This window comes from Pinus tabuliformis, chromosome 4_2, assembly GCF_031772625.1.
Source record: "Pinus tabuliformis cultivar Carrire ecotype Pingquan chromosome 4_2, CPIR1, whole genome shotgun sequence".
Lineage (NCBI taxonomy): Eukaryota > Viridiplantae > Streptophyta > Pinopsida > Pinales > Pinaceae > Pinus > Pinus tabuliformis.
Genome location: NC_142304.1, coordinates 329,665,123 through 329,737,211, shown reverse-complemented (window position 1 = coordinate 329,737,211; position 72,089 = coordinate 329,665,123).

Sequence of the window (72,089 nt, the reverse complement as noted above, 5' to 3'; positions counted from 1 at the left end):
TTCTGCAACCCGTTAAATGATAGATTGTACACATCCATGACCAGATCATCATCAAGGAAAACATCATCTCCTTACTTGCTCAGGGTTGGTTCTGACACTAGAGGTGGTGGAGACTGAGTGATGACCTGTGCTTCTCTCGACATCAGGTCAATTTCTTCAATTTATGGCTCCTATTCCAACTCCATGTATGTCACTTCAATAAATTTCTCAATATTATGAGCAAGCTCCCGATCCTGCATCTTTTCACGCTCTTCTTCAGCCACTAGCTATTTTGGATCATCAACCTATATCGAAGATGCTTGATTTATCATCACACCTTGCCTTTGTTCTTTTTTCTGCTTCTACTTCTCTTCTCTTTCTCTCCTCCTCAATTACTGTTCTTCCTTCAACTTCTTATCCATCTCCTGCAACTTCAGTTCTACTTCCTATAGCCTCTTATTTTCTCTCTTCCTTCACTATGTTGTCTTCATCCATTGCTCCCTCTTTACTTCCAATGCCAAAGCTTCCTTCTCTGGGATATGATTTGCCTTCATCTTGCAGCTTTGCTCTCCCTCTAGGTTCTCAACAAATTTCCTCTTTCCCTTGTCTTACACTAGATTATTTCCTTCTGCTGCTGTTATTGTTGTTGCTAGACCTGCTGCTATCTACAAAGCATCATTCCAAGATTTTTATATACTAATTGGCTCATTGAGTCTAGAGGAATTGTAGGAGTACCTCCAAGGGTCCTCCTCTAGTCAATGACATGTCTCATGGATTCACGGAAAGTAAACTTATGTACAGTGGTCCTTGCAAATACTGTGGGGATCATACAAATTAAAGTCCTTAGTGCCAAACTCAAATTTCACCATGTCCTTAGCCTTGAAAATTGCATACTTCAAGCTCTTAATCTCATATAATATGATCCACAAAGGAAGAGTGGGCCATGGGACTTTCTTCTTTCTATGCAGTCTTTCTGACAACCCTATAGCGAGGTGGTATGAAACTTCTTGCATGATCAGTTTGATAGTGACATACCTTGGTAGGTCATGTGGAGGCTTATCTCCATCAAACACTCTGATGAAAGTGCCACCTAGTGAGGCATACCAATTTGCAATGTTTACTATCGCCTCCATTGATTCTTGAGACATGCAAGGTGGATCATGCTCAAAGATAAGCTTGTACAACAGGATGATAAAATGGTAAGTTAGCCTTTCCATCACTCCTCAATAGCTACAGTTAGAAAGAAACTTGCAATAGATGTTTATGAAAATCTCTTTTGGTGTCCATGTCTAGCTCATGCCAGGGAACTCCTATTGGGCATAGATTGCATCTAGTAAGTATGCATACATGTAAAACCTTACTTGCTCATTCTTGGGAAGATATCGAGCTTTAGCCACATGGGACTACAATTGATGAGCTAATAGATATGAACAGTTGAATGACCTCCCATCATTCACCAATTGGTCTAGTAACACAACCCACCCTTCAGAAAGGTTTTTGTGTTCTCCTGGCCATATATTCTGCAGGAAAAGATTATCAAGAACTAGTAAGCCTTCCTTAGGGACTTCGTCGTGTAAACATACGTGGGTGTATGTATAAACTTCTACGACTCTTTTACCCAATGCTTGAAAATGTATCTCGTGTTCACATAGCTATGGGTGGCACAAAAGAGTGAGTGCATGCACTTCACTAGCTTGGGCAAGTGATACATCTACTAAAAGTTCTCTGCCTTGGAGGTGGAAAGCTCTCGCCCACTAGCATTGCTCAATGTCATAGTCTGTTCATCCGTATGTGAGATAATCCAACTGATGATGTCTACACATGGGAAGACGAGATACCTGCATGAAACCTTGTATAACCCTGACCACTGGAGACTAAGATCAACCTGCCAGTCCTCTAATTCCGCCTTAAAGTCCTCTGCAAAAGTGTCTTTGATCTGTTTCCATGTCAATGTTGTTCCCTTCTCAATGAACAACTAAGTATCTACATATACTGGTAAATCCACTGATATCTTCTCAACTTCTTCCCCAATACTTCTCTTAGCGAGTTCCTTTGATGCATCTCTCTTAGATTCCATGTTAGCTGTAACTTCTAGAGAGACGCTCAACAAATTTTGTACCTGTGGGACAGAGGACACTCATGGAAATAAAATGTTAGCTAAAAGAAAAATAAATTAAAGACAAGATCAAGTAGCAAGTCAGGCTCTTAATGGGAAGGATTTCACAATTTTGACCGACAGGGGTGACTTGCTGAATATGGGAACTGTGCATTACATAGTCCTAATAGTCATTGTGGGAGCTTGATGACTGGAACTACGCAATGTGTAGCTCAGTCTGGGCCAAGGCCTCAGAGAGAATGTGCATTGTGTAGTCTCAGTGGCCAAGCTGGGAGACTAGATCCTAGAACTGTTTAGTGCACAGTTGGAACCAACCCAGGCTAGGATCTGTGCAATTCCAGAAGCCAAGACAGAGGCTTGAGTCTCCAAATTGTGCAGAGCTAGCTATGAACAATGAGATCCGGACAAGGGGACCCTTATCTACCCAAGGGGAGTGTGAAAAAAAATAAAATATGAAGGATGGTGTGATGTTGAGTGTAGATATGACTAAGTGTTTATGCATGCATGTGAAACAAGTGAAACAATTTATTAAACTAAAGGAAAATGAAGCATGTGAAGACAGTTGGTGCAAAAATAGGAAGACACATGCAACAGTTGGGAAAGGTACTATAGGGATTAATGCATGGGTGGTTGTGGCTAGAATACCCTCAAGGATCTTCCTGGGATCTTTGACAGACAGATAAAATTAACTACATCAAGCACAAAGAAGCATGTACATATCCATATTAATGAATGATGTTCAAAGAAGGAGGGAAGAGATTACCTCGGATCTTGATGTAGTTTTGTTGGAGAACCCAATGTAGCAAAGCAGAAGATCTATCTGCTAACTCCTAGATCAACACTTGCATATAAACAAGACAAGAAGTAATACTACAACATATAAACTTTGATAATCAAAACAACAATATATAAGGATATCAAATAACATGCATCTAAGCTACTCATAAACTATGGCATTGCATAAACATGTAATTGAATCACAACATAAACACCATAGAGTAGAAAATACAACTGGGGGTCTATATTATTAAATGAAAAGAATGATTACAACCATCTAGTGAATCAAGCTTCCCTTAAACCTCTAGTTCCTTTCTCTCTCTCTCTTCTTAACCTCTTGGTAAACCACTATGTCTCATACAAATTTTCGACAATAATTTGGAAATCCTTCAAACTTTCGACCTCTTTCACAATGCCCAAAGCCTCCAATATATAGAATGAGAGGCTAATCCTTGACAACTCTTTCATGAGATCCCTTTGGAAAAAGCTAGGATGTTTCCTTGCTTTATTTCTCTTTCCCTTTCTATTAAACTCTATTAGAAATAACAATATCCTCAAACAGGTCGAAGATGGATGTTTCCTACTTTTTGGGCTAAGATATGAGTAAAAAGTGGGATATTATTAAGTAAAATCGCTCCTTTTACCTTTGAAACCTCACAAAAGTTGACTAATGTTGCCCCTAAGGCAACACAAAGAGTTACCCTAGGGACTAATTCCCCTGGCTCATGCATGGGGAGAATTATAACTCATCCTGCTAGTTCATGGGGAGAGTTACCCTAGCAAATAGGACTGTGAACTTGGTCAAACCTTAAGTCAAACTATATACCTCCTCTAAGTTGATGAGGAGGTCGTTTTCCTGTATAACAGATGCCCCGTAAAGTGTGAGATCAAAGATGGAAACGATGGCTGAAATACTTTAAAATTGTTGTGTTCAAAAAAAGAGAGAGAGGATCGAAGACTTTGGACTACGAGAAACCTGATACAACCAAATATTTTAAAATCTAAAATCATATCTTGAGTTGGGCATTCCCACACTCATTAGCTATGTCAGAGTGATTTATCAACAAAGAGGTATGATGATCATGTCCACCGATAAGCATAATGTGGAATTGTGTCATAATATGATCATCCTGACGAGTTGTCTCCGAATAAAAATATATTTTATACGCCGCTTGGGAGAGGAAACAAGGTTGAGTGATGTAAGCCTCTACCCAACGTCTTGATCGTTGCTTCATCTCAACAACATATTTCAACACATGTGAATAAAGGCGTTGAGGTCAAACATGTGCGAAATCGTCTGATTACCAGTCAATAATGAAAAATATTAACAGATGCAAGGATGGCCACTGATAATGATGATGGTCTCCAAGATGCGAAGTACAACATAGTGAGTGTGAATAATGATGTTGTCGTTGAGCAATCGTAGAATCATTCAACCAAGAGCCTATAATGAAAACCCCCAATCAAACACAAGGTGACTTTCCACTAATGTCTGCAAGTTCCAAGGAACTGATATGTCTATAGATCTGCTTCGTAGATAGAGTGTTGAAGTCTATAGGAAGAGACTTGTTGAAAGGTAGGAAATAATGTGTCTTACATCAGTCGACACGAAATAGGACAAGAATGATTGTTTTTGAAGATAAATTTTGAGCTATGGATCAAACTAACGGAGGGCATGATGAAAGTATATGAGCGATGATTGATGCAGGAAGAAGACGATAAAGGAATCCCTTGAACAATAGAAGGGGCGACACAAAGGTTAGCCAGGCAGCTTTAGACTCTTGAAGACAAAAGAGTGTTAGGATACAGGGATGCAAGAACATCGGAGTATATAGGCTAAACTCATACGATGGTAAGGTTCATCTGAGAGGCTGATAAAAAGGAGGTTTTGCTAAGGGAGTGCCATGTTCAAGGGAACAATTGCCACCAAAAAATCTTTCCAAATACATACATAGAGAAATTGTGTTGTCCAATTTTTCCCCATTTGATTAAGTTTAACGAGTCTAGATGGGTAAATTCGGTGGTATTTTAATGTTTAGAGAGTTTGAAAAGATCGTAAAGAGAAACTCTAGGGGACCCCTTTGTCATAGTTGATAACCAAGTATGACAAAGGTTTAATAGTATACCCAACACGATTCCTTTTCGATAAGTTAGTCTATGGAGTTTGGATAAAGTAATAAACCTATGCTCAATAGACGTTTGCCTCATTTTGTTACAAGCACGAGGGGACAGAGTAAACTTGTTATTCTTTGTGAAACTTTAATGAGTCACACGAAGAAAAACTCAATAGATCTTCATCAAATTTTAACAAGTCAAATGAAGAAAACTCGATATATCTTTTTCAGTTTAATGAGTGAGGAAAAATAGATAAAATAATTTCTCATTCCTTCTTCGTAGATTTAACTAGCCTGAAGAAGGGAAAAAATCAGGCATTTTTCAATTTAAGAGCAAGAAAAGGTCCCAAAAAAGCAAATTCTCATACCATTGTCATAGGAGTTTTATGAGCCCAACGATGATAACTGGGGGACTTTTTAGTTCAAGGGCGGGAAAATATCCCATAAAATAAAGCACTCATATTGAGTAAAACATGGTTGTTTATGCAATTCAACACTAAAAATTCTTCATTAGAGCATAAGTAATATCGACAGCATATCAAAATGGCGTATGATAAATGACATAGTAATGAAAAAAATCAATTTCAATGACTAAATAAGGTGATTCATACCTCTAGAGTGAATATAAGAAGGTTTGGAAGCCTTCATTTTCACCATTTGAGTTTTGTGAGAGTGTTCTGCAGTGAAAAAGGAGAAGATCTTCCCCGAGTGATTGCGAGCAATCCAGGCGACCATTCCATGTGTTGTTTGTTCCAAGTAGATGGACTAACCCTCATCTTGGATTCTATTCCATTTTTCAGTTGAATTTGGGGTGAAATTTTGGATTTTGGAGAATCCCATGAGACAAATTTTGTCTCATCAAGTCATTAGAGGAAAATATTCCAAATGGATTGTTATCCTCCAACAATTTGATTTGGTTTTTGCCACTTCCAAGGCGAAAAAATCCTCAGTCTTCATAGAACTATTGTCGTATCTTCCCATAGTCGATCCAAATGAGATATCCCATTATCCTCTTCTGGATGAATCTATCTATCTAATCGACTCAACTAACCCTTGGTATGGTGACACTCTTGTCTACCTCCAAGCACAAGGATTCTGCCCTGAATTATCGTCAAGTGTAGTCATCGCATCTTGCAACAAGATCGACACTATTTAGTGCAGAATGATACTTTATATTATCATGGTGCTGATACATTTCTTCAATGTTGCCACACTCATGAATAGGAAGAACATGTTTTTATTGACTTCCATGTTGGGGCATGTGGCAGTCATCTTTCTGGCATGGCTACTGCCTAGAAAATTCCGCGCGCAGGATTTTACTAGTCGACCTTGTTTAAAGATTGTATTAAGGTAGTCCTGCAGTGTCACCCTTGTCAAATATTTACATAGAAAATGTGTGCACCCCCGGGCCCTATTGTAGCGGCTACAACCACCCTCCAAAATTTTGCCTTAGCCTCATTTTGGAGCCTCCCTACCAAATTTTCATAGCAGCTTGCCTTTCTTCGTCAAGTTCACAAACTTCAGTGTTTTACTTGCACAAAGGCAGCTTGTCGATCACAGCTCGATGCATTCCCCTAATAGGCTGATCACCCGGACTTGGTCTAGCTGTAGGCTGAGCATCTCCCCAAGAAATTGAGAATTTCTGGAGGGCAACTAGCCTTCCCTTCGGAAATTGCGCAATCCTGACTGGCAGCCTCCTAGGCTCCAGAATTACGCACTTCTGACAGTTAACACTCATAGTGAAAATTGCGCATTTTTCCCCAGGAGCGCTGCTCAGCCCAGAATTTGTGTAACTCTGGGTAGCAGTCAGCTGCTCTACCCAGAAATTGTGTAAATCTCTTGCGTAGCCAACCCAACTCCAAATCAGAAATGCACATTGTCTCCCGACAATTGAACAACCCCTTGCATGTGTAGCTAAGTTGACTGGTTCCCTCCGGGACTGAGAAAAATAGACTTGCATGCATGGGCTGCTTCTCCCAAGGCATCATGAAAAGGAATCCCTTGATTCAGGGATCTACTTTTAGCAGTTGGAGGTTACATGCAAGGATTACTTCAGAAAACCTCCCACCAAGTGTCGCTTTCCCTAGATTTGTGGCATGCGCATCAGAACTTCGATGTTATCAAAATTCATCAGCCAGATGCTGTAGAGCTCATCCATCACATCATCTTTGTAGCTCTGACATCCCACATCACATCTAGGAGATGTCTGCACATTCAGCTCAATTGTTTTGGGGTAAGCCCGCTTTCCATGACTTGTGTTGCATTTCTATCGCTTTTTTTGTTTTTGCTTATATGAGTACTGTTTGCTTGTTTTATTTGAACACTTGTTATCATTTACATGTATATTAGATTGTCCTAGCACTACCTCAGTTTTCATTTGTATCTCACTTCTGTCGCATGCATGAAACTGTTTTTCACGAACAGTCACCGATTCGGCGACTCGCTTCACCCACATGCATGTTGATCTATTTACTGAATCTTTCATTCATATTTTCATTCACTATCAATCACTTCTACTTTCACTAAGTGTCGTCATGCATCCACTATCATATTTTATTTCAGTTTCCCATCGGCAAGTCGGACCAACCTTGGTCCGAACTTTGGCTTCACTGAAACAACATTGCACAATCTCGGGAAGGAAGGCTCTGTCTTCCTCTCCAAAAATGCACATTTCTACCCAGGAAATGTCCTCTAGGACTGTTTTGCGCATTTCTGAGGGTTAGTGACTGGTGGCCCAGAAAATTGCGCAATGCAATCACTGAGCTTGCAACCATTGCTAGCTGATATTACCCCTTGCATAATTCCAACAGTCAACAACCAGAATGGATTGTGCATTGCATAGTTCCAGTAGTAAGCCAGTCTCCCAGTAGCCCAGACTATGCCTTTCATAGTCTTGGTAGTCAGTCTCCCAACCTCCTAGCTGAAATTGCGCAACCTTCATTATCAGTCACACAGGAATGTTGAAAATCAGTTCTCAAGTTCATTTTGGTGTTCGACTAACAAATTTCTTGCCATGAGTGTTGCCATGTCTCCAAGTATTGAAGGTGTTCATCTGCCTCTCAGCAGTGCAGGTACAATGGTTTCAAAGAGGGCAGAGTCGAAGACACTGTTTAGAGTACACCTGGAGATGAAGATGATCAAATGTCTATGAGCTTGCCTACTCACAAAAATATCAAGTTGCTCATAGATAAGAACATCAAGATATCACAATGAGTAGCATCATGAACAACAACTGAAGGCAACATTCTGAACACAAAAAATGCAACAAACACAACAAACGCAGCGAATGCATCAAACACAACGAATGCAGCGAACACAATCACTGCAGCAAATGCAGCGAGTGGAACAAACACAACGAATGTAATGAATACAACAAACGTAGTGAATGTAGAAAATGCAAGAGGAATGTTTTTAACAACAAAGAGGCAGAACAAAATTGCAAGATCAAGCAGATCCACTAATGATGAAAACAACTTTGGAGACTCAGGCTATGAGGTGATGGCATGACATGAATATCGCGCGAAGACAGAGAATGGAACAAATAAGGAGTTGCATGTGCTAAATAAGCAAGTCATGGAAGAAAATGAAGCTGCACAGACAGATGAATGAGCTACAACAGGAACAGGAATAGTAGTGGGCGCAACATGCACTCACAGATGAAACTGCGCCTGTAGAAGTTAAAGATCCATCCCAACAGCTGGCACGGAGTAGACATGGTGACAATTTTTGTTGATCGTATGCAAGGGATTCAATATCATGCATGTCATTGTGCACATGCATGCAATCCAACCCATTAAACACACTCACCAAGGTGAAGACAAGAAGGAAGTCCAACTGGAGATGAACATGTACTTCATCAAGATGATGCACATGACCATCAGGACACACTTGAAGATCAACACAAACACTATGCATCAGTGTGTTTCCAGTTTAGCTATGCCCAAGAAGACCATGCACATGTTAGCAGACGAGTTGGATGAAGGAGCCGAACCAATGCACCAGTTGCAACGAAGGCAAGAGTTCGGTTCAACAAGATGTCACCATGAGGTGCATGCACACCATCACAAATGACCAAGCTTGGCACCAGATCACCATCTTCGCCATCACAAGCATGCCAAATAGTTGGTCTCATCACAATGGACCAAGTGTCATTGATTTCTTGCATGGCTTGCTCAAGCCATGTTGCCTCACATGAGTACATGTGCATTACAATGTAACATCATGTCAAGTGTAAGTCAAGTGTCAATAGTTGGATGTAACGGTCATAGAGTAGATGAAGAGTCATGAGGGTAGATGAATTGTCACAAAGGGGAATGTCAAAGATCACCCTACCCTTTTCTATAAATAGTCCCTCATAACTCATTGTAAGTGTTAGAGTCGGTCTGGTTATCCCTCCATCAGAGATCAAAACTCTTTTTTGCATTTCATGTTTAGGTGTCTCATCAGTTTCGATCAGTTGCATTTCGTTATAAGCATGCCATAAATCTGATGGAGAGGGTTGTGTCACTTATTCCCCTCGTGCTTGGCACTACTGGCTCAGGTTTATTCTTAAAATTCAAGCCTTGAACAGTCATTTGCAGTCCTGTTTCAGTCTCTAGGTCATAATAGTTTTTTCAGTCATTAGGTCTAGGGCTGAGTCCATGGGACTTTGACAAAGTGTAATAAAGCCAGCAGGCCAGAGGGAGGTCCTTGTTAGATTGTTATCTCAGAGATTTTTATCATTATATGGATAGATTATGACTTCTCTTCAAAACTCTGTTTTGAAGATAAGTCAATATTTCATTTTTGTAATAAATTTTCAAAAATTTCAGTTCTTGAAATGTCCCGGCGCAACCCTGGTCTCCTTTGCCAGATCATATCATAGCTATCCCTGCAAAAAATTGTCAAAGAAAATCATTATTTCAACCAAATTTAAGGAGGAAACAAAAAGGTCAAAATTATATTAATCCTGAAAAAGTGTCAATTGAAAAACATAACAAAGTGGGTTATGAAAGAGGCAAAAATAAAATTGGTGTCTATATAAGGGTTTTTCAATGAAGTTTCAAGTCATTGTGCATGCCAAAGGAGGAGAAAACCATTGCAAGTCGTGTTTGAGCGTTTTGGAGCGAATTGGTCCTCATTTCACCTGCGCGGCGCATATAACAGTCTGCACGGCGCACACAGACGTTCAGGCCAGTGCAAATTATAACCAGCGTGGCGCATATAACTTGCGCGGCGCACTGGGTAAGGAGCGTGGCGCTTATAGTTTGGAGCCCGTAACTTGTTTGAAACCTCATCAAATCACCCCCTCTTCACATCAATTTGTTAGGTAGGCTTGCCTCCATTTCCTTGGCTTTGTTTTTAATGGTGAATGTGATGGGTTCATGGATGATTGCCATGGAGACCAGATTTTGAAAGCCTCCCTTTGTCAATATAAAAAGTGTTGTAGGGTTTGAAAAAACAGTTTTTTTACCAAGGTTGTGTTTTTCCCCATTTCCCTTTGTTCCTCATTCCCAAATTCACCCATCATACTTCCTCATTAATTCCCTCATTAATCCTACACTACAATCCCTGAAATCCTAATCCCTCACCTCTATAAAAAACTCCTTAATCCTATTTAATATCCCAAACCCTAAAACCCTAATCTCATATTTACATTTCCCCTCCTATCACTAAATACATTTTATTTCAAAATTCCCTAATTCCATGATATTTTCCCTTTCCTAATATCCCTTGTACATTGTTTCCCCTTGGTCACAGCATTGTTTAAATCAAAGAACAGTCCATATTCAGTTGCACACAGCGGTTTCACTTATCAACATTCATTTGAGGCAGTTTGTATATCAGCAGTGATGTCATCTGGTCACTCATCGGAATATGAGGCAGAAACCCAAAGTGATTCTCCCGTAGGTGAACAAGAACTCTGAAAGCCTCGTAAAAGTGGCAAACATGTCAGGGAGGAACCAATCAACCTTAGAGAATTGCATGCTTGTCCTCTTGCTACGCAGTGCTTTGAGCATTAGTCATGCTATGAGTTTTGTCAAAAGGTAGCTGAGGTCTAGTTTCATTATGAGTTGGCTCGTCTTTTTGTCTTGCATTTGCACGAAGACCAAGCTACCTTGGCTGGGGTCACCTTTACACTTACACCAGAAACTGTTTCGCTAGCAACAAGTATACCAAATATTGGTGAACTATGGCATAAAAAACAACAGATTGATAAGCAGCATTATGAGCCATATATCAAACCCAATTGCTTGAGGCAGCTCAAAAGTGTGTTCCCGTTCAGGTACCTGAAAGATGAGTTTGTTCCTCTCATGAGATTGATCATGAAATATTTCAGTTGGGAGGGACGCTTCTCTCGTCTTTATGCTTATCACATCAGGTTACTTATGCATTTCACCAGGGTGTGGATGATGAACATTCTGTATTTCATCTACCAGAATATAGAAAGGATGACAACCTTTATACAACATAAAACCCCTCAGCAGCAACTCAACAGTGTATATCATTTTGCGCTTATAAAGATTTTGGTGGTTCATCAACTTGGTTCGCAGGGCATCACTTGGGATGATTTTATCTCACGTGATTTCTTCAGAGCTTCACGAGAAGTATCAGAGGTGAAACATGAGGGTGAACCTTCTCAGGAGTATGAGCGTCATGAGACCAGGCCTATTTTCATTACATATCAGAGAGGCTATCCGAAAGGTACCAGACCTTTGTTTGCAGCAGCAAAGCGAGTGTTATCTCCACCTGGCATGGAAGGGGCCTCGCTTCTGACATCAGCACCACAGGCACAGGTACAGGACAAGGGCAAGAAGCCCATGCATGAGAAAGGGCCTTCAGGTGAGCCATCAGGTTTCGTTATCATTCCTGATGTTGAGAAAGCTACAGATTTAGAGAAGTCTAGATATAGAATGATGATTGAGGAGAAAGAAACAAACATTCAAGCCTTGGAAATCCAGTTGGAGATGGCCAAATGGAACATCAGGTATCTAGAACAGAGAAATAAGCAGCTTGAAGATCAGCATGCGATCATGGACCTGCAGAACATCCGTGAGAATCGCCAAGCTGCCCGACATAGGAGGATTCAGTTCACTTCTCTAGAGCGACAGGTCAATGAGGATCGAAAGTCTAATCTCGAAAGGTTCAACATTTACTTAGAGAAGCAGCTGAGCAAGGTCAACAGAGATAATGCATTGTTGAGACATATGGCTGTTCACTACAGGGCACGGAACCAAGTTTGCAAGGCTCGGATAAGAAATCTAAAGGCAAAATTGAAGAAGGAAATCTGCAAGAAAAAGAGACAAAGGGAGCTCGATCGTCTTCAGATTTTGGCCGAGGCCTCTTTAGCTCATCATCACACTTGATAAGGGAACTCCAGCCCAAATTTCAAGAGATTTGGGGCATTTTTGGTCATTTTGAAATTTTTGCACTTAAAAAACAGGTTTTCTCCCTATATGCGTTGTGCACCTTGCACGACGCATAGGATTGGGAGCTCCAAATCACAAATGGCTTGCAGTTTTGGATTTGTCATGAAAAATCATGAATTTTGGTACTTGGACAAGAAATTTGGGTGAGTTATGGGTCCCCAAAAGGTCAAAAAACATGCAAAAATGACCTCACTGCCCCTATTTTGACACGCAGGAAGCAGTCTTGGGAGAATGCACTTTTGGAGGGGCAAATGGACACCAATTTTGAAAATTCCACTTGGGTTGGATAGTAGACAGGCAGGGCTTTCCAACAAGCCAACCTGAGCTCAATTTGGACTCCTACAGGTACCTCAAAAACAGCAGAAACGTAGCACGGCGCATATAGATTTTTTGCCCTATTTTTCATCTTTCAGCTCAAAAACTCGGCTAGTTTGACCAGTTTTGATTTGTGATGTAATTTGTGACTTTTCTTGATGTAATTAATTGAACATGATGTAATCATTGCACTCAGTTACTTGTTCTAGAAGATTCATTCACCAAAGAGTGAAAATTTAATGAATGGATCAGTTTCCTACCTTATAGAGGCAAGTTGTTTTGACTACCTAGATTGTAGTGCTTTGTTTAGAATTGGTTGAAACAGCTCCTAGAATGATGAGCTCGACCCCTAGAGGCAAGGGAAGAGGTTGGCTTGCCTATATTATGTAATTTCCAAGTCATTTTCAGGGTTGGACTCTTGGGAAAAGCTTGACACTCTATTGTACATTCACTTCTGCATTTTTGGAAAAGGAAAGACCAGTGTTTTGCAGCACTGTTTGGGATCCTTGTGGCTTTATGTGTTGATGGTGTGCTCCTTTCAGTAATTGTAAGTTGTTATGTGTATCATTTTCCTTCTCTCATCTTCTGCAATTGAACAAATGAAGTGTTAAGGTAGAATCCATAGATTGTTATGCTCTGCCTTTGAATTTGTTTGATTTTCCATGTTTTCATCTGTTTAAGGAGAATCCTTGAAAGCTTCTTGCTCTCCTTAGCTTCTCACCAGTCAGATCTACCCATTTATTCTCTTTAAAAGCATCAATATGATCGCCTACCTTTCCCCAAATAGACCTCTGCAAAAACTGTGTCTCATCCCCGCACCCAAAATTGCCTTTTCCCTTTGATTCGACAAAAACCTCAAAAAATCAACCTCAATTTCCTTGTACTACATATCTAGCCTAAGATCAATTGGAAATTTAGTCATCTCGAGCCTCATCGATTACCTTTTGCTGAGATTGACCTGGACAGAGCCCTCTCCTGTCCTCGTAGGGCTAGCTACGAGGCTGAACGTGGTTTGATGTGGACCTAGAACTTTGTCTTTTCAGCCTGAGACAAATCTAGGCTCTAACATAGTGGCGACCATACTGGGGAGAAACATGGTTTGCTTATTGATGTCATTTGTTTTATAAGCTACAGACGGATCCTGAATATTAGCCAGGTAGCCTTCGAAACGCTTTTGCTTTGCATTAGCGCAAGTAGATAAACGCTACTTCAGTCAATCTCCGGTCTAGCTTGTAATTATGACACTTGAAACACCCCAGTACATCTACAAATTCTAAGCTCCTGGATGATAAGTTTAGGGTTTGACAGGCTGAAAAAGTTGTTTATGTTCCTTTGATTTCTCGAAAATAACACGTTGGCTTCAAAGAGATATACCAGAGCTAATCCAGATCCCAATCCTCCTCCTGTTTACGAGAATCCCAATTTGATTCCAAGACTTCTTCATCAAGAGAGCTCTGTGAATCCCGAGTTTAAATCCCACTCATGTCCTGCAATTTTTAAGTATCTTGAAGAACTTGATTTTGACGAAAAGTTTGAATTGTCGTTGTTTAAAACGAAATATGAAAATGCACTTGATTCTCTAGTTCCAAATCCTGATTTTGCTGCGGCCCTTGAAGTTGAAAGAAACAATAAGTTGATTGAAAATTTTATCTTGCGGCGCCTTCAGAGAGACATTCAGTTTTCAAGTCTTGCTGATTTCCTAGAAGCTGCATCTGCAAACATTGGATCTTCTATCACGGCTTCCGCCTCAAAAGTTCCCATCAAACCCCCTTTCATTCCCATTATTCCCCAGCAACCTATAATCACTTATCCAGAGTCTACAGCAAATTCTCCTTCTTCATCTCACGTGGCTGCTCCTCCGCATACACCTCCTCACACTCCTCATACTTCAACTGCATCCACTCCTCCAACAACTCCCAGACCAAATCCTCCAAGAGCAATGGCTGCTCGGTTTGCACCTCTCGCTCTTCCTCAAGTTTTAATTGACATGCCTACAGATTATCAAAGTAAAATTCCTTTGTTCGATGGTACATCTCAGAATATCACAGCTCAACAGCATGTCAACAAAATGGCGGATTTATTTGATCTCCATGAGATTGATGAAGAAAATGTGACCATGAGGCTATTTGTGCAGACTTTTGGTGGAGAGGTAAGGAAATGGTTTAGAGCTTTGCCGGCCATAAGTGTTCCTACATTAGAAGATCTGAAGAGACAATTTTTAGAACGTTGGGAAGTAAAGAAAGATCCGCTGCAAATCAAATCTGAATATACTAAGATCAAACGAAATGCTGGAGAGTCCGTTCAAGACTATTGCATTAGATTCAATGCAGTATATAATGTAATTCCAGATTATTTAAAACCAACTAGAAAATCAGCGTTGCTTAAGTTCCTGGATGGTTTTGATCCGGACATGGCTTATCAACTAAGGGAGAGAGATCCGGCTACCTTAGAAGAAATGCAGAAAATTGCTGTTAGTGTTGAGGCAAATTTGAATGATAAGTGAGCAAGAATGAAAGCCGAGAAGAGAGTCTCAATAAAAGAAGAAGCCTCTGCATCAGATCAAGTTCTTCGCAAGGTAGAAAAGATGATTGAAAGGCTAGCTCTTGATAAGCCTGAACCGCAGATTCGAAATCCTAATTTTTGTGGTCAACAACAACCACAATTTAGGATCAAACAGCGTGAGCAGCGAGCACAAGACACGGCATCACAACAGCAACAGGTAAAGACACCTCTTCAGCAAAATTTTGTTGGTCCCGAGTCAGATGATGAAGATAATGTAGTTGGAGAAGAAAATCACTTCTTTACTCCCGATGATATGCCCACATTTATCATTGAAGATGATGAAAAGGCAACAAGTTCAGCAGTACAATATGATGCAGATTTTATCTTGGCAAATGATTTAGTTTTGGAGGAAGAGTCAGATGAGTATCAGAGAGGTTACATGCATGCTTTGTCTGCCCAACAGCGTCAGTATTCACTTAGAAGCATAAATGTTCCCATCAATCTAGTTCAGAAAAGAAAAGAAGTTCCAGCATCTAAAGATGAAACACCGGCTGCATCAAAGAAAGGAAAAGAGAGTGCTGACCCTATGACTAGCAAGCCTCCACCAGCAAATGAAAAGGTAAATCAACCCATTGTATCAAAGGATAAACTTGAAAAGAAAGATGTTCCGGCCAAAGAAGTGGACAAGACTCCTACTTTTGGTCTAGAAAATGAAATTTCTAAATTGAAGGTATCTATTCCTTTGACAGAGCTCATGAAGAACAGCAGCTATAGAGGTCAAGTCTCCAAAATTCTGAATTTTGACCCAATGTCCGATATGGTGAGTGTAGAAGATGATCAACTGGAATTAATATTTGGACCAGCATTGAGTGGTGAGTCTGAAGTATCTCGTTTTTATATCAGTTTGAGAGTGCATGAGTTGGTGTTGCATAATGCTATGTTTGATACCGGTGCCTCCCATAATCTTATGCCGAAGGCTATCATGGAGAAGTTGGGTTTGGACATCACCAGGAAATATCATGATCTTTATTCCTTTGATTCCAGCAGGGTGAGATGTATTGGGATAATTAAAGACTTGGTTGTAAGTTTGGATCAGATCCCTGCAAAGAATGTCTTGATGGATGTTGTCGTGGCTGACATTCCTCCCCGCTTTGGTATGCTCCTTTCCAGATCTTGGGGCGCAAAATTACAAGGAACAATACAGCTTGATTTCTCCTACGCAACGATTCCCATGTTTGGCCAAATGAGAAAGTTGTACCGGGAACAGAAAATGAAATACAGGATCACCAGCAAGGAGAAACCAATTAATCATCCCATCAGTTATGTACATACAGATCTAGAGTCTTTTGTTTTGTATTCAAATAGTTTTAATGATATTGATAGTCAGTTAGTTGTAGTAGATGATATTCCAGAGATAGCAGAGAATTTCAGAGAAGTTTTGAAGAAAGAACGACAAGAACAGCAAAACGTCATTGAGCAATCAGCTGGAGGTAATGGACAGCAAGCAGAAAACTCACAGAAAACAACTTTTCAGCACTTGGTATAAGAGGAAGATGGTTTGTGGACCATGGATTTTGATGGAGCAGTGGGCAATGATGGTGCTGGGATTGGTATTTGGGTACATAGTCCTTTTTCTACTTCAGACAAAGTGCCCAGTAATGTGCGGGTATGTTCTTACAAGCTTGCTTTTGATTGTTCGAACAATGAAGCTGAATATGAAGCTTTGATCGTTGGTCTGAAAATTCTAAGAAAGCTAAATGTTAAGAGGATTGCAGTTTATGGTGATTCTGAATTAGTGATCAAGCAAGTTAAGGGTGAATATCAAACAAAACACCCACGAATGCGGGCATACCAGAATGCTGTTTTGGATATCTTGAAAGTGTTTTCAGATTATACATTGACATGTGTGCCTCGTATTCAAAATAGCATTGCAGATGCACTTGCTAAGGCAGCTAGCAATTTGAAGATTCCTATGAACTCCAGCAATAAATTTGAAATCCATGTGAAGCATCGTCCGACCGTTCCGGACAATCAAAGACATTGGCAAGTTTTCCAAGATGATGAGGAGATCAATGATTTTCTACAAAGCAAAGGTAAGTTCAAGGATACTTCAATGGATGTAGAACATGATGATGGTAGCAATGATGTACGAATAAATCAAATGGAAGTGTTGCAGCTCAAGGATAATGTGATTCCTAAAGGCTTGATACCTTTAGAGGAGCTCTTTGATCATGATGATGTAGCCCACAAACCAACATTGCAGCCAACAGAAAAGGGAGTTGAAGATGTGAATCTTGGAACAGCTGAGCATCCGAAGATGGTAAAGATCTCCAAAACATTGCCACCAGAGGTAAAAGCCAAATGCATCAACTTGTTGTCATCTTTTGTCAATGTGTTTGCTTGGGACTATTCTAATTTGAAGACATATGATACAAATATAATTCAGCATACCATTCCTATTAAGCCTAATCAAAAACCTTTCAGACAGAAGTTAAGAAGGCTTAATCCAAAATTGCTACCATTAATTGAGAAAGAGATAAATAGGTTGTACAAATCAGGAATTATTGTTCCCATCCGCTTTTTTGATTGGATATCAAATTTGGTGCCTGTGCGTAAGAAAACCGGTGAGATTCGTTTGTGCATTGATTTCCGAAACCTCAACAAAGTTTCCTTGAAGGATAATTATCCGCTGCCCAAAATGGATCACATACTACAGCGAGTTGTTGGAGCATCCCGCATGTCCCTACTCGATGGTTATTCCAGATATAACCAAATTTTAGTCCATAAAGATGACAGAGACAAAACAGCTTTCACCACTCCATGAGGAACCTTTCATTATGTGAAAATGCCTTTCGGTTTGAAAAATGCAAGTGCTACTTTTCAGCGGGTAATGGACTTGACTTTCGCTAATGAGAAAGATGTATTCTTAGTGGTGTACCTTGATGATCTGACCGTGTTTTCCAAATCAGATGATGAACACTTGCATCATTTGAAAATTGTCTTTGAAAAGTGCAGAAAATATGGTGTGTCGTTGAATCCCAAGAAGAGTTTATTTGCCATGGATGAAGGTAAACTCCTTGGGCACATTATCTCAAAGGATGGCATTCGAATTGATCCAACACATGTGGAAGCAATTCAGCAAATTGACTTGCCCAGGAATAAAAAGGAGATCCAATCGTTCAATGGTAAGATGAATTTTTTGCGTTGTTTTGTTCCTAATCTTGCAGAGCACCTTAGAGAAATTACAAACATGCTTAAGAAGGACAGCCAAGTGTCATGGATGGAAGAGGCAGTGAAATCTTTCAATTTAGTTAAATTGATTCTTTCTTCAGCTCCGGTTATAATCAGCCCAGATTATACTCAGGATTTTATATTTTTTTCTTTTGCTTCGGAGCATACTATGGCAGCTGTGTTAATGCAGAAAAAAGAAGAGAATGAAAGACCCATTGCTTTCTTCAGTCAGACCATAAGAGATGCTGCTTTGAAATACAACATTATCGAGAAACAAGCCCTTGCACTTGTAAAAGCACTGAAAGATTTCCGTGTGTATATTCTGCATTCTCATATTTTAGCTTATGTTCCTAGTGCTACTATCAAAGATGTTTTGGTTCAGACCGACCCGGAAGGAAGACGTGGCAAATGGATAGCAGCCTTGCTGGAGTATGATGTGAAGATAAGGCCTACCAAGCTGGTTAAAGGTCAGGGATTGGCAAAATTAATGGCTGAATCAAATCTGCGTCTCTTAGACATCAATTTGATCAATGCCTTGTCCGATGAAAATGATGAAAGCTCTTCACTTCAGGTATCAGAAATGTTTGTTCTTTCTCCATGGTATTCGGATATCATATATGTTCTTCAAAATTTGTCTGCACCGCCTAGGATGGCTAGAAACAAAGAAAGAACTCTTAAGTTGAAGGTTTCTAAGCTTTGTGTTTTAGATTTTGCACTCTATTGGAAAGATCCTGGTGGTGTTTTGTTAAATTGTTTTGTGGAAGAAGAAGCAAAACAGGTCATAGAAGATTTCCATAAAGGCGATTGTGGCGGTCACCTTTTTTGGAAAACAACAGCAAATAAAATTTTGAGGGCTGGATACTATTGGCCGACATTATTTGCTGATGTGTTTAAGGCTGTCAAGAGCTGCCATAATTGCCAGATTTTTGAAGGGAAACAAAGATTACAGTCGTTGCCGCTTAAGCCCATTGAGGTGAGTGCCCCTTTCCAGCAGTGGGGGCTAGATTTTATTGGTGAAATTCATCCTTCTTCTTCAGGTCAACATAGATGGATCCTCACGGGTACGGATTACTTCACAAAATGGATCGAAGCAATTCTCACTAGGCAAGCTACAAATGCGGTAATAGTTTCATTTCTTGAGAATAATATATTGTCTCGTTTTGGTTGCCCGAGTAAGTTAATCACTAATAATGCAACAGCTTTCAAGTCAAAAAAGATGGTTGAGTTTTGTAATAAATATCATATTACTTTGGGACACTCAACAGCCTATCATCCGCAAGGAAATGGATTGGCTGAGTCTTCAAATAAATATTTGGTTAATATCATTAAGAAAATGCTGGAAATGAACAAGAAAAGTTGGTATAAGAAGCTGGTCCATGCACTCTGGGCAGATCGAGTGAGTCAAAATAAATCCATTGGCATGTCCCCATTTGAATTAGTTTATGGATTCGATATAGTGTTCCCTACTTCTCTTGCAGCTCCGGTAGTGAAACTTCTTCAAGAGGCTGGTAGTGAAGAGGATCCAATGCAGCGAAGGCTAAATCAAATGATCCATTTGCAGCAGACACGGGAAGATGTTTTTCAGAATACCTGTAAGTTGCAGGAGCGTATTAAAAGGATTTTTGACAGAAAAGCAAAGGCGGATACATTTCAGTTGGATGATGTGGTGTTAAAGTGGGATGCAAGAAATGAAGAAAAGGGCAAGCACGACAAGTTTGAGAATCTATGGAAAGGTCCTTTTAAGATTGCAGAATTTCGAGGTCAGAACACTTTTCTTCTTAAGGAAATGAACGGGGAAGATTGTACAGGAGGGCCGGTCAATGGTCGGCTGCTCAAGCGGTACATTTTCTGAGTTTTTTCAACTGTCCTATTAGCATTGTAAATACCATTTCATTTCAGTTTTGATGCAAGTGTGTGCTGTGATCATTTCTTCAGTCTGGGGCCCGAAGTGAAGGCTATAATTCTGAGGAAAGATTTCAGTTTGAGTTCAGTTTGTCGAGTCGGTTTGTTAGTCATATTCTTGAGTCATTTTCAAGTTAATTTTCGGTCAAATAAATTGGGTCAACATCTTGAATTGTTTGTCGAAGTCATGACTCCATAGCCTAATGGATGAAGGCACTATCTAGCTCTTACAGAGATCTGCTATTCTTGGCACCTCCGAGGAGCTACCATCCCCATTGGAGCCAATGTTAGAGTTGGTCTGGTTATCCCTCCGTCAGAGATCAAAACTCTTTTTTGCATTTCATGTTTAGGTGTCTCATCAGTTTCGATCAGTTGCATTTCATTAGAAGCATGCCATAAATCTGATGGAGAGGGTTGTGTCACTTATTCCCCTCGTGCTTGGCACTGCTGGCTCAGGTCTATTCTTAAAAATCAAGTCTTGAACAGTCATTTGCAGTCCTGTTTCAGTCTCTAGGTCATAATAGTTTTTTCGGTCATTAGGTCTAGGGTTGAGTCCATGGGTCTTTGACAAAGTGTAATAAAGCCAGCAGGCCAGAGGGAGGTCCTTGTTAGATTGTGATCTCAGAGATTTTTATCATTATACTGATAGATTATGACTTCTCTTCAAAACTCTGTTTTGAAGATAAGTCAATATTTCATTTTTGTATTAAATTTTCAAAAATTTCAGTTCTTGAAACGTCCCGGCGCAACCCTAGTCTCCTTTGCCAGATCATATCATAGCTATCCCTGCAAAAAATTGTCAAAGAAAATCATTATTTCAACCAAATTTAAGGAGGAAACAAAAAGGTCAAAATTCTATTAATCTTGAAAAAGTTTCAATTACAAAACATAACAAAGTGGGTTATGAAAGAGGCAAAAATCAAATTGGTGTCTATATAAGAGTTTTTCAATGAAGTTTCAAGTCATTGTGCATGCCAAAGGAGGAGAAAACCATTGCAAGTCATGTTTGAGCATTTTGGAGCGGACTGGTCCTCATTTCACCTGTGTGGCACATATAACAATCTGCGCGGCGCATATAAAAATCTGCGTGGCGCACATAGCTTGCGCGGCACACACAGACATTTAGGCCAGTGCAAATTATAACCAACGCGGCACATATAACTTGCGCAGCACACTGGGTAAGGAGCGCCGCTTACAGTTTGGAGCCCGTAACTTGTTCGAAACCTCATCAAATCGCCTCCTCTTCACATCAATTTGTCAGGTAGGCTCGCCTCCATTGCCTTGGCTTTATTTTTAATGGTGAATGTGATGGGTTCATGGATGATTGCCGTGGAGACCAGATTTTGAAAGCCTCCCTTTATCAATATAAAAAGTGTTGTAGGGTTTGAAAAAACAGTTTTGTTACCAAGGTTGTGTTTTCCCCATTTCCCTTTGTTCCTCATTCCAAAATTCACTCATCATACTTCCTCATTAATTCCCTCATTAATCCTACACTACAATCCCTGAAATCCTAATCCCCCACCTCTATAAAAAACTCCTTAATCCTATTTAATATCCCAAACCCTAAAACCCTAATCTCATATTTACATTTCCCCTCCTATCCCTAAATACATTTTATTTCAAAATTCCCTAATTCCCTGATATTTTCCCTTTCCTAATATCCCTTGTACATTGTTTCCCCTTGGTCACAACATTGTTTAAATCAAAAGAACAGTCCATATTCAGTTGCACACAGCAGTTTCACTTATCAGCATTCATTTGAGGCAGTTTGTATATCAGCAGTGATGTCATCTGGTCACTCATCGGAATATGAGGCAGAAACCCAAAGTGATTCTCCCGTAGGTGAACAAGAACTCCGGAGGCCTCGTAAAAGTGGCAAACATGTCAGGGAGGAACCAATCAACCTTAGAGAATTGCATGCTTGTCCTCTTGCTATGCAGTGCTTTGAGCATCAGTCATGCTATGAGTTTTGTCAAAAGGTAGCTGAGGTCCAGTTTCATTATGCTTTGGCTCGTCTTTTTGTCTTTCATTTGCACGGAGACCAAGCTACCTTGGCTGGGGTCACCTTTACACTTACACCAGAAACTGTTTCGCTAGCAACAGGTATACCAAATATTGGTGAACTATGGCATAAAAAACAACAGATTGATAAGCAGCATTATGAGCCATATATCAAACCCAATTGCTTGAGGCAGCTCAAAAGAGTGTTCCCGTTTAGGTACCTGAAAGATGAGTATGCTCCTCTCATGAGATTGATCATGAAATATTTCAGTTGTGAGGGACGCTTCTCTCGTCTTTATGCTTATCACATCAGGTTACTTATGCATTTCACCAGGGTGCGGATGATGAACATTCCGTATTTCATCTGTCGGAATATAGAAAGGATGGCAACCTTTATACAGCATAGAACCCCTCAGCAGCAACTCAACAGTGTATATCATTTTGCGCTTATAAAGATTTTGGTGGTTCATCAGCTTGGTTCGTAGGGCATCACTTGGGATGATTTTATCTCACGTGATTTCTTCAGAGCTTCACGAGAAGTATCAGAGGTGAAACATGAGGATGAACCTTCTCAACAGTATGAGCGTCATGAGACCGGGCCTATTTTCATTACATATCAAAGAGGCTATCCGAAAGGTACCAGACCTTTGTTTGCAGCAGCAAAGCGAGTGTTATCTCCACCTGGCGTGGAAGGGGCCTCGCTTCCGACATCAGCACCACAGGCACAGGTACAGGACAAGGGCAAGAATCCCATGCATGAGAAAGGGCCTTCAGGTGAGCCATTAGGTTTCGTTATCATTCCTGATGTTGAGACAACTACGGATTTAGAGAAGTCTAGATATAGAATGATGATTGAGGAGCAAGAAACAGACATTCAAGCCTTGGAAATCCAGTTGGAGATGGCCAAATGGAACATCAGGTATCTAGAACAGAGAAATAAGCAGCTTGAAGATCAGCATGTGATCATGGAGCTACAGAACATCCGTGAGAATCGCCAAGCTGCCCGACATAGGAGGATTCAGTTCACTTCTCTAGAGCGACAGGTCAATGAGGATCGAGAGTCTAATCTCGAAAGGGTCAAAATTTACTTAGAGAAGCGGCTGAGCAAGGCCAATAGAGATAATGCATTGTTGAGACATATGGCTGTTCACTACAGGGCACAAAACTAAGTTTGCAAGGCTCGGATAAGAAATCTAAAGGCAAAATTGAAGAAGGCAATCCGCAAGCAAAAGAAACAAAGGGAGCTCGATCGTCTTTAGATTTTGGCTGAGGCCTCTTTAGCTCATCATCACACTTGATAAGGGAACTCCAGCCCAAATTTCAAGAGATTTGGAGCATTTTTGGTCATTATGAAATTTTTGCACTTAAAAAATAGGTTTTTTCCCTATATGCGTCGCGCAGCTTGCGCGACGCATAGGATTGGGAGCTCCAAATCACAAATGGCTTGCAGTTTTGGATTTTTCATGAAAAATCATGAATTTTGGTACTTGGACAAGAAATTTGGGTGAGTTATGGGTCCCCAAAAGGTCAAAAAACATGCAAAAAATGACCTCACTGCCCATATTTTGACACACAGGAAGCAATCTTGGGAGAATGCACTTTTGGAGGGGTAAATGGACACCAATTTTGAAAATTCCACTTGGATTGGATAGTAGACAGGTAGGGCTTTCCAACAAGCCAACTTGAGCTCAATTTGGACTCCTACATGTACCTCAAAAACAACAGAAAAGTAGCGCGGCGCATATAGAAATCAGCGTGGCGCATATAGATTTTTTTTGCCCTATTTTTCATCTTTCAGCTCAAAAACTCGTCTAGTTTGACCAGTTTTGATTTGTGATGTAATTTGTGACTTTTATTGATGTAATTAATTGAACAAGATGTAATTTTGGCACTCAGTTACTTGTTCTAGAAGATTCATTCACCAAAGAATGAAAATTTAATGAATGAATCAGTTTCCTACCTTATAGAGGCAAGTTGTTTTGACTGCCTAGATTGTAGTGCTTTGTTTAGAATTGGTTGAAACAGCTCCTAGAATGATGAGCTCGACCCCTAGAGGCAAGGGAAGAGGTTGGCTTGCCTATATTATGTAATTTCCAAGTCATTTTTAGGGTTGGACTCTTGGGAAAATCTTGACACTCTATTGTACATTCACTTCTGCGCTTTTGGCAAAGGAAAGGCCAGGGTTTTGCAACACTGTTTGGGATCCTTGTGGATTTATGTGTTGATAGTGTGCTCCTTTCAGTAATTGTAAGTTGTTATGTGTATCATTTTCCTTCTCTCATCTTCTGCAATTGAACAAATGAAGTGTTAAGGTAGAATCCATATATTGTTATGCTCTGCCTTTGAATTTGTTTGATTTTCCATGTTTTCATCTGTTTAAGGAGAATCCTTGAAAGCTTCTTGCTCTCCTTAGCTTCTCACCAGTCAGATCTACCCATTTATTCTATTTAAAAGCATCAATACGATCACCTACCTTGCCCCAAATAGACCTCTGCAAAAATTGTGTCTCATCCCCGCACCCAAAATTCCTTTTCCCTTTGATTCGACAAAAACCTCAAAAAATCAACCTCAATTTCCTTGTACTACATATCTAGCCTAAGATCAATTGGAAATTTAGTCATCTCGAGCCTCATCGATTACCTTTTGCCGAGATTGACCTGGAGAGAGCCCTCTCCTGTCCTCGTAGGGCTAGCTACGAGGCTGAGCGTGGTTTGAAGTGGACCTAGAACCTTGTCTTTTTAGCCTGCGACAAATCTAGGCTCTAATAGTAAGGGCTTTTGGTCCTCCAAGCTTTCGATAAGACTATCTTGGATAGATCTTGGATAGTATTGTAATGCAACTTGGCTTCTCCACTACACGGAGCTAGTACATCTCTTTGGAGGAGCAGGTGGATGTGGCTATAATGTTCCACTGTTGGGGCTTGCGGGTTTACTTGGATGTATTGTGTGATTGGAACTTACCCTTCTTTATATAATAAGAGCCAAAACATTTTCATGCATATGTTATTATTGTAGTTGGACTATTCTGATTGTTGTAGCAATGTATGTTGTTTAACTTGTTTAGTTGTGTATGAACTATTTTGTATGCAATTATATGAATCTTGTTGCAGATGTGTTGTTGGTTTAACCATCACTTTGGATTTCCGGCTGACCTTCTTTCCAGCTTGTGATGCATCTTCGCTCGTGTGTTCCCTTCCTAGCTAAGTACTGTTATAGGTTGCCAAGGGGCACACTCATCTCAACCCCCATGTGTTAGAACCTCTCATACACCTTCCTTGATTGACTACAATAGTCACGCCCTTGCTACTGACAGAGTTATCTTACTTACCTCTGTGTGACATCGCAGTCAAGGAATTTCTTTACAACCCACTGCTGGGACTCCTACACCAAACGGCCTGAGGTCTAATTGGGACTTCTTACCGGGGAGATCCCCTTGACATGTTGGCGAGTCTAGCACCGTCAACATTTCTAGCACTAGAAGGAGGGCCAGACGACAAGTTGTGTCCTCTCATCTAGTTTTGAACCTTTGCATACCTTTAATGGATTCTAGCACTCTTCTCCCTTCGCGATGTTTTTCGAATTGTGAAGATGTCTCCATCGCAGGGGAGTTTTTCGTTCTCTTGTCCACTTAAATGTAGGATGGTGAAGTCGAAGTGGCATGGCCTGAGTATTTACATGACTTTGTTTCCATGCTTCATGAGGAAGATGGGTGTTCTAATGAACATGGCAGCTTTTTGCTTGTACACACGCTTCGCTAATCTCCACATTGATGGCTGCTCAGCCTATTGGCTGACAGCATGCACTCACTTGAGCACTTCTATGATCTTATTGAAGACACTTTCTATCAGTTTGATCCAGACTATCTTGACCAAAAACAGTTACAGCAACAAAAGGCTCTGCATGAATCAGTTATAGATTTTTGGCAGCGCTTCCGTGACTTGCAGTTTCAAGCTCCGAGGAGCTAGATGAAATTTTCCTATCTTTGGGGCTGGTTCGAGTATTTCCTTAAGAAATCTACCCATCCCAGGAAGAAGCTTGAGATCAAGCCTCACTCAACATTCTTCATTGTTGGAGCTGCGCAATCTCATGTGGATGCGGTCACTGCCTTGACTGACTGTTCACCTTCCTCTCATTCAACAACTCCGCCACTGCTGAGTGATGTTGAGGATCATGCTCACACACGTGTTCATCTTTCATGTCCTCCCAAAATCACTTCACTCAGTTTTTGTGCAAATTTGGTTGTGAGTCCTTCAAGTTCTCATATGCATTCTATTCTATGACCTCTGTCTTCACACTTTGGTGTTCCTCCAGATGATACTGTCTTGTGTTCATCCATTCCAAACTCTTCACTTGTTGTGAACAAGGAACAACCCATTGACGGAGTTGGTGTTGCACAACCAACATGCGTTGTCATTCATGAAGAGTCTAAGTGGGATCTTGAGCATCAACATTCAGAGAAGGATGAATCCTTTCCATATGAGCCCCCTCCATTCTTTCCTAACATCTCTGGGGAACCTTCCATCCATGATTTTGCATGTGTGTCTTCATCCACAGATGCACCCATTGTTGATCACTCATAGGACTCGCCAGATGTTGGTCCATCATTCGATAATGGAAAGGATAAGTTATTCGTTGAAAATCCACTTGATCTTTCATCTGTCTTTTCCAGAAACACAGAGGATGAGTTTGTTAACTTTCCATCTACCCCTTTGTTTGATTCATCTAATCATGAGGATGCCAATGAATTCATTGATTTTTCTTATCGTGGTGGTCATGATCCATTTGTTTCCATATTTGATCACAATCATGACTCTATCATAGTTGATTTTTCGAAGCCACCGGTTTATGATGATCTATCTGAAGATGAAGTTGAAACACACAAGACTGTCGAGGCACTTCAGCCCGAGCTGATGGTTATGTCAGGTCCTCGCTCTCTTAGGGTTAGTCTCACTTTCAATCATGAAACTATTCAATCACCTGAGGCTCCTCATCACTCATCTATATGCATTGAATATCCATCTAACACACAAATCATACTTTCTCCCCTCAAACTGTACGATCCCATCGTTCATGCATTAGAGGAATCTTACATTGCAAGCATTCGTTAACGATGCAAGTTGTCTTTATTTCTTTTGTTTTCTTGCATGTCACAGTCAAGAGTGTTCTTATGCTTCAAAGTTGCATGCAGTGTCACACATCACCATGATAAGTCCATGGACTACTCATCATGCATTTGCACTCACTTATGTCCTATGGGCACTGTCAAACACAAAGTGTGGTTGTCTTCATTGTTATATCTTTCTTGCTTGCTAGTTTGCACAACTGGGTTGCTCGCAGACCAGGCCTTCAACAACATGGGTCAACTAATGCGTTGATGGCTACGTTGGAAATATCACTTCACGTGATTAGGCCCATGCAGCGTTAGTGTAGGAGTAGTAGTGTTTGCTTTTAGTCAGTTTTCTTGCATGTTTGTTTTCTTACTCGCTTTGTTTGTTTGTTTGTCTACTTGTTTGTTTGTTTAATTTCTTTTCTTTCACTTTCGCTTCTTCTCTTGCTTTGCTTTACTGTTTGTTAGTTCGCTTGTTTCATTCGTAGGTTAGTTTCGCATGAAACCATGTATGACTCTTGAAATGATCTAGTTGAAGTACAAGAGGGCTTGTACAACTCTCACTACTTGGTTATTTGTCATCCTGCCTCTATATGATGAACTTGTTACTTTTAGTCCATGATACGGCAAAGGAAAATACATATTGTTCGAAGTGAACCTTGGTGAAAACACAACTCTTGCACGCTAACTAGTGTCACCATCTATAGTTGGTTTTTTTTGGGTTAACACTTGTCAGCTCAGTCAAGTAGAGTAGGTGGGGGTAAACCTTAACAGGCACGTCAGAGATACAATAAAATACTTCCCTGTTGGAATAACCTTTTCTGCTCTCAATAAGTCGGGATCCCTCTTCCACCTCTAAAATGAATAAGTGTTATGCACAATTGTAAAAATGAAAAAGCCAAAAAATTCAAAGTGAAAAATGAATAAGGAGAAAGAAGAGAAAGGCTTCCTACACAGGGAGGTGATGCAAGTAACTCCGTCGGGGTACTGACCAGGCTTGTTGGTAGCGGAGCCATGGTTGTGTTCCTATGTGACTCCGTCGAGGTACTATCCAGGCCTATTAGCAGCAGAGAAACACTAGATATGAAACGAAGACTCTGATGACTATACTGCTTATGCATCAATATACCCCTCAAACCAAATCGAAACAAATGTGTTGCCTTGGCTTGGAATTTGTGTCAATTGATCAAGAGCTTGGCAGATGCTACATCTTATAATCAAGCTAGTGTGAAACCAAGATGAGCTGAGAACTAAACAATACTTCCGGAGGTGTTAGACTTGGTTTTCACCAAAAAGGTCCATTCAGAGAGTTGGAGTTCTACCAGTGTGTCGCCAAGTGTTGCAGCAGCTATAACCACCCTCTAAAATTTTGCCTTAGCCTCATTTTGGAGCCTCCCTACCAACGTTTCATAGCAGCTTGCCTTGCTTTGTCAAGTTGACAAACTTCAGTGTTTTTCTTACACAAAGACAGCCTGACGATCACAACTCGATGCATTCTCCTAACAAGTTGATCACCTAGACTTGGTCCATCTGCAGGCTAAGCATCTCCCCAAGAAATTGTGAAATTCTAGAGGGCAACTAGCCTTCCATCGAGAAATTAAGAAATCCTGATTGGCAGCCTGCTGGGCTCTAGAATTGCGCACTTCTGGCAGTCAACACTCACAGTGAAAATTGCACAATTTTCCCTATGAGGGTTGCTCAGCCCAGAATTTGTGAAAATCTAGGTAGTAGTCAACTGCTCTACCTAAAAATTGTGCAAATATCTTGCAGCCAGCCCAGGTCCCAGTAAAAAATGCACATTCTCTCACGGCAATCGAACAACCTCTTGCATGTGTAGCTGAGTTGACCGGTTCCCTCTGGGACCGAGCAAAACAAACTTGAATGCATGGGATGCTTCTCCTAAGGTAGCATGAAAAGGAATCCCTTGATTCAGGGATCTACTTTTTAGCAGTTGGAGGTTACATGCAAGGATCACTTCATAAACCTCCCACTAAGTGTCGCTTTCCCTAGATTTGTGGCATGCACATCAGAACTTCAGCGTTATCAAAACTCATCAGTCAGACGCTATAGAGCTCATCCCTCACATCAACCTTGCATATCTAACATCAAAAATCACATTTAGGAGCTGTTGACACATTCATCTCAGTTATTTTGGGGTAAGCCCGCTTTACATGACTTGTGTTGCATTTTTTTCGCTTTTTGTGTTTTCGCCTGTATGAGTATTGTTTGCTTGTTTTCTTAAATGTTTATTGTTGTTGACGTGTATATTAGCTTGTCCTAGCACTATCTCAGTTTTCAGTGCTATCTCATTGTTGTCGCATGCATGAAATTGTTTTACATGAACGGTCCAAGATTCGGCGACTCACTTCAACCACATGCATGTTGATCTATTTACTAAATCTTTCATTAATATTTGTGTGCACTATCAATCACTTCTTCTTTCGCTAAGTGTCGCCATGCATCCACTGTCATATTTACTTTCAATTTCCTATCAACGAGTCAGACCAGCCTTTGTCCAAACTCTGCCTTCATTGAGACAGCGTTGCGCAGTCTAGTGAAGGAAGGCTCTGTCTTCCTCTCCGGAAATGTGCATTTTTTCCCAGGAACTATCCTCCAAGAGTGTTTTGTGCATTTCTGAGGAAAAGTGACTGTTGGACCAGAAAATTGCACAATGCAGTCACTGAGCCTGCAGCCATTGCCAGCTGAGATTGTGCATTGCACAATTCCAACAATTAGCAACCAAAATTGATTGTGCATTGCACAGTTTGAACAGTCAGCCAGTCTCCCAATAGCCCAGACTATGCCTTTTGTAGTCTTGGCAGTCACCCTCCCGGCCTCCCGACCGAAATTGAATAACCTTCATGATCAATCACACATGTATGTTGAAAGTTAGTTCTCAAGATCATTTTGGTTTTCAACTGACAGTTTTATTGCCATGAGTGTTGCCATCTCTCCCAGTATTGCAGGTGTTCATCTACCTCTCAGCAGTGCAGGTACAATGGTTTCCAAGAGGGCAGAGTCGAAGACACCTTTTAGAGAACACCTGGAGATGCAGTCAATCAAATGTCTATGAGCTTGCCTACTCACGAAACTATCAAGTTGTTCGTAGACAAGAACATCAAGATATCACAACAAGAAACATCATGAATAGTAGTTGAATGCAACATACCAAACGCAACGAATGCAGGGAACGCAACAAATGCAGTGAATGTAGTGAACGCAACGAATGCAGCGAACGCAGCAACTGCAACGAATGCATCAAATGCAATGAACACAGTGAATACAAAAAACACAGTGAATGTAGTGAATGTAAGAGGAAGGTTGTTGACAACACAGAGGTGAAACAAAGTTGCAAGATCAAGTAGATCCACTGATGATGAAAGAAAATTTGGAGACTCAGCCTATGAGGTGATGGCATGACATGAAGGTTGCGTGAAGAAAGAGAATGGAAAAAGAAGGATTTGCATGTGCCGAAGCAACAACTAAAGGAAGAACATGAAGCTACATATAAATACGAATGAGTTGTAGCAGGAACAGGAATAGCAGTGGGCACAACATGCACTCATGGATGAAACTGTGCCCATACAAGTTAGAGATCCATCCCAGCAAGTGACACGAAGCAGACATGGTGATTAGTTTTGTTGATCACATGAAAGGGATTCAACATCATGCATGTCATTGTGCACACGCATGCAATCCAACCCATTCAACACACTCACCAAGGCGAAGACAAGAAGCAAGTCCAACTGGCGTTGAACATGTACTTTGGCAAAGTTGATGCACATGACCACTAGCACACACTTAAAGATCAGCACAAACACTATGCATTACTGTGTTGTCGGTTTAGCCGCACCCAAGAAGACCATGCACATGTTAGCAGATGAGTTGGATGAAGGAGCCGAACCAATGCACCGGTGCAACGGAGGCAAGAGTTCGCTTAAGCAAGATGTCACCATGAGGTGAATGCACACCATCATGGATGATCAAGCTTGGCATCAACTCACCACCTTTACCATCACAAGCATGCCAAAGAGTTGGTCTCATCACAATGGACCAAGTGTCAATGATGTCTTGCATGTATTTCTCAAGCCATGTTGCCTCACATGAGTACATGTGTATTGTAATGTATCGTCATGTAAAGTGTAAGTCAAGTTTCAATAGTTGGATGTAACAGTCATAGAGTAGATGAAGAGTCATGAGGGCAGATGAACTGTCACAAAGGGGAATGTCAAGGGTCACCCCACCCTTTTCTATAAATAGTCCCTCATAACTCATTGTAAGGGATTTTGGTTAGCCAAGCTTCCGATAAGACTATCTTGGAGAGAGCTTGGACATTATTGTAACGCACCTTAGCTTCTCCACCGCACGGAGCTAGTACATCTCCTTAGAGGAGCAGGAGGATGTGGTTGTAACATTACACTATTGGGGATAGCGGGTTTACATGGATGTATTGTATGATTGGAACTTACAATTCTTTATATAATAAGAGCCATCACGTTTTCATGCATATGTTTTTATTGTAGTTGGACTGTTCTGGTTGTTGTAGCAATGTATGTTGTTTAACTTACGTATTTTTGTATGAACTGTTTTGTATGAAATTATATGAATCTTGTTGTAGAGGTGTTGTTGGTTTAACCATCACTTTTGATTTATGGCTGACTTGCTTTCTAGCTTGCGATGCATCTTCACTTGTGTGTTCCCTTCCCAGGTAAGTACTGTTATAGTTTTCCAAGGGGTGCAATCATCTCAACCACCATGTGTTAGAACCTCTCATACACCTTCCTTGACTCACTGCAACGGTCACACCCTTGCTATTGACAGAGTTATCTTACTTACCTTTGTGTGACATCATGGTCAAGGCATTGCTTTATGACCAATTGCTGAGACTCCTACACCAAACGGTTTGAGGTCTAATTGGGACTTCTTACCAAGGAGATCCCCTTGACATGTTGGTGGGTCTAGCATCGTCAACAGTGTCCTACACCTAGTTATCTCCATCAACCCCTTTGCCAAATGGGGCATTGACTTCATCACATGCAACCCCACTTCCTCTGATGGACACAACTACATTATTGTCGTTGTGCACTACTTTACAAAATGGCCCGAAGCCATTCCCACTTTCTAGGATACTGGAGAAACCGCAATGTTATTCCTGTTTAATCAGGTGATATTTCATTTTGATGTGCCCCGCACGATCGTTATAGACAATGGTTCTCACTTTTAGAGCCATATGATATTTGGATTAACATCATTACTTAGTTCTAGGCAAGAACATTCTTCCTCCTACTAGCCCTAGGCTAATGGCCAACTAGAAGCCGTAAATGGTGTCCTAAACCCATGATCCATCAGTTAGTACACAACTAAAAAACCCACTGACACAGCATGTTATATCCTGCATTTTGGGCAATGGCCATACCAAACTTCAGTCAAGACTGCTCTAGTCTTTACACCATTCCAACTTGCGTATGGCCTAGAAGCATTGCGACCTATCGAGTGCTAGATTCCCTCACTAAAACTCGTTGTTGAACTCTTTCCCAACACCACTGTCGAAGAAGAGCACTTACTATATCTCTATCAGCTAGATGAGACTCATCAAGATGTTGCACTAGTCCTTGAAGCCAACAAGCATCTAATCAAAGCCCAATATGAAGAAAATGTCAATCTTCATTCATACCAAGAGGGTGATCTTGTTCTACTCTATGATCAAAAGCATGAACCCCTGGGGGAAGGAATGCTTCAACCATAGTGGATTGGTCCATATGTCATCACCAAGGCCCTCCCAAAAGGTGCCTATGAACTTCAGGATTGTGGAGGAATCCCACTCGCGGAGCCTGAAATGGGCTCTATTTGAAAAACTATTATGCCTAGTATTGCACTAGGTGTGTGCTTTGTAATTTTATGTATTTATAAGTTTTTATTATTTTGTTGTGATTGGATTTTTTGGAATTTTATGAGTATTTATCTCATGCATGTATCTTGTTGTGGAGATGTCTTCATCACCCTTACCATACGTAGGATATACGGATGGTTCTAGTTGTCACACATGACACATTGCATCAGCTGCTTGGGCCATTTACACACCTCAATCAGAACTACTTTGTTCTAGGGGAGTTTTTCTTGGCACTGCCACCAATGATACTGCTAAGTACATGTTTGTAATTAAAATTCTCATTGAAGCATCATCTTGGGACATCACCAACCTGGTGGTCAGGTTAGAATCTTAGCTAGTCATTATGCAATTGAAAAATCATTATCACATTCAAAATCCAATCTTATTACATCATTATTTAAGGGTATGAATATTGGAATGTTAATTTGTGTTTATTACATATGAACACATTCCTTGAGAATTTAATACAGTCACTGACTTATTAGAAAATTTATTAGTTTGGCATTTGTCTCATTTATTATAGATACATTCATGAAAGTAAAATTTTACACAGTTAAAAATTTACAAAAACATTAAAATACATTTACATCATAGAGCGCCAATATCTATCTATATATATATATCAAATCCAGTCTTTTACATCAAAAATTCCCAAAACTTAGTTGTTTCAAGTACAAAATGGCTTTACTAAGCCTCACTATGACACCCACTGGCTATACCACGCTACCGCTAAAAGACTACTGCTCATGAAAACTCAGAACAACTCTAGCTAACCTCCTAAGAGGAACCAAAAATTACTCAGGCACACCCACTATGTGTCATTACATATGAGAAAGTATCTCCCTCATGGGAAGAGGCGGCATTCCCATGCTAAGACCTTTGAGGTTCCTAAGAACCTCATGGAGACTCCACGTGACATCTACCTCTTCAAGAAATTCTGCACCTGCTCGATCTCTAGGTAGTTGGTCCCCCCACTTTGCTTGGAGGGGCATGTCCACAGGATGTACTGGTGCCACATTTGTGTCAAGAAAACACTTGATGTCATTACATCTCTGTCAATGATCTTCCTGGGATCCTTGGCAAAAAGATCATATTAACTATAGTTGGCACAAAGAAGCATGTACATATGCATATTAATGGATGATATTCAAAGTAGGAGGGAAGAGATTACCTTAGATCTTGATGTAGTTTTGTTGGAGAACCCAATGTAGCAGAGCAAAAGACCTCTCTACTATCTCCTAGATCAACACCAGCATATAAACAAGACAAGAAGTAATACTACAACATATAAACTTTGATAATCAGAACAACAATATATAAGGATATCAAATAACTTGCATCTAAGCTACTCATAAACTATGGAATTGCATCAACATGTAACTGAATGACAACATAAACACCATAGAGTAGGAAACACAACTATAGGTCTATATTATTAATAGGAAAGCATGATTACAACAATCTAGTGAATCAATATTCCCTTAATCCTCCAACATGTTTCTCTCTCTCTCTCTTCTCTTAACCTCTTGGTAAACCACTATGTCTAATACAAAGTTTCAACAATAAGTTGGAAATCCTTCAACCTTCCAACCCATTTCACAATGCCCAAGCCTCCAATATATAGAATGAGAGGCTAATCCTTGCCAACTCTTTCATGAGTTCCCTTTGGAAAAATCTAGGATGTTTCCTTGAATTATTTATCTTTCCCTTTCTATTAGACTCCATTAGAAATAGAAATATCCTCAAACAAGTTGAAGATGAATGTTTACTTCTTTTCGATATGAAATATGAGTAAAAAGTGGGATATTATTCAGTCAACCCGCTCCTTTGACCTCCGAAACCTCACAAAAGTTGAATAACACTGCCCCTAAGGCAACACAGAGAGTTACCCTAGGGACTAACGTCCCTGGCTTATGCATGGGTAGCGTTATAACTCATCTTGCTAATTTTCGGGGAGCATTACCCTAGCAAATAGGACTGTGAACTTGGTCAAACCTTGAGTTAAATTGTCTTCCTTCACGGTGCTGATGAGGAGGTCATTTTCCTATATAACAAATGCCCCCTAAAGTGTGAGAGAAAAGATGAATATGATGACCGAAATACTTTAGAATTGTCATGTTGGAAAAAAGAGAGAGAGGATTAGAGCTTTGGGACTACGAGAAACATGATACAACCACATATGTTAAAATCTAAAATCATATCCTCAGTTGGGAATTCCCATACTCAGTAGCTATGTCAGATTGATTTCTCAACAAAGAGGTATGACACTCATGTGCACTGATAATCACAATGTGAAAATATGTCATAATAGGATCATCCTGACAAGATGTCTCTGAAAAAAAGATATGTAGCTTGGGAGAGGAAACAAGGCTGAGTGATGTAAGCCTCTACCCAAGGTCTTGATCACCACTTCATCTCAACAGCATATTTCGACACATGTGAATAAAGGTGTTGAGGTCAAACATGTGTGGAATCATCTGATTACCAGTCAATAATGAAAATTGTTAACAGATGTGAGGATGGCCATCAATAATGATGATGATCTCCAATATGCACAATACACTATAGCGAGTGTGAATAATGGTGTTTTCGTCGAACACTCGTAGAATCATTCAACCGGAAGCCTATAATGAAAACCCCAAATCAAACACAAGGTAACCTGACACTAATGTCTCTAATTTCCAAGGAATTGATATGTCTTTGGCTCTGCTTCCTAGATAGTGTTGAATTCGATAGGAAGAGACTTGCCAAAAGGTAGGTAATAATGTGTCCAACATCAGTCAACGCGAAACATGACAAGAATGATTGTTTTTGAAGATAAATTTTGAGCAATGGGTCAAACTGACGGAGGGCATGATGGAATTATATGAGCGATGGTTGATGTGGGAAGTAGAGGATAACGGAATCCCTTGAATAATAGAAGGCACGGCACAAAGTTTAACCAGGCAGCTTTAGACTCATGAACACCAAAGAGTAGGATACAGGGGTGCAGGAACATTGGAGTAGATAGGCTAAACTCATAGGATGGTAAGGTTCATATGAGAGGCTGATAAAAAGGAGGTTTTGCTAAGGGAGTTCCATGTTCAAGGGAACGACTGCTGCCAAAAAATATTTCGAGATACAGACATAGAGCAATTTTTTTTTCTAATTTTTCCCCATTTGATTAAGTTTAACGAATCTAGATGGGTAAACTCGGTGGTATTTTCACATTTAGATAGTTTGAAAATATCGTAAAGAGCAACTCCACGGGGGTCCCTTTGTCATAGTTGATATCCAGGCACGAAAAAGGTTTAATAGTATACCTGACACAGTTCCTTTTCCGCAAGTTAGTCTACGGAGTCCAGATAAAGTGATAAACCTATGCTCAATAGACATTTACCTCATTTTGTTACGAGTACGAGGGGATGAATTAAACTCAATATTCTTCGTGAAATTTTAATGAGTCATGCGAAGACAAACTCAATAGATCTTCATAAAATTTTAACAAGTCAAATGAAGAAACTCAATATATATTTTTCATTTTAATGAGCAGGGAAAAAGATATAAAAGAATTGTTCATGCCTTCTTTCTAGATTTAACAAGCTCGAAGAAGGGAAAAACTCGGGGATTTTTCAATTTAAGAGTGAGAAAAGGTCCCAAAAAGAAAATTCTCATACCATCGTCTTAGGAGTTTTACTAGCCCGACGAAGATAACTCAAGGATTTTCAATTCAAGAGCAAGAAAAGATCCCATAAAATAAAGTTCTCATATTGAGTCAAGCATGGTTGTTTATGCAATTCAACACTAAAAATTCTTCATCATAGCATAAGTAATATTGACAACATATCAAAATGGCATATGATAAATGACATAGGAATGAAAAAATTTGATTTCAATGACTAACTACGCTGATTCATACCTCCAGAATGACTATAAGATGGTTTGGAAGCCTTCTTTTTCACCATTTGATTTCCATGAGAGTGTTCTGGAGTGAAAAAGGAGCAGATCTTCCCCGAGTGATTGTGAGCAATCCAGGCGATCATTCAATGTGTTGTCTATTCCAGGTGGATGTTCTAACTCTCATCTTGCATTCTATTACCATTTTTAGCTACATTTGGGGTGAAATTTTGGATTTTGGGGAAGCCTTAGACAGTTTATTGCACCTAATTCTGCCTCCTAGGGCTAGAGGACATTAAACATCCTTCACGACCTACAACGGTGAGTTAGCATGCCTTGTGGGCCTTAGGGGATAGCGTTAGGTTGCCTGGGAAAAATTCAAAACCCCAATGCATGCTTTCTTATGGATTTTACCGTCATTTTGACTACTTTTCTGGTGATTTCATGCCCATTTTGAGCCATCATCTTGAGTCTTTGGCGGGAAAGAGCTCTCGATAGTGAAGAAATACTAATGCTTAATGATATGACATGCTTACTTGCTTTATTTAGATGTGGTTTGATGAAGTATGCTAGACTTGACTTGATGAAGGGTCAGGAATAACTTCTCAGCTAGATTATCCAACGATGGGATGAACAACAAGGTGTGTTCTGGATCGATGATCATGAGCTTGTGATCGAAAGAGATGGCATTTACTTTCTTACATGCTTATCATGTAGAGGTACTTGAGGAAACTTGACCGGTGGCAGAGTAGATCCACAAACCACCCTTGAGTTGGTCCAGACTGACTACAGACCAGGAAGTGGATTAATTAGTAATAGGGTCCCCATTGAGCGGATAAGGACTAGGCCTATGAGGGCCATTATTTGGATGATCATGCACTTGGAGGGGTCCAAGAGCCTGCATGTAGCTACAAAATCTCATTTGTTACTATCCATTAACTATTTGCAGCCCTAGATATTCAACTGGTGTGAGGGAGTTCTTCGCCAGGTGAAGGAAAAACTAACAGCTTGTAAGACTCATACCCAAAGAGAATTTGGGTATGGTACTCTTATTATATCCTTCTTTCTTGAGAGAGTGCCCGTGCTGAGTCTTTGAATGAGTTTGGTTCAGGTTGATCCTAGGGAGCCAAGGCAGGGGCGATGGGCTTCCCTAGTTCCTTGAACTGGAGGTGGACCAATTCGACACTTCTTTGAAGATGATTCCTTCAAGTGGCTTACTGGCTAGATTCTCGTGATTGATGATTATTCCTATGCATGCATGGATTTCACGGGAGATCCAGAGCTGATGTTGCCACCTGGCACTCTATGGGAGCTATAAGGTAAGAAGGTTTTTTAGAGTACAATTTTTTTTTTTTAAACTTATGAAAGTTATGTAATGTTTTTTATTTTATGGGTGAACAAGTACTAACATGAAGCTTTTTCTTGATACATATGTGGCACCAGTATGTCTTGTGGGCATGCCCCACCAAGCAGGGTGGGGGGACCAACTCCCTAGGGTTGGAGTGGGTGCGGTAGTCGCCAAGGAGGGAGATGACAAGCGGAGCCTCCGCGAGGTTATTAGGAACCTCGAAGGTTAGAGCATGGGTGTGTCACCTCTTCCCATGGCGGAGATGCCTTCTCATATGCAGTGACACATAGTGGGTGTACCTGAGCAATTTCTAGTTCCTCTTACGAGGTTAGCTAGAGCTGTTATGAGTTTTCATGAGCAGTGGTATTTTAGCAGTAGCATGTAATAGCCATCGGGTGTCATAGCGAGGCTTAGTAAAGCCATTTTGTACTTAAGACACCAAAGTTTTGGAATTTTTGATGTAAAATACTAGATTCGATATATATATATATATATATATATATATATATATATATATTGGCTCTTTATGATGTAAATGTATTTTAATGTTTTTGTAAATATTTAACTATGTAAAATTTTACTTTTATGCATGTATCTATAATAAATGAGACAGATGCCAATATAATACATAATTTGTTGACAAGTTAGCGACTGTATTAAATTCTCAAGCAATGTGTTCATATGTAATAAACTCAAATTGACGTTCCAAGAGTCGTACCCTTAAATAATGATGTAACAAGATTGGATTACGAATGTGATAATGTTTTGTCAATTGCATAACGACTGGCTGAGAGTCTAAATTGACCACCAGATTGGAGATGTCACGAGATGAAACTTCAGTGAGAATTGTAATTACAGACATATACTCAACAATATTGTTGGTGGCAGTGCCAGGAAAAACTCCCCCAGAACAAATTAGTTCTGACTCAAGTGTGTAAATGACCCAAGGAGCTGATGTAATGTGTCATGTGTGATGACTGGCACCATCTGTGTATCCTACGTATCTTAAGGGTGATGAAGACATCTATGCAATAAGAGACATGCATGAGACAAATACTCATAAAATGCCAAAAAATCTAGTCACAACAAAAGAAGAAAAACTTATAAATACTTAATATTACAAAGCACATTCCTAGTGCAATACTAGGCATAATAATTTTTCAGATAGAGCCCATTTCGGGGTTCTCTGAGTGGGATTCCTTCACAGTCCTGAAGTTCATAGGTACCTTTTGAGAGGGCCTTGGTGACAACATATGGAATCATCCATAATGGTTGAAGTGTTCATGCGCCCAAGAGGTCGTGCTTTTGATCATAGAGTAGAACAAGATCACCCTCTTGGTACAAACAAGGCTTAACATTCTTGTCATATTGGGCTTTGACTCAATGCTTGTGGGCTTCGAGGGCGAGTGTGGCGTCTCGACGAGTCTTGTCTAACTGATTGAGATATAGTAAGCACTTTTCTTTGGCAGTGGTGTTGTGAAAGAGTTCAACAACTAGTTTCAGTGAAGGAATCTGGCACTCGATAAGTAGCACTGCTTCCAGGCCATAAGCGAGTTGGAATGGTGTAAACCCAATAGCAGTCTTGACTAAATTTCGGTATGCCCACAATGTAGGATATAACATGTGGTTCCAGTTGGTTTTGTTGTTGCCTACTAACCAGAAGATCATGGTTTTTACGATGTCGTTAACAACTTCCACTTGGCCATTACCCTGGGGGTAGTAAGAGGAAGAATGTTCTTTCCTAAAACCAAGAAATGATGTTAAGTCAAACATAATGTGGCTCTGAAAGTGATAACCATGGTATGTAATGATCGTGAGAGGCACACCGAAATGACAGATCACTTGATTGAACAAAAATAATGTCACGGTTTCTCCATCAGCTCGGAAAGTGGGATTGGCTTCGACCCATTTCATAAATTAGTCCATAGCGACAGTAATGTAGTTGTTTCTATCATAGCAAGTAGGGTTACATGTGATGAAGTCAATGCCCCATTTGGGAAAGGGGCTGACAGAGATAACTGGGTGCAGGGGGCCTAGGGATGTGCACATTTTCTTTGTAAATATTTGACAAGGGTGACACTACTAGATTGCCTTGATACAATCGTTAAACAAGGTCGACCAGTAGTATCCTACATGTAGAATTTTCTAGGCAGTAGCCATGCCAGAAAGATGACCACCACATGCCCCAACATGGCAATCATTTAAAAATTGTTCGCCTCTTCATGAGTGAGGCAACGTTGAACAACTATATCAATGCCATGACGATATAAAGTATCGTTCAACACTAAATAGTGTCGATCTTGGTAGAGGATGTGAAGATGGTCACCTGACGATAATTCAAGGCAGAATTGTTGCACTTAGAGGTAGAAAATAATTTCACCATACCAAGGGTCAATTGATTTGATCAGATAGACATATTCATCTAGAGGATCATGGGTTATATCATTTGGATCAACTATGGGAAGATCTTACAATAGTTTTGTGAAGACTAAGGATTTTTTTGCCTTGGTAGTGGTGAAAACCAAATCAAATTGTTGGAGGATAACATTCCATTTGGAATATTTTCCTTCAATGACTTGACGAGACAAAATGTGTCTCAGGGGATTCTCCAAAGCAATGACAGTAGTTTGTTGCAGTAGTATATAGTTTTGAAAGTGATTAATAGCAAAGACAACTTCCAAGGACATCTCTTCCACATGTGAATATTGGAGTTCAGGCCCAGCCAGGCCTTTCGAGAGATAATAGATCACATTCTCACTAAGATCATCATGGATTTGAACCAACACCAATCGAGAATGGTAAGGCCTTCAGGTATAGGAGAAAGTCGTTCAAATAGTTGGGGGCACTAACCAATGGGGAAGATATAAGTGCCTCTTTCAAGGCATCAAATGATCATTGGGCTCGATCATCCGACAAGTATGGTACTAATTTATTTAGTAGGCACATAAAGCCTTTCTTTAGCTCGGCATAGTTCACGATGAATCGTCATAAGAAGTTTGCTTTCCCTTGCAAATGTTGGAGCTGTAAAATGAATTTTGGCGCAGGAAATTGAGTAATTTCCTTTACATTGTCGTGATCAACCCTAATCTTGAGTTTGGAGACAATGAAACCAAGTAGGCGTCCAGACTCGACAAAGAAAACACATTTGTGTAGATTCAGACGTATGTTATAGAGCACATAAGAAAAATTGCTCGAAGATGAACTAGGTGCTAGGCTCGCTTCTTGGAATGGGCTAGAAGGTCATCCACGTAAGCTTGAACAATGTGTCTGATATCATGGAATGAGTAGTCCATGGCCCGTTGAAAGGTTGCTTAAACATTCTTTAGACCAAATGGGATTTTTCTATATGAAAATATTCCCCAAGGGAAAATGAAGGTAGTTTTATGCTGGTCCACAGGTTTTATGGCGATCTGGTTATAGCCTGAGAAACCATCCATAAAGGAGAAGGATTCGCAACTGGCACAATCGTCGATTATTTGATCGATGAACGATGTCGAATAATTATCTTTTGGACACACAATTTTCAAATCCTGGTAGTTGCCACAGACCTGGATGGTACCCTATTTTTTATCTACAGGAACCAAATTGGAAACCCATTCCATTAAGGGAACAAGGTAAACGAAACCAAAACATTATAATTTTTCCATCTTAGTCTTGATGGTTGCAGTTTTGTGGGGGTGGACTAGTCAGAGTCTTTGGCGGACAGGCCTAGCATTTTCATAAACCTTAATCTCATTCTCGACAATACATGGATCTATGCTGGGAATTTCCTCATAAGACCAAGCAAATACATCGTTGAATTCCTTGAAAAGGTAGTTGAAGCTTGCAATTTCCTCAGGATTGCAGTCCCCTCCAATATGTAAATTTTCCATGATGTCTATCTTTACTAATATATTAATGAGAATTGTCTTTGAAATATTGCCCATTTTCCCTTCCAAATCCAAAATTTGGATGGTTGTATAATTTGAGGGAACGATCTCAGGTGGTTCAAAGGACAGGATTTGTATAGGGGTCACGTCCGAATAAGATATCGAAACATGATGGTGATATTTTTCCCAAGGTCGCTCCTCTAAACACACAATCTCTCCAATAGCTTTGTCTAAAGGTAGGAATTGATTGAGGAGATCGCTAGAGGGATAAGTTGTGGGAGAGGAGGTGGTATCATTGGTTGTGACCAAAGTGACAAGAGAATTGGATGCAGATTGAATAACTTGATAGGACAATTCAACTAGTGACAATGTCATTTGTTATCCATAAGAGTCAATTTCTAAAGGGGCCGGGAGGATATAAGGATCGGTTGGGTCATGAGGAATAGTGGAGACCATAGAAATCATTTGTGGAACTGTGGTCAGTGGGAGAGGAAAGAAACCAATTAGGGAAAACCCTTCAAAAGACCAGTATTGATACTGACATAAGAGTCAGGTATGCCACTCACTGATGGTACAGTGCCGCTAGGCAATGGGGAGTAATTTGGGGTGCAGAAGGACAATTTGTCCACTGTGACTACTCTTCCATCCAATGGAAATAATATTATGGGAAAAAACATAGACACAATAGTAGTCATGACATAAGTCCAACTACGGCCCAAAATCAAATTATAGTCGAGTTTTCAATCCACAACTTCAATGTCCACTGTTACCATTTTCCCACTCAAAGTGATGTGGTAGTCGGGAAGGTAACCTTTTGGGATGAATGTATGGCCATCAAATTAATTAAGGGAATTTGACGGCAGAGAGAGGGTTAGAGAACCCAAGGCAAGCCAACATGAAGTAGACATGACACCAAGGAAAATTTTGAGGATGGAAAATTTTCTTGAAGTTTAAAAACATTAGCAAATCTCAATAATCCCTAATATTCAAACAATAAAATTTTTATTGATATATTTGTAAAATTATTCAAATTTATAATGATTTTATATATAGTCTCTATATAATGTTGGTGATTTTTAAGGTAAAATAATTTTATATTCTAAAATTTGGGCGAATTCTCTTTTATAAAAATTTGAAATTAGCGAATCTTTTTTGTGGAAAAATCATGGAAAATTAACTCACTTGGCGAACATTAGCCCCTAAAATTTTCCATATGATGACACAGGTTGAAGCACCTTCGTCAATGACAGTTCTATGTACCCCTCGTCCTTTCGAAAACATTTTCACTTGAAATGCAAGCTAGTGAGAGAGGAGAGGTTTACATTTCTCCATGTCGAATATTGCTAGCATGGAATCTTGAGGGTCAACTGCACCAATAGTCGAAAGAAAAGTGTTCCTTTGTGTTGGACAAGTTTGCAATACTTTGAGTACCGACATAGCTGATGGTGCTTGCGCCAAATCTTCTACAATACTGTAGTTTTGGGTAGCACGTGTAGATGTATTATGTGATGTGTGACGAAGTGCCCCTTTTGGGGAGCAAATTACAAGATCAGTAACCGACCTTTCGATATGAAGATCATTAGGCGATGGTGGGTTTGAACTTGAGGCAGCGCCCTGAGTGTTAGTGAATGGAGCTCCATAAGTTTTGGTTCTCATTTGAAGATAAATTGTTTCAAAGGTGTAAATGGTCGACGATCCTTCACCAACTAAATGATGATGTGAATCGGCGTTGCCCCCTTGCGGGGGTTGAGGTGGGTTCGCAATAAGATGTTGTTGCTGCTAAGCAGGGAAAGGGTTGTGTAGGATCACGAGGGTTCGACATTTGAGCAAGAATATTTGTGAATTCTTGGAGACGCGGATAGCGATGTGTCATATGGTCTTCCACATAGATTTTGCAAGGAAACTTAACAACTTTGTCCTTTCCACTGTGTTAGCGTTTGAAATTTCGCCTCAGGCTGAGAAAGGTAAACCTCAAGGCTACATCAAACCATTTAGCCTCGTAGCTAGCCCTACGGGGCAGGAGAAGGCTCTCTCCGGTCAATCTCAGCAGATCTTCAATGGGATGAGATGAACAACAAGGTAACACTGATATTAGGCTAGTAAACTGATTTAAAAGGTTGATTTGGGGTTTTTTGGGTTTTTGGTGGCAATTTGAGGAATTGCAATTTTGGGTGCGGGGATTTGACACAGTTTCTGCAGGGGGTTCCTTGGGGCGAGGTAGGAAATAGTATTGATGCCTTAAATTGAGATGGATGATCAAGAATGAAAGATGAGGAGCTAAAGAGAGCAAACAATGACTTTGAATTCCCTTTAGACAGTAGAAAACATTGAAATTAAACAAATTTAAAAGCAGAGCATGGCAAGCATGAATTCTTACTTTAACACTTCATTTGTTTAATATGCAGAAGGAAAGAAAGGAGATGAATCACATAAACACACTTACAAGAAAATTAAGAAACACACCATCAACACATGAGTCCACAAGAATCCCAAAGAGGACTGCAAAACCCTGGTCTTCCTTAGCCAAAAATTGCAGAGATACAGTGAAATAATACAATGATAGCTTCTCCCTCAAGAGTCCAACCATGAAAATGAGCAAGAAAGTACATAATATAGATGATCTAACCTCTTTCCCTGCCTCCATGGGTCGAGCTCACTATCCTAGGAGCTGTTTCAACCACTTCTAAACTAAGCACTACAAACTAGGCAGTCAAAACAACTTGCCTCTATAAACTTGGAAACCAATTCATACATTACATATTTACCCATTACATGAATGAATCTTCTAGAAGTGTTAAACAAGAGTAAAAGTGTCTTAGAGTTACAAAAATTACATCAAAGATAATCATCTTCAACCCCAAAAAGTCAAACTGAGTCAAATCTGCGTTTTCTGGGCTGTACAGTGCAATCTGGCAAAAAACTGCCTGACAGGTCGCGCCCCCCTGCCTGACGGGTCGCGCCCTTTTGGAGCTCTGTTTGGGGTACTTGCAGGTAGCCAAATTGAGCAAAAGTGGGCTTGTTGGAAAGGTATGTGAGTCTACTTTCCAACCCAACTGGAATTTTTGAATTTGGAGTTCATTTTCCTTGTCAAAAACCAATTCTCCCAAGACAGCTTTCTGCAGTTCAAAAAAGTGGCAGAAAGTCAAATTTTGCATGTATTTTGACCTTCTGGAGGCCCAAAACTCCATAAAAACTCAAGTCCATCCATGGGCATATGTAACTTTGCATAAAAAATCAGGAAATGCTGAGTTTTTGTGAAAAGGAGTTGCCATGACAAAGGGTCTCACGGAGGGTGAGACCCGTTAAAGAGCCAAAACCTGTAAATTACCAAAAAATGCCAAAATTACCCAAAATTCTCAAAAAAATTTGGGATTTGAGCTGTGGCTAGGCTATTGAGTGCCATGATCTTTGAGTGAAGCCTCAGCCAAGATACGGAGGGGATTTGGCCTCTTTCTCCGTTTTAGAGCCTCGGTCAACCGCCTTTGAAACATCTTCATTTTGGCCTTGCACACATGCATTCTTGCCCAGTAATGGTTTTTCATGTTCCTCAGCAATATCTTCTCTTGGTTGGCCTTAGCCAACAGCCTCTCCAAGTGTGCGTTCTCCTGGATGAGCATAGACTTTCGGTCAGTAGGCAATGGGTCACCGGGTCTTCTACGGTTCAAGGTTCGGTCACTACGAATCCTCCATAGCTCATCAAGTGCTTTCTCCTCCTCCAACTGTTTGTTGCGCTACTCCAGGTAAGTGATGGTCCATTGGGCACCCTCAAATCTCCTCTGCAAAGCATCATTTTCAGCTCTGAGATGCTGAATGATCTCTTTTGCCTCCTGGCTAGGAGAACTGGTCTCAAGATCAACAAACTCAACATCGGGAACTCCTGATGGACCCTCATCAAGCATGGGCTCTTTGCCCCTCTCTGGTACCTGTGCTGGTGAAGAAAGCGAGGCCCCTTCCACCTGATGTGGAGATAACACTCGCTGAGCTGAAGATGAAGGCGAGACCCCTTCCACCTGCTGTGGAGATAGTACTTGCCGAGCTGCTGCAAACAAGGCCCTCTGGCCTCTCTGATAAGTGAGCTGAGATGAGGAACTAACATGTCTAGTGACAGGGATGTGATGCCGGTGTGATGGTCCTCCCTCCTCATGAACAACCTCAGGATGTGGCTGTGATGGCGCTGTGAAAAACTCATGAGAGATGAACTCCTCCCATGAGATGCCCTGCTGAGTCAATTGATGCAATACTACTAGCTGAATCAAACCATAATGATGAAGGCTCCTGTACTGCTGTGCCGGGGTCTTCCTCTGCAACATGGGCACCATCCTCTGAATGTTCCGAAAGAAGAAAACAGGGATGTTCATCATCCTCACTCGGGTGAAGTGCATCAAAAGGCGAATGTGATATGAGTACACCTGTGAAAATCTGCCCTCACAGGTAAAATAGTGCATAATAAGCCTCATGATGGGAGCATACTCGCTCCGGAGAAACCTGAATGGAAAAACACCTGCCAAATGTCTTATGAATGGTGGCCGGACATAAGGCTCAAAGTGAACAATATCTAGCATCTTGCGCTTATTCCACACCTCACCAACATTAGGTATCCCTGTAGCATGTGAGATCACCTCGGGTGTCAATGTAAAGTTCACCCCTGCAAGATTGACATGTCCATCATGGAGGTGTAAAACAAAAAGGCGGGCCAACTCTCTGTGGTGCTGAATCCGAGAAATCCTCTCACAGAACTCATAACAAGACATGTACTGAAAACAAGTGACTGCCATAGGACAGGCCTGTAACTCTGCTAAAGAAGTGGGCTCCTCTCGCTTATGATGTCCACCCTTACCACCCTTACGAGGCCTCCTCTGTACCTCAACCTCTGCAGATGATGAATGGTCATCACTTTGCTCGTAAGTTTCGGTTTCTGACATAGTTTAGGAGCAAAGTGGACAAACTGTACTGCTGTCTCTGCCTGTAAAAAGTGCTGAATTCTATGTTGTTTCAAGGGGAAAAAGACATGAGGGAAATGTTAGGGGAGGGACCTTTTTACAAGGAATTGGGAATATATAAATATGACAGGGAATTTTTAAGGAAAATGTTGCAAACCATTATGCATATAGGAGTACATATTTAAAATCAGGGATATTAGGAAATCATTTGCAAAAATCACTGCATATGGGAAAAATATGTATGAAAGTGAACATATGGGGATATGAAAACATGCAGCATTAATAGGGGAAGATAGGGAAACATATGCACAAAACTGCTGACATATTCACCAACATTTTCCATTGTTTACACATGCATATGGTAGAGGGAGATTAGGGTTTTGAATGCTTTGGGAGAGGGGTAGGGTTTACACTTTTAGTTATTAGGGAGAAGGGAGGGTTTGCATTTAATTTATAAATAGCATGGGAGAAAAATAGGCATACATACAAGTGTGAGTGGAAAGGGGAAGGAGGGAAACAATTACAAAGGGAAAACACCTTGAAACAACACAAACCCTAGCACATTTTACCCATTAACATTGCAGTCATATGAAGAGGTTTCACTTGTACAATTTCAATCATTAAAACATGTTTTATGATATCCACCAATCATAACCACACCCATTTCAAGTTTAGAACACCTACCTCAAACAAATTTGTGGCTTGGAGAGCGTTTGAGCAAATTTAAAATCGTTTTGCAGGGAGACAGCTCGACGGGTCGCGCACCACGCCCAACGGGTCGCGCACCTCTGACGGGTCGCGCCCGTTGTATTTTCACACTGTGGAAGACCCTCTGACGGGTCGCGCACCTGGCCTGACGGGTCGCGCACCTGGCCTGACGGGTCGCGCACCAGTCCAATGCCCGAACTCGCTCTCTATTCGCTCCTTTCTCTCAATCACTCTCTCAAACCTCTCTTGCAAGCGTCTAGGATGCACAATGAGAGTGATAGGAGGGAATTTGGGGTTTTATAAGTTTCATTTGAAAAAATTTCATTCACAAACCCACTTTTTAATGTTTTCTCTTTGACACTTTATAACACTGACTTTTTGGTTTCTTTTGTCCTGAATTTGACTCATTGAGTGCTTTGTCTTGATTCTTTTTGCAGGTAGATCATCTGAGGGATCTTGGCAAGGGGACCAGGGTTGCATTTTGTTCGTTGAAGACTTTTGAAATTTCATCACTTATTTACAAACTTGGAAAATGACCTTGGATTTAAAAATAGAGTTTTTAAATCCAAGGTGAAGATTAACTGTACCAGATAAGAAATCTTGAAGAAACACTTTTACAATCATCCCTCTAGCTTGCTGAATACTCATTGACTTTTCAGACACATGACCCTGTAAACATATTTGACCAAAACCCTAGACCTAGGAAATTGACCTCAAGACAAGATAAGACAAGCTTGAAAGAGCTTAATGACTGAAATGACCTGAACCAGCAATGCCAAGAGGGGTACAACACACCAGCTCCTCCATCAGGGTTATGGCATGCCTAACGGGATGCAAAAATTGACACTGATGAGACACCTACATATGCAAATGCAAAGAGTTTTGATCGCTAATGGAGGGCTTAAGACCGACTCTAACACACTGTCAGGTGGTGCAACAAATTTCTACTTTGTGTTGGATTGCTTGGCTGACTACTCTTCAGAAGGAGCAGTTTTTTATTATTCTTCTTATTCTTACCACTGCATTTTTGTGAAAAATACACAGATTCTATCGCAGCTATAGGAAGAGCATCTGATTGGGTAGCAGGATCAACACATAACTGGGAAATGTTCCCGCTAAGTTGTTTTACAACAGACCCATAGGTAGAACTCATAATACCATTAGTGTGTGTTCCAGCTTGCTAAGTAGCAGGAACATTGGAATTTATTAGGGCATTGGGGATAAAGTCATATCATGTGCCAAACTTAGAATAAGTCAAATCTAAGTGTTGGGCACGATGAATGGATTGGTATCCAGTGACCACACCACCTAAGGAAACGTCCTTGATGATTTGGGGAAGAAGAGATTTACAGAACCAATCTGCTAATAGATAATCCAAAATGGGAGTGTTCACTAGCCTCCGCCTACGTCTCCATTCATGAATGTGATCAGAGATCTAGGTGGAGGTGTCTTGGCATAAAGTAGTAATTAGTTCTGTCTTGGTTTCATAGCGGATGGGTAACTGAAAGTGCTTCACCAAGAAGCCAAAGGTATTAAATGACGCGCGTGGTAACTCAATGTACCACTTGGCAGCATTGCCAGTAAGGATGCGGGGGAAGAACTGCAGCTCGATACCATCATCCACCATGGAGTCTAATACGCAACATTGATGATAGGTGTTGACATGTGTACCCAAATCATCCCCTTGTTTTCCTTTGAACTTCGGGATGTCGACAGGTATTTTGTACAGGATTGGGGGCCAATGTAAGCTATGGTAGATGGGGTCATTGGTCAATTTGTACCAATCGAGGATGTCGAGTGTTGCCAAAAAAGGCAAAGTATTTGGTGACCCCTATTCTGACCAGGGTGATGAAGAATGACTTGAAGGTCCTTGCAGTCTGCCCATCATATTGTTCCCAACATTATACATAGGTTTGGATGAATAATAGTTTCCTTGAGGAACATTCATATAGTGTGGCTGTCCATATGGGTTGTTAGTATGGGGGATATAAGCTTGATTTCCTGCCCGAAGGTCTTCATCAATGAGAAGGCTTGGCTAAGACCGAAGCTACTCCTGCTCCTGTTTCCGGCCGGTAAGAGAGAGCGGTACCGGTAAGTGAATGAAAAGTGTCTTTCTGGTTGGAGTTGAGGGATCCCACCAACCACGTAGTTGGTCATCGTCACATGACTAACATATGGAGGATTGCGGTTAATCAATTACTGTCCAGCTTATCCTATAAGTGGAGGGGAAACCATAATGCCCCCTGCCGGTATGTGCATGTTGGGAACAGTGGCCCCTGGCATTTGAACTTGGCGGTTTGAACTAAACAAAGAATTCCAACCAAAGGGATTAATGAAGGGACTCATGCTAACAATGTTATTTGGAGCACTAGCCGAAGGTATAGAAGCAAACACAAAAGGGGAAAAAACTGTATGTATTGGGTTCCGCTCATGTTAGGTGTAACTAAGTTGCTCGGACTTGCCACAATTTGGATAGCGGGGTTTCCGATCATTGGTGTATTACTGATTGTAGGTTGGGGAAGTGAGGGTGGACCAAAGTTGTCCATAAAGTTGTCCACAAATCCTTAAGTGTAACAATCTTCTGGCAGTATTGAGACTTGGGATGTATTGATTGATTCGGTGCTAGATATTGGAGACAGATTACCTGAAGATGGTTAATCCAGTTAACCGAGGCTCGACGGATCCTCCACAGTCAGTGGAGGAATACCTTGTTGTCACCGATATTGATGACGAGGGTAATATGTAGCCACAATGGTCGATATATTTTATCAAAAAAATTTATAGTGATATTGATTATAGTCTCGATAACAAACTGGTACCTAAAAAATAAAAAATATTCTAGAAATTCAATCAGCAAGCAGGGGATATGACTATGTCTAATAACCACCATTTGCTGGAGATGAAACTCAGTATCACAATGGATAAAAGAGAGAGATGACCAAATGTACAGTTACGATTAAACTTGAGCTTCACCAAAACCTCAAATTAAGGGGCCAAGTACTCTTGTGAAGATGAGCACCCTCCAAAAAATTGAAGACATAGTAGGTTTGTCTGTTTAGGTACCAGGGAAGCCCACCCCAATCACCTTGTGTTCATCCCTAAAAAGTATGGCCACTATAGTTACCTCAAATCACAAACACTGACGGGGGATACATGGTCGCAAATAGTACGCTATGTGGGAAAGATACCTGAGTCACCGACTTAGCTCCAACACCCCAAAAGGGATCCCCGATACAAACAATACCCAATGGAGATGCAATCGAAGGTGGGAAACCTTCTTTCACATTCCAATGTTGTCTTGCATTTAGCTCCACTTTGACTGGAGTTGTCCCAAATAGTATGAATGCAACAAGATTTTCCCTCTTTAACAACACTAATCTCGATTTTATAATCTTGGACAATTAACTCACAACTTCCTAGCCCAAGATCCTATCCTAGACTAATATGTGTGTATACTCAAAAATGATTTGCTGATTGATTTTATTACAAGATAGATTTTAAATGTACTTTGTTAATTTCTTCAGAAGGGGTGTTGACGTATGAAGTTTTGTGGGACTTTGACACAAACCATGCAGAAATTTCTTTTCAATTTTAGTTTGATGCATGAGTTATTTATACAAGGAGAGAATCATTTATGCATCAACCAGTATTATGCATCTAGTGGAGTAAATACAAGCAAAACTTGCAGACATGCAACGCTATTTAATAACTAATCCAAATAAATGCATAATCTAACCAACTAAACAAAAAGAAACTTTAACAAATTTTTATTTTATTTTTCTGAAAAACATAAGAACTTAAGCTATTTTCCAAAAAATAAAAAAAAGATCAGGAAACATGCAACCAAACAAAAGTGCACAACTGCAAATCCTTGATGAGACTACAGGCAGCTTCCCCAACCCAAGAGTTCACAAAACTGGTTTTTGATCAAGATATGGTTGGTTAACACACTTCAGAAGAGGGCACAGAGAGTTAGTGACTGCACTAACGTTCTTTAACAATGTAAACTTTGAAATGGGAACTATAAATTCAAAACGAGAACTCTACCCAAAAAACCCTGAAAAAACATGAAAAACAGTGCTAAAAATGAAAATTGTGTATACTAGAACGATGGTTTTTTTTAAGGGTCAATTTTGAACATGTTTTAAAAATAGCAGTGATAACGAATTTTTTGTGCAAAAATTGTGCAAAAAACAGCCTGAAAATGAAAAGTGCTAATAATGGAACGATGGATTTTTTAGGGTTAATTTTCAACGTTTTAAAAAAGTGCCAGTAAAACCAAATTTTTATGTGCAAAAAACACCCTCAAAACGAAAAGTGTTGATGCTCAAATAACACTTTTTTTTTGGGTAAATTTTCAACATTTTGAAATAATGGTGTAAAAGATTTTGTTATGACTCCGAGAAACATTAAATTTTCAAAAAAATAATGAAAACATAAAATTCAAAATAAAAACAATGAAAAAAACACAATTTTTTTTTTTTTAAATACCAAAACGTAAATAAAAATATATATTAAAAACAAAACATAAAACTAAAAAAATAAAAATAAATAAATAAATAACCTATAAAATATAAGAATTAAAAAGTTAAAAAAAATTTAAAGAAATAAACAATAAGAAAAACATATTTTCAAAAAAATAACATTTTTTTAATGTGGTAAACCATGAAAAAAATTGGGAAAAAAATAAATAAATAAACTATAAACTTTAAAAAAATAAGAAAATTTTAAAAAGCATTAAGAAAAATTAAAAAAATTAAATTAAATTAAAAACAAATTAGATTAAAAAAAAGAAAAATAACAAAAAAAAACGAAAAAAAAAATTAAAAAACTACAAAAATTAAGATTAAAAATATTTTCAAAAAACCCTATAAAAAAAAATATGTTGAAATTAAAAATAAAATAAAAACCCGAAAAACAATTAAAATTTAAAAAAATACATATTTTCAAATTAAAAAATAAAATTAAAAAAGAAAAAAACAATATATTCTTGATTTAAAAAAAAAAAAAAAAAAAAAAAAAAAAAAACATTTCAAATTTTATATTAAAAGATTTAAAATTTAAAATTTAAAATTTGGATTTGACAATGATTTATAATTTGGATTTAAATTATGAGCATGAGTGGGCCTAATGGTTAAGAGCATGTGTTTCCTCCTAAGAGGTCATAGGTTCAAAACCGGAGGGGGGTAGAGTATGTATGCCTTTGTAGACTTAGCAGTCAAATCACTGCGCGGAGGTGGGTCCCTTGTCCCACAAACAAGGGGGTCTCATACACCAATTTGGTGTCTGGCTTGGCTGTGACCTTAAAAATGGATATTATTATTATTATTATTAAAAACAAAATGAAAAAAAAAAACATTAAAATTAAAAAAAGCTAAATATATTTTTGATATTTTTTAAAATAACATTTAAAATTAAAAAAACATATATATATATATATATATATATATATATATATATTGTTTTTTTAATTTTATATATATTTGTAAAATATATATATTTTAAATGTTATTTTAAAAAATATCAAAAATATATTTAGTTTTTTTTTAATTTTAATGGTTTTTTGTTTTCATTTTGTTTTTAAATCCAAATTTATAAGCATATTTAACAAAATTTATTTTCTATTTAAAAAAAAACAATTTTATCGGCCACCGCCCTCACGAGCGACCGGGCGGTGGCTATTTGATTCCGAAAATCAAATAGCCACTTCCCGGCCACCCCCACGGGCAGTTGGGCGATGACTATCCGATTTTCGGAATTGGATAGCCACCACTCAGCCGCTTGTAGGGGTGGTCGGGTGGTGGTTATCTGATTCTCAAAATCGGATAGCCACCGCTCGGCCGTCCGTGGGGGCGGCCAAGCGGTGGCTATCCGATTCTGAAAATCGGATATCCACCTCAAGGGTTGTCAAGGGGCAGTTATCCAATTTCGAGAATCGGATAGCCATCACTTGACTGCCGGTAGGGGTGGTTATCTGATTCTCGGAATCGAATAGTCATTGCTCGACTGCCCGTGAGGGTGGCTATCCGATTCTGAGAATCGGATAGCCATTGCACGGATGCCCGTGGGGGTGGCTATCCAATTCTCGGAATCGAATAGCCATCGCCCGGTTGCCCATGGGGGTGGCTATCCGATTCTCGAAATCGGATAGCCATCACCCAACCACCCGTGGCAATGGCTCTCTGATTCTCAGAATCAGATGGCCACCGCTCGGCCGCCCGTGGGGGTAGCCGGGTGGTGGCTATCCGATTCCGAGAATCGGATAGCCACCCACATGGGTAGTTGGGCAGTGTTTATTCGATTCCGATTACGGGAACTGATACTGTTATGCGTTCAATATCTGTAATATGTGATTTTCGCATTAATTTTTAAGTTAATCATTACTTTTTGAAAAAAAAATGATTATTATTATTTTTTTGACATGAAATTCATAAAAAATAAAATAAAAAAATAAATAAATAAAAATAAAAAACAAAAACTAACTATTATTTAACCATTTTTAGTTAAAATTTTTGTATAAAAATTGTGATTTTGACATGTCAATTATAGCAAAAAATTATCAAAACGTGTAGTTTTTTAGTTATATTTATGTTAAAAATGGTTATTTTTATGTCCATTGTTCAAAAATATTGTTTTTTAGAAACATTTATTTCATGTGTATTGAAAATTTAATTAAGGATGTATAAATATGTAGAATATCGAAAATTCAAAATATCGATCTTCTAATTTAAAAATGCAAAACAATAAAAACCTCACTACAAAAAAATTAAAATTAAAATAAAAACAAGAAAATATGAAGAAAATGACTACTTAAAAAATTATTAAATTTACAAAATAATTATTTACATTTCATACATTAGAAAATTTAAAGTCAAAAAATAGGTCTTTTAAAAAAAGGGTCTAATGCAGAATTACCACTTTTTAAAATCAGCATGAAAATCACTACCATTTTAAAATGCAATGTACAAAAAAAAAATTAAAGTGCCAAAAACTATGCTCTAAAAAAACATGTGTGTTCTGCATCACCCCTTTTCAAAATCAGGTCACATTTTTGCTATCTCTACGAAACGAGTAACAGTATCAGTTCCCGTTTCAAAGTTTACATTGTTCTTTCTGCAAGCCAGCAGAGCGTTATAACTCTTTAGTTACACTGCTCGGGTGCATTAGGGGGGCAGAAGCTCAAAAACAAGTTTTTTAGGGTCATAACAAAAGCTGAGCATAGTGACGAGGGGGCTGAAGAATCTTGAATGGTCAGAAAGGGAACCAAGAAGTACAAGAGGGCCTAGAAGAAAGAGAGATCCTGGAACTTGGTAGGAGAAAACTAGGAACTAAGTATAGTCCCCAGCAAAGTTGCCAATTCTACTGTAGGGATTAATGCATGGGTGGATGTGGCTAGAATACCTTCAAGGATCTTCCCGGGATCCTTAGCAGGTAGATCAAATTAACTGTAGCTAACACAAAGAAGCATGTACATATCCATATTAATGAATGATATTCAAAGAAGGAGGGAAGATATTACCTCAGATCTTGATGCATTTTTGCTGGAGAGTCCAATGTAGTGGAGCAGAAGACCTCTCTACTAGCTCTTAGATCAACACCTACATATAAACAAGACAATAATTAATACTATAGCATATAAACTTTGATAATAGAAACAAAAATATATAAGGATATCAAATAACATGAATCTAAGATACTCATAAACTATGGAATTTCATCAACATGTAACTAAATCACAACATAAACACCATAGAGTAGAAAACACAATTGCAGGTCTATATTATTAATAGGAAAGGATGATTACAACCATCTGGTGAATCAAGCTTCCCTTAATCCTCTAGCTCCTTTCTCTCTCTCTTCTTAACCTCTTGGTAAACCACTATGTCTCATACAAAGTTTCGACAATAAGTTGGCAATCCTTCAACCTTCTAACCTCTTTCACAATGCCCCAAGCCTCCAATATATAGAATGAGAGGTTAATCCTTGCCAAATATTTCATGAGTTCCCTTTGGAAAAAGCCAGGATGTTTCCTTGCTTTATTGCTCTTTCCCTTTCTATTAGACTCTGTTAGAAATATTAATATCCTCAAACAGGTCGAAGATGGATGTTTCATGCTTTTTAGGCTGACATATGAGTAAAAAGTGGGATATTATTCAGTCAACCCGCTCCGTTGACATCCAGAATCTCACAAAAGTTGACTAACATTTCCCTTAAGGCAACACAAAGAGTTACCCTAGGGACTAGTGCCCCTAGGTCATGCATGGGGAGTGTTATAACTCATCTGGCAAGTTCTTGGGGAGCGTTACCCTAGAAAATAGGACTGTGAACTTGGTCAAACCTTCAGTCAAACTGTCTTCCTCCTCTAAGATGATGAGGAGGTCATTTTTCTGTATAACAAAAGGCAATCTATAACTTGAAAAAACACTTCTACAAGCTAAAATAAGTTAAAACACCAATATTCGTGCAAAGAAATAAGTGAAACAACACTCTCACAAGCTCAACAACAAAAAGGGACAAAAAAATAGCAAAAGATGAGAAAATAAAAACTCAACTGAAAAAGCGATGACGATCGCACTGAATGCTCCTTGATCTCCTCATGAATGGTATAGTTCAAAGATCAAGTGTGAAAATGAGCTCTAGCAATGTTGATTAAATAGATTTGGTCAAGTTAGGGTTTATGACACAAATACTTAAAATTGAGGAAAAAGAAATAATTGATGGTAGTTTATAAAAATAATTTAAGTTCCTCCTTAGGGTTACTTAAAATAGATCCCTATTTTTTAGGAATGCTTTTTTATTTTTGTTTTTCCTGGCTTTTTAGGAAAAAATTGCATACATTACCTGGAAAGATTGTGTAGTTATGAGAAGGACTAGGCAACTCTCTAGGCTCATGCACTGCGTATTTTTTGAGCATAGTGAGGTCTGTGCAATTTGTGGGCTCAGTGTTGGGCTGTCCCTCCATGACTGCGTATTTCTAGAGCTCAAGGATCACTGGCAGTTAGGATTGTGCAATTCCCAACATCAATGCTAGTTGTCCTCAAGAATTGTGCAATTCTCTGAGGCAAGCCCAAAACTATTAAGGGACCAAGTCAGGAGATTGGCTTGTGGGTTAGAAAATTAGCTAAGTGAACAAACACAAGCCAAGATGAAAATAATAAGCCTTGGTCGACACACAAGTACCTGGATTAGTGCAAGATGAGTTGCTATGGTTTAAAAGGAAGGCTCCAAAATTGAAGCATAGGCAGAATTTTGGAGGGTGGCTGTAGCCGCTAAAACAAGATTATCAGCTCAATGTATGACTTAGTAGAAATAACCATTAGTTCTTCAAAATCCATTTTCTCCCTAGCACTAACAACTAGTTATGAAAAAAATCTTACATGTCCTTGAGGGGGTAATTAGGGTGTCACTCCTTCAGGGTGAAACCAATATTTACATGTGTAACCAGGGTATTTACCTCTACATATTATCTCATAATTATGATGCTCTATATTTTGGAATAGATGATAAAGAAACTTTCACATCATAGCTAAATGGTCCTCTTCAAATTAAGAAATCATTGGTGGAAGAAAATCAACACCATCCAAAGAGTGAATTTCATAGGACCATGCATAATACACATGTCTAGGCTACCCATTATTATAGTATTTTGGAATATTTAACCTACGCATCATGCCTTATGTATGTTTTTGAGGTGATCTATAGATACCCCAAATAAAAAAAGGCATTTTTGAAGACTATTGACAAAATAGATTCTTCTAACACTATTTTGATTAAATTTGACTTAGACCAATTTGTGCCTAGTTTTCCCCATCATGTTGTATTTTAGATTTATATTTCTTATCACAACAAGAAATTCCTTAGATTCATTGTTGATGAACTATAAGGCTCCATTTACTTCATGTCGCTTTCAATCTAGAACAGATTCAATTTTCCTAAGTTCAAACCCTTCACCACATTGTTGACATATTTTGATGGGTAGGTATTTTAGATTGAATGAAATTATAACAAATCTCTCACTTGAGTTAAGAGGAAATAACATCTTGATAGAATTAGAATTGCTCAAAGTTCCTATTTAATATAGTAAGTTTTATTGAGTGAAGTGTTGAAAATAGTGTTGTCATTGATGACAATTTGATATCTTACATGTTCTCATCCAATGAAGTGAAACACGTTAGAATTTTAATGAGTTTTTGATGAGTCTACAATGTCCTAATGAGCCTATATATTATGGTTGGGTATTCTTCATTAAGACCTTTCCAATAATATATCGCACTTTTGAAAAATCCACACGGATGAGAAGTTATGGCCCTCTGAAAATCTACATCAAGTGAAGGACCCAAACTATAGAGAAAGACCCAATAACACCAAATTTGTTGAGTGTGCATATTCATGACAAAAATATCACTGAAAAGAAAATGGACGACATCATGCACACAAACCTACACAATTTTTAATGTAGTTAAATATTGTGCATCTTTCATTAGATATATTGGTGATTGGAAACATGAACGAGGGATGTAAAGAAAATTTCCACGACACTTAATCATCTCTAATAAACCATTGAAATGTTTACATGTGGTGCAATTTGGTTGGACTTTTCAATGTGGACACCTTAATTAGTGATGATGTGGCAATGCCAAACCTCAAGTTGACAAATGGTAGAAGTGACACATGGTGAAAAATGATTGGGTGAAATCAATGACATGAAAATAATTGGGATGACATGTTATGACACATCATTTGGGTGATATCAACAAGGTGACATGGCGACTCCAATAATATCCACTTAGCAGGCACATTTGACACATTTTTATCGATGAAAAGTACGAAAATGAGTGTCATGCGACACCCCTCACAATATTCCACATAGAATGATGACATCATGTTGATGTCATTATGAGGGTGATTGTCAACCTCTAAGGTCAGGGTCATGTGCCGTGGTGAAATGTAAAAAAGGATGAGTGCGTGTATCGACAAGGTCATGAATGATTGTATGGGTTAAAGCTCCAAGTTGCATGGGATAAACTCTAATAGCCATATGACGTGTTTGTTTTTTTCATATGGTAAGGTTGTCAACCTCATTTTAATTCAAACAAAAATTTCAAAGGCATGGTTATCCCTAGGACCACCAAATTAATATAGATACATACAATCCTTGGTTCCAAATCAATCATGGATAATGATCAGATAAAACAAGGAGTAAGAGGATATCTGTGGAAAGTTGTTATGAGTTTGGAGTTTCATTACGTGGTTCGAGTCCAGTGGAATGTCTAAATTCTAATTGTTGGCATAGTTTTATTATAGGTCATATGTCTAGAGATATAAATAACAAGAGATTCCCATTTTAGTGAAAGTCGCGGGTATGGTTAATTCGTATCAGAGGTCATTATTTTTACAATATACACCATTGTTCTATTTAATAAATAGTAAAGATCACAATTTTAGCTATTTCAAAGGTCTCTATTTTTGCAATATACACCATTGGTATGATAACTAAGGTCACTGTTGTATCAATTCATTGATAGTGAGGATCATTAGTCTGGTTAATATGTAGCGGAGGTCACTATCTGGAAATATAGTTATATGATCGAGTTCAGGCCCCACCGAAAAACATAAGATAGAGGGGGTCTTGCGCTCTTTTTGTTTGATACAATACACATAAAATAAATAAATATTGATGAATGCTTTGGTAAAAAACAATACGTGGGACAGTTAGTTATGTTCTCCCCTTGCACGACAGAGGTTGTTGGTTCAAGTCTATTCATGGCATGAGGTTTGAAATTATTTTTCTAATTTTTATTCTCCCCACTCTCCGCATTTTGTAAAACAAACATGTCGAAGGTGTTCATTTTGTAGAAGAGTTGTTGTAATAAATCCATTTTGTATAACACACTTTGAAAGGGCCTTTCTATAGAACAATTAATTTATATTTTGGTTTTATATATAATTTTTGGGGGTTACTAGACTCATTTAAGGACCAAATTGGATTCCAGAAGAAGCATGATGATTAGGGTTAACTTGTGAAAATTCCTAGAGGCATAAAAACCCTTGATGATGTACTTGTGATGACAAGAATCACTATTACATATTTTGGGATCTTATGAGTAACTTGCAGTTGGTTTTGGGTATATGGAAAGAACAAGTTTCAAGAAAGGTTTTATGTGACTAGATTGATGAATAGGTTGGAATAGAGTATGTGTTGGAATCATGATTATCGTTAGACCAAATCCCACAAGCATTATTACTTGGTACAATCACTATAGTTAGGATCCATGAGAGGTGGATAGTCCATGTCGTGAAATACATGGGGAGTGTTGAACCCATTGTCCAGCAATTCCCCGCCCGCGCCACCCCCCCCACCCCCCCCTCCCCACCAAACGCAAGTTGGGTGAGTTTTGTTAGAAACTAAATAATAGAGCAATGGAACAAAAAATATTGTGGAAAAAGAAACACAAAAAATCATAAAACAAGAGAGACACACATATACGTGGTTCACCCAATTTAGGCTATGTCAAGGGAGAAACAACTAGTCCTTTTTTATATTATCCAACAAACTGAAGAGATACAACCTACAAAAAATCCATGGTAACTCCACTTCGCTATCACACAATCTCCTCTCTTTTTCTTTACTGAATAATACACAAACACAATATGATTCCCTTATATAAATCGAGGGTTGCCTTCTAGGGAAAAAAACTAAAGTAACATAACTTCTATTATCATAACTTTTGATGAACATACCAAATTGACTATGAAATTAGAATATTTTACAAGGAATTTTTTTCTCTCGTTACCCCTACCCCCCCCCCCTTCAATTAGGAATTGGGATCAAAATGTGGATAAAACAAGACATCTGAATCAGGAATATAATCATGCTCCACAACCAACAAGTTTCGAACTTGAAACCTATCGCTCTGATACCACTTGTTGGGAACACTAAGAGGGGAGGGACAATATTTCATTCAATTAGTTAATTTTAAAATTTATAGAATTATATTCATATTATCATAATTCAACACATCACATGAACAATAAACAACACTATTCAATAATGCACGACATTAATATGGTACACAAGATATTTTAGGTGGAAACCCTTTTCGGAGAAAAACCATCGAACGCTTCTTAATATACGTCTTCAAAAATTTATATCAATTAGGAAGCTCAAACTTCCAAGATTTACAACATCAACTAAAGGAGGCTACAACCCACTCATTTATAGGCTCCAACCTCAAGGATGCTCCAATGCCTTGATTTACTAGCTCCGATTGGGAGGATGCTCCAATGCCATGGTTTACCAGCTCCAACTAGAGGGATGCTCCAACTTCCTCGCTTTATTAGCTATGAATAAAAGTATAATCCAAAACCCTATGCAACCTTTGACCTTCCCTAACACCACCCTTCCACCCTGAAGTGTTGTTAGGCTCCAACCTAAGGGAGACTCCACTCTCATTCCTTGCACTACCCTACCACCCTAATCAGTAAGTGGAGCACATTTCACAACTTTCAGACTGGATCCACCTATGCTCAATATCAACATAAAAAATATAAAAAAATCTTAGTTGGTGCGATCAATATGAAATACAAGGTCATCAACAACAATTCCAACTCTTCTTGATCAAGGAATCAAACCCTAGCTCAACATATACATGTCTCTATCAAAATGCAGCTTGTTTTGACAACTTTGCTTGGGATATTCTCTTTCAAAACCTGGTATATTTTCTGCAATGAAAGCTTCTACTCAAAAATCATGATATTCACAAGAGTTCTTCTCAATAAGCCATCAATATCTAGTGTCAAATTCAACCATACATAGAGACAAATTGATACCATGCCAGTTATAATATAGCCCTATAGACAACAATTCCTTCTTATCAAGCAAACCACTTTCTACTTCACACAGTATTAGTATTAATACAAATACATTTTACTGACAACCTCTCTCGACTATATAGAGTTATAGTCTTTCAATACTTTCTCAGACCTCTGGATATGCAATACAATCAATCATTCACTACATAGGTAGTAGCAGTACTACAATTACTAATAATGGGTCTAAGGGACAAAATTTATTTCTTTGCACAAAACCTAGTAGCACTTGATTAACATAAAAATCTAGGTAGGCATGGAGCATCAATGGCTCTCTGCAAGGCTTAGGCCATGCAATATAATTCATAGTAGCACTAAAAACACATATATCCTTTGCAAACTTAGATAGCAATGTACACACTTTTGCTTTAGTCCAATGCATTCATGATATTCACCATACTTAATGCACTGATCACAAGTACAACTAGATTTATCTCTTCATATATTTATAGGCCTTAGATTTCATGCAATATCAATGTTAACGTGATATATCAAATTACTAGATTCTTGATCCTCTTCCAAAGGCTACAAGTGACCCAATTGGTGTGCATAACTTTCAATACATTAACTAAATACAGGTTTCATACCTCAGGTCTGCCATTGTTGCTTAAAGTTTCCCTCAAGAGATCTCAAGTTTGCTTGTGCCATAAACTACCATGAGTATGCCTAAAGACATCACTCATCTACCTCCAATTTTTCTAAAGGTTCTACACCCGAAGATGCCCTTCCCTTAATGTGATTTTTATTTATATCAAATATGAATATTCCTCTACCTTCCTCAAAATTATCCACTCGAAACGCTGCTCCTTATTCCTAGATGACACAACTGGAGGAAATATTTATGTATGTTCAGTATGCCTCAGATTTTAGTTTTGAAAAGGAGACGAGAAAAAACTTAATGTTGCAAAAAATATTGAGACGGGGTGAATCAGTATTTTCAAATCATTAAACTTTTCAATTTTATATCCAGATTTTTGTACGCGACTTTATTAAAGGGAACCTGCATATGTACGCGATTGTTATTCAGACAACTAGCATATATCCAGTAAAATTACTTTTTAGTCAATTCATCATCTATTTATCTTGAGGCAGTGCATCAATACTTCATTAGACATTAAATAAATAGTAACCATGTGCAATAAGAACAAAATAAACCATCACACATAAGAAACACATCAACACACATGAACGCTAGTATTTTTAGATGGAAACCCAATGTGGGAAAAAACCACCATTGTTGTCGTCTTTGTATTCCTATTATTATAAAGAAAAATTCTTACAATCTTGTACTAGTGCAGACTCATACCAACACACAGGCACCCACTTGTAGAAGGATACAACCTTCTCTCGTTCTCCAGCACCCACTAGAAGCGAGCTCCAACCCCTGATCTCATTTACTAGCACCCACAGGAAGGGAGATCCAACCCCTTGATCTAATTTACCATCTACCATTGGAAGGAAGCTTCGACTTCCTCATTAAATGCTTCAACCCTCAACACCTTCATGGACCACGTTTCATAAATTTTCATATTGGATACATCTGATACAAAACATCACAACTTCTAGGCCAAATTTCATCAAGTTTTCAGATTAGACCCACAATCAACATTTAAGCCCAATACCCAATATAAAAACTGAAAATTGATCACTACAACAAATCACTCAATCATCAACTGAAACAACCAATCTCTGAATGGACTAAATCAACCAATCACTGAACCAAATGAAACCCAACTCAATAAAACTATTTTTGGATAACTAGAATAGTTATATCACTGTAACCAGAGTATTAATATTGAACCCAAACACTTCATCATCTTATTGAATCAACTGAAAGCCCTGATCAATAAACTATCAGAAAATATATGCTATTTTCTTGTAGCAAACCCGCGTGTATATGCAACTTTCTTGAAGCATACTTGTGTACATATCTCAAAACATTGAACCACTGTCACTCTGAAATAAACATTGAATCACACAAAAAACCACTACATCATTCTTAAATAATCACAAAACCATCCTTGATCTTCGTGTAGAAAATCTTGTAGATTCACAAGCTCATGCAATGTACTAAAGCACAGGACAAGAATCGACTTCTACTTTCAACTAGAAGAAGCCAATAGATCGATGAAAACGATATGAACAAGAAGAAGATAAATCAATGGCACATAACACAAGATGTATCTGGGGAAATCCAATACTCAAAACCTCGCTATCTGTATTGCATATATCAAAAATATGAGTGAAGATACAAAGCTTGTTCTCACTAAAAAAATTTCAAACAAGTATGCTCAACTCTCTCAGCTCACAAGCTAGCTCTTGGCCAACACTTAGCCAATTTTGTAGCTCTCCAAGCCCCTAATCTCTTGCATAATTCCTAGGATGAATAACCCATATTTAAAGGCAATTCATGCTTCCAAAATTGCACAATCCAAACATAGGATCAATCTCCGATGCATGCATGATATTTACACTCCAGTAAATAATACAACTGATAGTACATTGTCCCTGCACTCTAGTCTCAATTGGGTCTTTCTCAGAATCAACATGCATGAGTTTCTGATGAGGGAATATTCAATTAACTAGAGTGAAACTTGTGGATGCACTAGTACACCAACTGACTATTAACTCTTTATTCGTTCCTCAAATAATTTGGAACTAATTTAACTGAACTTAACTTAGTAAACTGAGTGATTTAATTTCCAACTCAATTTAAACTCATACTGGACCCCTAAAACTTAGGGAGAACATATACATGACTTCAAAAAGACTTCCAACTCGAAATTCCTAGGCTAATTAAGTTAATTAAACTTAATTAACTATTTACAAGTTGTTATGAGAATAGAATTTGATTTTTAATTCTCAGTTTAATTCAAGGACAAATTAAACTGGAATTTCTTGTTTCCATTTCCCAACGCTCCCTCTCAACAAGAAAGGGATTATCAACTACCCCAATCTTGTCTATGTGAAACTCAAATTTACATCTTGACAATGTCTTTTTCAAAATGTCAACATCTTTCTCCTTCGTGGGAATGTACTCTAACAACATAATCCACCTTAATACACAATCTCTGAGATGATGATATCAAATATCAATATGCTTGGACCGCTCATGAAAAACTAAATTTTCAGAGAGTTTGTTACAAATCTGATTATCACAGTAAATCAAAATTGGATCCATCTACTGACCAAACAAACCAATCGAGATCTTCCTCATTCAGATGGCCTCACATGCTGCCTAACTCACAACCATGTACTCTTCCTCTACTGAACTAAGTGCAACTGATATATGTTTCCTACTATACCAAGAAACTGTCGTTGACCAAATACTGAAGATTCCTCTTGATGTGCTCTTCCTGTCAGATGGACTCCCTGCCCAATCTGTATCGGTGAAGCCTTGAAGATTCACTCCCTCTATATGTTTGTACCATAATCCATACTGACAAGTGCCATTGAGGTATCTCAATGCATTCTTTGCAACCTTCCAATACAGATTGGTAGGCCTAACCATCGCTTGACTAAGATGGTTAACTGCATAGCACATATTCGGTCATGTGTTCACCAAGTACATGAGTGAACTCACAAGCTTCCTGTGACTAATAGCTTTTGCTACTTCCCCTGAAGTAGCATCCTCCTTCCTCTAGTTACCTTCTAGAGGAGTCACCATGGATTTGTTGCTCTCCATGTAGAAACTCTTGAGTATCTCATTGGCATACTTTCCCCAAGACACAAACAACTCTGCATCTCCCTGCCATACCTCCATGCCAAGAAAGTAATGCGTGAGCCCCATTTCCTTCATCTCAAACTCTCTTGCAAGGTCCTCCTTGTAAGACTTGATCAACTAATCATCACCCATCAGTATGATATCATCAACATAAAGTAAAATGATCAACAATTTACCTTCCACCACTATGTGGTACAGGTTTTGATTCACTTCACTCTTCATGAAGCCCAACCCAATCAAGTAGCTATCTATCCTGGTGTACCAAGCACGGGGTACTTTTTTTAGCCCATACAACACTCTCTTGAGCCGACACACGTGCGACTCATGGTTGAAGGTCTCAAAACCTTTAGGCTGCTCTATGTACACCTATTCCTCAATCACGCCATTAAGAAAGGTTGTCTTCACATCCATATGATGTATCTTCCAACCCATCTGTGCTGATAGTGCCAATATAGACATGATTGATGAGTACCTTGCAATAGGAGCAAAGGTATCATCATAGTCAGTCCCCTCTACCTATTAAAATCCATGGACCACAAATATAGTCTTATGCTTCTTCACACTACCATCTGAAGCTTGATTTACCTTGTAAAGCCAACAGGAGCTTACCACTGACTTGTCCTCTAGTCTCGGGACCACATCCCAAACACTGTTACGAACTATGGAGTCATACTCCTCCACCATGGCAGCAACCCAAACTGGTTGTTGTACTGCTTCCTTAAAGTAATATGGCTCTATCACAACACATTCATCCATAAGAGACATGTATCCAGTGTACCTCTCATGTGACCTCCTCTGCCTGCGCTGAGAAGTGGGTGCTCCCACATTGTCCCATGAATTATCCAACAATATGTCAGCCTCTCTGGTGAACTTTCTTCCCTCTCTGGAAGACTCTATCTGAGTGGATCTCTCCACTCCCGAATCCTCAGCATGTGGCTGCTCCACATGAACCTGAGGCTCCTCAATCGTAGGAGCTAAAAGCTCCTCATCCTCATGTAGCTCAAGATCCCTCTCAAGGGAAACTCACATGGCCTTCTCCACATCGAATGCGAACCACTGTCATCTTGCTGGTTGGAAAGTACACCCGATAGGTGTGAGGTATATCAGTGTACCCCACAAATATCCCCAACTCTGTTGTATGCTCAAACTTCTTCTGTGCATCTTTGGTCACATGGAAATATACCAATGACCCAAAAATCCTAAAGTGACCAACATCTAGCCTCTTACTTAAATAAGCCTTCTATGGTGCCTTCATCTCAAGTATCTAATGTGGGCTACAATTATGAACATAAATAATTGTGTTTCATGCCTCAACCCACAAGTGTAGTGGTAGGCCCTAATCATGCAACATCGCCCTTGCTGCCCCTACTATGCTTCTGTTCTTCCTCTCGACCACCCCATTTTGTTGACGGTTATGGAGTGCCATCAACTCTCATTTAATCCCTTCCATGGCACAAAAGTTCTTAAAATCGTTTGATACATACCCACCACTGTTATCACCCCATAGAGATTTAACCTTATTTCCTGAATCTTTCTCCACGAATGATTTAAGCTCACAAAACTTTGTGAAAGTTTGATCCTTTTTTCTGCATGAAAAATATCTGGCATTTACAAGAATAGTCATCAAAAAATATAACATAATACATGTGTTTAGTGGTGGATATTGTCGAGAATGGTCCACACACATCTGAATGGACTCGCTCTAGAATAGCCTCTGCTTGACTGTCTCTGTCATGAAAGGAAGACTTGGTGTATTTTTCCAAAGTACACCCCCTACTTGTATCAACTTTCTCAAGCATACATTTAGGAAGACCGGTAGAGATCTACTAAAATATCTTCAAAGCCCCATGATGCAAGTGGCCCAATCACCTATGCCACAACTCGTGAGCATCTCGACTCTACACCCTTTATTCTTTAGTTCTCAAAGAAGAACACTCATCTACCTCCAACTTATAGAGATTCTTCACCTGAATCCATATATTCTTTACTTGACCTGTGGCTATGTGTCGAAGGAACGCCTTTCCTTTCAAAAATATCACATCATAGCCTCTATCCTCAAGCATGGAAACAAATACCAAGTTCTTCTTCAACCTGGGCACATACATAACATTCTTCAAGGTGAGTGGAGCCCCATGCTCCCTCTAAAAAGTAATCATACCCAATCCAGTAACACTATATACTTCTTGTCGTCACCCATCTCGATATGCATCTGGAGATCTTTCTCCTCCAGGTCACTGAATAACTCTTTGTTGCCACTCATGTGGAATTAAGCTCCACTATCTAAGTACCATACACTTCCCATCATTAATGACCCCATGCATGCAATGAGGGAAAAATCCAATTTGAATTGAGAGGCCAAAGCCTCACCCGCCACTCCTCTTAAGAACTTCTTCTTGGACTTCTTGAGTGGAAAATTTGTAGCAAAATGGCCCAGCTCATGACAATGAAAACACTTAAATTTCGTCATTTATTTCTTCTTACCTCCATGATAATAATCCGATTTGAAATGGGAAGATTTCCATTTCCCCTTCTTTGACTTAATCGCTAAGGCACAGTTCTCTTCATCATTAGTCTTTGATGAAGAGCCATCTCTGGTGTTCCTCTTGATCTCCTCCTACATCAAATCTGACCACAATCGTTCCCAATCAAGCAACTTCTCCTGACCATCGATAGAGTCTTAATAACTATGCTAACCCTTTAGGAGTCCTAGAATAGAAAGACTCACCATATCATCCTCAGAAACCGTGATTCCAACATTTCCAAGTTCATCACGACACTGAGTGAAATTGGTCAAGTATTTTGGAATCATCTCACCTTTCTCCATTTTGATTTTTCGATGTTTTTCCTTCAGTGTCAATTTCCTTTGGTCACTGTTGTTCTGATAAAAGTCTGTCAATGTTTTCCACATAGCATCCAAAGTTTCCTTGCCATGGAGAGTCGAGACAATGTGGCCTCGAACTCCCTCAAGGATTATCTGCCTCGCCTTCGCCACACACTTATTCCATTCAACCAAATTATTTGCATCTGATGCTACTAGCTTAGGAATTTCTTGATTAACAAATTCCTTCAATCCATTATTCTCTATAACAACCTCCATTATGTCCCTAAGGCTAAAAAATTCAAGCTACCTTCCCAGGCATACTTGAGCTGCAAACCGTAGAACGACATCTGCCGATAATGAAGTATGTATTGCAAATTTGCATTTCACCTGTAACCCAAAACTCAAAACTTCGAAATCTCCTCTATTATAATGTTCTTAGCTTTGATACCATGTATAAAATTTCGTAAATTCATAAGCTCATGCAATGTACTAAAGCATAGGAAAATAATCTACTTCTACTTTCAACTAGAGGAAGCTAATATATTGATGAAAACAATACGAACAAGAAGAAGATAAATCAATGGCACATAACACAATATGTATCTGGAGAAATCCACTGTTCAAAACCTCGCTATCTGTATTGCATATATCATAAATATGAGTGAAGATACAAAGCCTGTTCTCACTAGAACAATTCCACACAAGTATGTTCAACTCTCTTATCTCACAAGCTAGCTCTTGGCCAACACTTAGCCAATTTTGCAACTCTCCAAGCCTCTAATCTCTTGCATAATTCCTAGGATGAATAACTCATATTTAAATGGAATTCATGATTCCTAAAATATGCAATCAAAACATAGGGTCAATCTCTTATGCATGCATTATATTTACACTCCATTAAATAATACAACTAATAGTACAATGTCCCTACACTCTAGTCTCAACTGGGTCTTTATCAGAATCTACATGCATGAGTTTCTGATGAGGGAATCTTCAATTAAGTAGAGTGACACTTGTGGATTCACTAGTGCACCAACTGACTGTTAAATCTCTATTAGTTCCTCAAACAATTTGGAACTAATTTAACTGAACTTAACTTAGTAAACTGAGTGATCTAATTTCCAACTCAATTTAAACTCATATTGGACCCCTAAAACTTGGGGAGAACATATACATGACTTCAAAAAGACTTCCAACTTGAAATTCCTAAGCTAATTATTAAACTTAATTAAATATTTACAAGTTTCTATGAGAATATAATTCAATTTTTAATTCTCAGTTTAATTCAATGACAAATTAAACTAGAATTTCTTCTTGTCATTTCTCAACACTTCAATCAAAAACAACTAGTAACATTATCATTCTTCAACATATCAATCTTCAATCAAGAAATCCTTGTTAAGCCCAAAACATCAAGTAAGACTTCATTTACAAACAACAGAGACACATCAAGACTAATTAAACTGATCATACATCTTTTCCAGCAAAACCTTAGCTTATATGCATGCTTTCCTCAAAACGTTTTTGCGTGTATACGCGCTTTTCAGGAAACAAACCCATGTATAGATCTGAATATATAAGCGACATACAAATATTAAACCCGCATGTGTACATGCCTTTCAAGTCATCAAACCCGCGCATAGAACTACAATTACTGGCACAAACCTTCACTGCATCACAAAAATTCAGACATACCCAGATCTAAGCATACACAAAAATAAAAATAAAAAAATCACACATCAAGACACTATCATCACTAATCAAATCAAACCATAATCAAAACTGTCATTTAAGATCTATTGGATCTAATCCATCATCAAATTCTTAGGTGCATACTTAGTTTTTAGATCAAACAAATAAATAATAGCCCATTACATGCACACTTTCTTCAGATCTAACTATCCATGAAATATTCATCACTTGCACACATCTACCACTTTTATTTTCATCTCCTTATATATATTAGCCCTTATCCAATACCACAGGTCAAAACCATACTAACGCTATGGTAATCTTAGACAGATCAAATATTTGTTTTTGGGCTCAATACCATAGGTCAATACCATGGTAAATACCCTTGGTATTTAGAATACCATGGTGAGGAAATAGTACGTGCCTTTCCTTATTCATACCCATGTGTGTATGTGGACTTTATTTATAGAACCCACATATACTTCTTGAAATTTCAACTTTATCAATCCTCTATCTCTGAACTGTTATGCCTTTGACCAAACTCTCTATCACATGTAGACACATCCTATTGACATCTTCATCAAGTAGGTTTCCATCAAAAGACAACTCATCAAGTAGGTTTCCATCAAGGACAACAAATTAATCATAATGCCAACAATCTCCCCCTTTGGACTTGATGGCAACCACATTGGTGTTTGGTCACCACAACCTATAAATATCGATAAGACACATCAAGCTAATCACTAAGCTTTTCAAACACCAAGTTACTCTCCCCCTTTGACATCAAGGGAAAAGGGATGATCAATGTTGAATGAACGCTTCTCTCTTGAGTGCTGTATATATGAACAACTGAGTATGGACACTGAATATTGACCATGCTCCCCCTAAGAAAATGTTGATATTTCTGAAGGATGTACATTGAAGTACATGGTTTATGAATCAATTGAATATGAATTTTCCTATCACCAAGGACTCGAAATTACATCAATCACCCAATCACAATGGGTTTACATATTTGAATTCATTATTACATCAATCACCCAATCACAGTGGGGTTACAAATTACATCACATGCCGAAAGGACTTGACCACAATAGTCCATACACGACTGAATTTTACAATGATTACATCATAGATATTTACATGACCTTTACATCAAATGACATATATGACACTTATAAACAAGACCAGAGACCTCAATAAGACCAAGATAATCATCATAAACTATTATATACCATATAAGATCTGCACCAAAAGAATTCGTGAGCAACAACATGCACTTCTTCACCATTAATCAAGAACTTCAACAACATAATCAACATCACCGTTGATAATCATCATTATGTATGAAGGAATTATAATGCCAACAATGCATTATTAGAAGCATAGAAAATGATCCCCCTAAACTTGTGCCATATCCGCAGACTGTGCTCAACCAATTATAGAACCAGCAAGAAAAATTGGAGCTTGTTTCTTCATCATGCCTAGATATACATGATTGTTCAATTCAGAACTCACGTATATATGTGACTTATCTTCATAGGATTTATTGGGCCTCTAAAATGTCTTCAAAATGACATCCACATTCACCTTTATGCCACCATTTCACTCACATGTCGCAACTCCATAACCATATAACCTTTCATTAGCCACCATTTTCATAAATATATGGGTTAGAATCCTTGTTTACCAAAGTTATTTAGTTTATGTGTTTAAAGTGAATTTATGATTAAAAACTAGGAAATTAACATGGTTTCATGTATCTATATATATGGCTTGAGTTTCATGACATGTGTAGGTAATTTGGAAACTTCCAAGGCACCCTTATGTGGTCTCCAATGCTCAAATTCGAATTCCATTTAAAGGAGATTTGGATAAAGGTCAAAGAAGGATATGTGTC